Raw genomic sequence first — 72,089 nt, 5'->3', positions numbered from 1 at the left:
TTTTTTCTATAGGAAAAATCCTGAGTCCTATGAGGATACTTTTTTTCTGTATGATAAAATACTGAGTCCTATGAGGATACTTTTTTCTGTAGGAAAAAATCCTCAGACCCAAGATGATACTTTTTTTTCCATAGAAAAAAGTCCTCAGTCCCCTGAAGATTTTTTCTATAGGAAAAAAATTCTCAGGCCTATAAGGATTCTTTTTCCTAAAGAAAAAAATCCTCAGACCTATGAGGATTCTTTTTCCTAAAGAAAAAAATCCTCAGAACTATGAGGATACTTTTTTCTATAGGAAAAAATCCTGAGTCCTATGAGGATACTTTTTTCTGTAGGAAAAAAAATCCTCAGACCCCAGATGATGTTTTTTTTTCTATAGGAAAAAATCCTCAGTCCCCTGAAGATATATTTCCTATAGGAAAAAAATCCTCAGACTTCCGAGAATATTTTTTCTATAAAAAAAATTCTCAGACCTCTGAGGACAATTTTTTCTATAGAAAAAAATCCTCAGACCCAAGATGATATTTTTTTTCTATAGGAAAAAATCCTCAGTCCCCTGAAGATTTTTTTCTATAGGAAAAAAATTCTCAGGCCTATAAGGATTCTTTTTCCTAAAGAAAAAAATCCTCAGACATATGAGGATTCTTTTTCCTAAAGAAAAAAATCCTCAGAACTATGAGGATACTTTTTTCTATAGGAAAAAATCCTGAGTCCTATGAGGATATTTTTTTCTGTAGGAAAAAAAGATTTTTTTGTTGTATAGGGAAAAATCCTCAGACCTCTGAGGATACATTTTTTCTATAGGAAAATGTCTTCCCGGGGATTCTGATGATACTATTTCCTATAGGAAAAAACTTCAGATCCCTGATGTTTCCTTTTTTTCTATAGAAAAAAAATCCTCAGACCCTGAGGTTAGTTTTTCTATAGCAAATACATCTTCAGAACCCTGAGGATTTCTATTTTCTATAGGAAAAAAATGCTCTGAACTCTTAAGTTTCTTTTTTATAGGACAAACATAGGAAAATGTCTTCCCGGGGATTCTGATGATACTATTTCCTATAGGAAAAAAGCTTCAGACCCCTAAGGAATCCTCAGACCCTGAGGTTAGTTTTTCTATAGCAAATACATCTTCAGACCCCTGAGGATTCCTATTTCCTATAGGAAAAAATGCTCTTAGGTTTCTTTTTTATAGGACAAAAATCTGCAGACTCCGAGGATACTTTTTTTCTCTACTTTAATTTTTAGTGTAGTTACTATACCATTTTTTGCCCTCTATTCTTCCTGTGTACCATTTGCTCTGTGGTCCTTAATGATATTACTTTGATACTGAGAATGTAGTTGTAAATAACACCCTTGCTGTATTTTATGTGTACGTATATATATATATATATATGAGTGCCTGAGTTTGCAAAGGCTCATTGCTGACATAGTGTACTGTTCTGACCTCTAGAGTGAATATAATTAAGTGGAAAAGTTAATGGTAGTATGAAAAAAAACTACATGAACAACTTTGTTCATCTCATTTCAATATACATTTTAGAGACTTTACTTCAAACGGACACCAAAAGCAACAAAGGCAATAAAAAATAGGAAATTAAATATAAAATATTGTAATACTTTTAATTATATTCGATTTTTTTTTATTTTGGACACGAAGCGAAGAGAATGCAGACATTTGAAATTGAATATTGAAATTTAAAATACTCTATAAAATGTCCTCCAATAGAACATTTCAATTTCATTTGAGTTTTTTTTTCTCAATTTACATGTCATGAATTTGATTATGCGACCCCCCATATTTTCGTTAAACGAACATCAATATCAGAACAATTTAGTTTTGTTTTTGTTTTTGTTTGCACCGGTACCAAATATCAGCATCATCCTTTTGATAGAAATCCTAACTCAGCTCTCTTGTATGTGTTGTGCTCCGAACATTTGTCAGTTGACTGGTTTATAGGATTCGATTCGATTCAATCAAGTATTAAATTTTCTATTCCAATTTTGCCTTTTTTTGTTTGGGCTAATACATCGCAATAAATAAACCAAAACACACATATATATGTGTGTGTATGAGAGTGTTTGTGATGTGGTACCAATAACTATTGAATTGAATTCTACGAACTTGATGTTTGTCTTGGTTTTTGGTGCTCTATCTGCTATGTACATCAACCGTTTTTTGGTCTGGTCTGAGATTTGTGTACATTTGTCAGGAATTCATTTCGAAATTCAATATAATATTCAATTCTTGGCATGCTGTAATTTTGTTTTTATTACATGCAGGTTAAAAATTCAGGATTAGGTGGTCCTTGAAAAAAATAGCTCCTGAAATATATTCTTTAAAAAATCCACGTCCTTATATGGTCCTTGAAAAAAATAGTCCCTGAAATATATACTTAAAAAAAAAACACGTCCTTGAAAAAAAGTCCCTGAAATATATTCTTTAAAAAATCCACGTCCTTGAAAAAAAAGCATTCCTTTAAAAAATCCACGTCCTTGAAAAAAATATTCCTTTAAAAAAATCCACGTCCTTGAAAAAAATATTCCTTTAAAAAATCCACGTCCTTGAAAAAAATATTCCTTTAAAAAATCCACGTCCTTGAAAAAAATATTCCTTTAAAAAATCCACGTCCTTGAAAAAAATATTCCTTTAAAAAATCCACGTCCTTGAAAAAAATATTCCTTCAAAAATCCACGCCTTATATGGTCCTTGAAAAAAATATTCCTTTAAAAATCCACGCCTTATATATGGTCCTTGAAAAAAATATTCCTTCAAAAATCCACGCCTTATATGGTCCTTGAAAAAAATATTCCTTTAAAAATCCACGCCTTATATATGGTCCTTGAAAAAAATATTCCTTTAAAAATCCACGCCTTATATATGGTCCTTGAAAAAAATATTCCTTTAAAAATCCATGCCTTATGTGGTCCTTGAAAAAAATATTCCTTTAAAAATCCACGCCTTATATGGTCCTTGAAAAAATATTCCTTTAAAAATCCACGCCTTATATGGTCTTTGAAAAAATATTCCTTTAAAAATCCACGCCTTATATGGTCCTTGAAAAAATATTCCTTCAAAAATCCACGCCTTATATGGTCCTTGAAAAAAATATTCCTTTTTTAGGGACTTTGGTACATAATTTACCTTAAATCGGCCGAAATTATATATAAGAGCTATATCTAAATCTCAACCGATTTTCACGAAACTTTGCACACGTCATTCTAGACTTAATTCTGTACGCTGTGCTAAATTTCGTGCATATCGAAAGATATATAGGGACTGTGGTACACAATTTACCTAAAATCGGGCGATACTATATATGGGAGCTATATCTAAATCTGAACCGATTTTCATGAGACTTAGCACACATCATTCTAGACCTTATTGATTACGCTGTGCCAAATTTCGTGCAAATCGAAAGATATATAGGGACTTTGGTACACAATTTACCTTAAATCGGACGAAAACAGATATGGGAGCTATATGTAAATCTGAACCGATTTTTCCCAATTTCAATAGGATTCGTCCTTGGGCCAAACAAATGCGCTGTGCCTAATTTCATCCAATTCGGATCATAAATGCTACCTGTACTTTGTTTACAATTTAACATGGACAGATGGACGGACGGACGGACGGACATGCATAAATCGACTCAGAAAGTGATTCTATGCATATTCTCAAAAGGAACCATGGGTCTATCTCGATTATTTTTGCATGTTACAAACATATGCACAAATACATAATACCCTGTACCACAGTGTGGTGAAGGATATAAAAATCTATGGCCCTTAAAAAATCCACGCCTTATATTGTCCTTAATTTTTTTTTTGAGCCACGCCTTATATGGTCCTTAAAAATAAATTATTGGCTGGTCCTTTAGAAAAATATTCTTTAAAAGTCTTTGCTTTAAATATATATATATTTTAATCCATTCTCCTTAAATTTATTTCTTATAAGAAATTTTCCGATTGCAATCGTCTTTGACTTAATCGGAATTAATGAAATTACTTTGAAATAGTTGAGAAAAAGAAAATAAAAGAAAACTATGGATAAACGGAATTACTTTTGAAAGCAATTGTGAAACTCAACACGTCGCCCGAAAGATTGGTTTTCACTTTTCAAGTCCGTGTGTGTATGTGTGTGTGAGTAGTGTGTGTGGTTGTGTTTGAGTGTGATATTGCGTTAGTTATACGTAGTGCCCTCCCTGTGGTCCAATATAATTAAATTCACTGACAGTGCAGCTACAGCACCACCACCACAACCAACTGAAAAAACATTGATGCCACCAAGCGTCAGACCACATGCATTCGGACAACGGAAAAAAGGGCCAAACGACCAAAAAAAAAGAAATGAGGAAAACACGTATTATACGTTTAAATCCCTTCCAGTCATCAATAAACCAACTGTGGTGATGATGATGACCAAGCATGGAGGAAATGAAACCATAACACGAAGTGAGTCCCCTGTTGCAATTTTTAAATGAGAACCCTCACACACACGCACGCAGTCAAAGCATATACGCTTTGTTTCGAAGTGTTACTAGAAACACTACTGGTGGTGGTCAGGTAAATTGGAGGGAGTGGAGTGAGGGTTCCTGTTTTGGGGGAATACGAAAAGAAAACACCAATGAACTCATCATAAATTGTCTTATCAGCAAATTTTGCGTAACCATATCCCCCAACCATTCTTTTGTGAAATTTAGAACTATTTTACACACGCACATACAAACTCAGATGCAGACTCCGTTTCACAAATAGTTTACCATTTCCAAAGACAAGCAAAAAGGACCCTCAAACTTTTACTGCCACAAAAGACCATGGGTCACTTAGAGGACAATTGTTTGGGTTCTAGATTCATTGTAAACTAATATGTGTGTGTGTAAAGTGTGTGTGGGTGTGTGTTTGGAAGATTTGACGCCATTGTTCTTCTATTGGTGTATTAATACGTGTGGTGTGTTGAACCGATTAAAGCTCAACCAACTACCCTATCACCCTCCTCCCTCCCAACCACCACCACACAACAGTTGAATGACAAAATTTTTCAACTGTAAGTGATAACATGTTGTCATGACCACCATCACCACCACCACAACCACATGCTGGGAATCTCATCTGAAGGTATTTGTCACCATGAAATAGTGCAAAAGGGAGGGAGTGAAGCAGGCGAATCGGAGAGCAAATAAATTCCATCAACATTTATTCAAGCATAAAATCATTGGAACCCAGGATTATGCCACAGAGCGAGGTTGGGTTTATGTTGGTTGGAAGCTGATGAAAAATATGAAATTATTTTTAGTTCCACTCCTTAACACTTAACAGACGATTTTCAATTTAATTTTCACACAGATCATAAAGAAAATGTAACAAAGTTCAAAGAATCGGAGGTTAAGTCAAGTGGAAATTCGTTTGGAATAAAAGGATAAATGAAAAAGGATAATGAATTTTGAAAGATTTTTTCCCAAAGAATTTAAAAAAATTTATATTTGTCTAAAATACCATTAAAGGAGTAGATTTTTCTAAAGCGCCACCATTGGTTTTGAATTTTTCAAAGTATTTTTTTTTAGTCAAGGACTAGTCAAGGTGTGGATTTTAAAATAAGGGCAAGGACTATCTAAAATTTATATTTTTAATGAATATTTCTTAAGGACTATCTAGAAGACTGCACAAGGCGTGGACTTTTTAATAAATATTTTCCAAAGGATCACCGTAGGCATGGATTTTTTTTAAAAATATATTTTTCCAGAGGACCAACCATAGCGTTGTTTTTAAGAATATTTTTTGCAAGGACGAAGGATTTTTTAATGCATGTTTTTTTCAAGGACCATTTAAGGCGTGGATTTTCTAAGGACTTTCTAAAATGTATATTTTTAAGGAATATTTTTTAAGGAATATTTTTTAAGGACTATCTAGAAGACTGCACAAGGCGTGGACTTTTTAATGAATATTTTCCAAAGAATAACCGTAGCCATGGATTTTTTTTAATATATTTTTCCAGAGGACCAACCATAGCGTTGTTTTTTTAAGAATATTTTTTTGCAAGGACGAAGGATTTTTTAAAGAATATTTTTTTCAAGGACCATATAAGGCGTGGATTTTTTAAAGAATATTTTTTTCAAGGACCATTTAAGGCGTGGATTTTTTAAAGAATATTTTTTTCAAGGACCATTTAAGGCGTGGATTTTTTAAAGAATATTTTTTTCAAGGACCATTTAAGGCGTGGATTTTTTAAAGAATAATTTTTTTCAAGGATTATTTAAGGCGTGGATTTTTTAAAGAATATTTTTTTCAAGGACCATTTAAGGCGTGGATTTTTAAAGAATATTTTTTTCACGGCCCTTTTAAGCGTGGATTTTTTAAAGAATATTTTTTTCAAGGACCATTTAAGGCGTGGATTTTTTAAAGAATATTTTTTTCAAGGACCATTTAAGGCGTGGATTTTTTAAAGAATATTTTTTTCAAGGTCCATTTAAGGCGTGGATTTTTTCAAGGACCATTTAATGCGTGGATTTTTTAAAGAATATTTTTGCAAGGACCATTTAAGGCGTGGATTTTTTAAAGAATATTTTTTTCAAGGTCCATTTAAGGCGTGGATTTTTTCAAGAATATTTTTTGAAAAGCACGGAATTGAGCCTGGACTTTTAAATATTTTTTCAGAGGACGGAATTGAGCCTGGACTTTTAAATATTTTTTCAGAGGACGGAATTGAGCCTGGACTTTTAAATATTTTTTCAGAGGACGGAATTGAGCCTGGACTTTTAAATATTTTTTCAGAGGACGGAATTGAGTCTGCAGCCTTTATGTATACCGATCATATCTCGAATAGCTGAGTCGATCTAGACATGTGTGTCCGTCTGTCCATTATAAGTTTTGTAAACACTATACAGGCAACAGTTATGGACCACCAAAGTTTTCTTCACCAAATTTTGCATGGAGGATAGGTTCGGCCTAATGAAGACCCCTATTGTTTTTGGTAAAGATCGGTTAATATTTAAGGGATGAAATGAACCATATACTTAATTTTTGTCGGCTTTACTGGTAGCTCCAGAGGCCGTAGTTATGGTCCGAACATCGTGAAATTTTACATGGAGAAGAGGATCGTGCCAAAGAATAAGAATTCCTGTTTTAATAAAGATCGGTCAATATTTCGCCGGTCAAATGGACCCTTACTTTTGTGTGAAACATTACAAAATTTGTATTCTATAGCGTATATATTTACTCCTGAAGGACATAGAGCCGAAAAATGTATAGTATATCCAACTATCATAAAATATTACACAGGCTCCGAATAAAAATCCGCAGAAAGATAAAGTTCTGTGGTAGTTGTGTAGGGTATCGTATGGTCGGCCCCGTCGGGCTATACTGCTCCGCTCACTGGTTTCAGTCTTGAATTTTTTAGGAGTATATTTTTCAAGGAGTGTTAAGGCGTAAATTTCTTAAAGAATATTATTTCAAGGCGGATAGATTTTTTTCATAAGGACCATTCAGGCGTTCATTTTTTATGGGATATTTTTCCAAAAAGATTAACAAATGTGTGAATTTTTTAAAGAATATTTTTCTAGAGAAGTTATTTAAAAATGGCTTGGAATTAGTTAAAGTTTTTTTTTCAGTCATTTAAAATATTTTTCTAAAGCTCTATTTGGAGGCTTGAATTTTTTAAGAGTATTTTTGGTAGGATTTATTTAAAAATATCTTTCTTAAGGCCAATTCATGGTGCTTTTAAAGAATATTTTTCTAAAGACTATACAGGGAGTGGATTTTTTAGAAATGTTTTTTTTTTCAAATGCCTATAAAAGATGTGGTATTTTTCCGGTATTGTATTCAAAATGTTCAAGTATGGAATTTTTTTCAAGATCATTTTTCCAAGGTGGATTTTTATTAATAATTGAATGTTTTCAGTTGATCTCTTTAATCAATTTCCGCATGATTTATTACTTCAATTTGCCAACAAAATGAAAAATTTTGGATCTTTTTTATGACCACCGAATGTGATAATCAAGATTGTCAGCATGGAGCCTTTGTAAATTTTTTTTACTTCATATTTGTTTTTGTCCATGGTAGTATACCTGTATACCTATATGTATATGTGCCGTTTAAATTTACCTTCACATTTACATAAAATATTGCCATTAACACTATTAGCACGTTGCCTTTTTCATTTAGTTTGTTTTTGGTTAGTATATTGTGCTGCTATAGAACACAGGAGGGATGTATCTCCCCCTCCTCTGTGGCACACACACATTTTTTATCATGAAGCTCACAGCTTCGAGCTTCATTATTTCTCTTTTAATTTATGCACGTGCAAATTTTGAAATTGTTTGAGAGATAAGCAAATATGTGCGTGTGTGTGTGGTCTTTCTTCAGGGGGAAAATGGAATGATAAGGAACCATAAAAAGAACCTGGATAAAAACCCAACCCGGCAACCTTTAGAATCTGCTGGATTTTTGAATCAATAGTTTTTTTCAAAAGACTATTGAAGACGTAGATTTTTTAAAGGATGTTTTTCTAAAGAACTATTAAAGGCTAAATAATTTTTTTCTAAAGGACTATCATAAGTGTGGATTTTTGTTTAAGGGTTATCATAGGCGTGGATTTTTTAAAAAAATATGTTTTTCAGGGACTATCTAAGGCGTGGATTTTTTAAAGAAGATTTTGTTAGGGACTATCCATTTTTTTAGATTTGTTTTGAATATTTTTTCAGTGGATATCTAAGACATGGATTTTTTTAGGAATATTTTTTTAGAGTCTATTTGAAGCGAAGATTTTTGTATACCCTTCACCACACTGTGGTACAGGGTATTATGTCTTTGTGCATATGTTTGTAACAGGCAAAAGGAAACGAGATAGACACTTGGTTCCTTTTGAGAATATGCATAGAAACACTATCTAAGTCGATATATGCATGTCCGTCCGTCCGCCCGTCTGTCCGTCCGACCGTCTGTCCGTCCGTCTGTTGCTGTTAAATTGTAAACAAAGTAAATGTCGCATTTATATTCGGCCCAAGGACGAACCCTATTGAAATTTGGAAAAATCGGTTCAGATTTAGATATAGCTCCCATATATATTTTCGTACGATTTAAGGTAAATGGTACACCAAAGTCCCTATATATCTTTTAATTTGCACGAGATTCGGCATAGCGTAATGAATTAAGTCTAGAATGATGCTTGGTAAGTTTCGTGAAAATCGGTTCAGCTTTAGATATAGCTCCCATATATATCTTCGTCCGATTTTATGTAAATGGTGTACCAAAGTCCCTATATATCTTTCGATTTGCACGAAATTTGGCATAGCGTAATGAATCAGCTCTCGAATGATGTGTGTTAAGTTTCCTGAAAATCGGTTCAGATTTAGATATAGCTCCCATATATATTTTCGTCCGATTTAAGGTATATCGTGTACCAACGACCCCATTTATATTTTCGTCCGATTTTATGTAAATGGTGTACCAAAGTCCCCATATATCTTTCGATTTGCATGAAATTTGATATAGCCTACTGAATTAGGTCTAGAATGATGTGTGCTAAGTTTCCTGAAAATCGGTTCAGATTTAAATATAGCTCCCATATATAGTTTCGCCCGATTTTTGGTAAATGGTGCACCAAGGTCCCTGAAAATCATTTGATTTGAACGAATTTTGGCATAGCGTATTGAATAACGTCTAGAATGACGTGTGCTAAGTTTCGAGAAAATCGGTTCAGATTTAGATATAGCTTCCATATATAATGTAATCTTTTGATTGGCATGTATATTGGTATAGCGTACTAAATTAAGTCTTGAATGATGTGTGCTAAGTTTCGTGAAAATCGGTTCTCTGAAAATCATTCGATTTGCACGAATTTTGGCTTAGCGTATTGAATTAAGTCTGGAATGATGTGTACACCTCCTATATATATTTTCGTCCGATTTTATGTAAATTGTGCACTAAAGATCCACAGCAAGGGCGATTGACCAACGTATTGAAATTAGTATAAATTATCTCTGGCAAGTTTTCTTCAAATCGGTTCAGATATATCGTAGATATATATCTCGTAGCTTCCATAGATAATTTCGACTCAATAAATATTAAGATTAAATTTTAAACAGTGCAGCATACCGAATGACGTGTGCCATGTTTGCTTTAAATCGATTTACACAAATCTGTCCCACTGTGCGCAAACGACTCTAAACTTGCCCAAATGAAATGAAATTTAGCATAGGTTCCAGAAAGATATAAAAATCACATATTTAAGTTCGTTCAATTTGAAGTCAAAATACCTTCAAAAAGGCGACGTCTTTTCGGATACATATGTAGAATATACCCAAAGTGGTGAAGGTTATCATATGGTCGGCCCAGTCCGACTTTACTACTTTCCTTACTGGTTTTAATATGTTTCTAAGGACGTGAGGTTTTTAGAGAATATTTTTCTTAATGACTATTCATAGCTGCGATTTTATAAAAAATTATTTTCCAAAAGGCCTTTTAAAGGGTCTTGGATTTTTTGGATAATTTCCACTTCCAAAAACGGTTGCGCAAAAACATGTGTATACCAGGAAGCAATTGTAGGTGTGTGGATTAATTATCCATCGCTACAACAAAAATCTGCTTTGAAAAGGACTGTTCCTAGAATGAAGACAAATGTCGAACTTTGACAAATTTGAATTTAATTCGCATATGCAAGTTTCGCATCAGGGCGGAATAAATACAAGTTATCAACGTACGACCTTTGTAAAGCCACATAGCCCAATATGCCTGATGAGCCGCTTAACCAATGGCGAAACGCGTCGCATAATGGTGGGTACGTAGGTTCTTCTCCTGGCTTTCCTTTTCATTGCAAAATTTAGATCATCAAGCTCGACTCGAAAAAGTATAAATAATCACTTAAAATCGCTTTTCAAATGATCACAAAAATTCAAATAACAAAAATTTCCTAAAACAATATTTTCAATTACAGATTTTTGCATGGTATATTTTTTCCTAATGTGCTATCTAAGGCTTAGAGTTTAAAGAATGTTTTTCTATTGGACTATTTGAGTCGTAGGTTTTCTAAAGAATGGCTTTGAAATGTCTCCTCCCTTTACATATTTTGTTACTCACCATAAGCGATATCTCCTCCCATGTTATATTAAACGCATTTGTCCTTCATATATACTTGCCAGTTTCTTAGTTTTCTTCTCAAGGCTAAGAAATTAAATGCCAAAGAAATAATGAAAAAGGAAGCCAAAAGAAAAAAAACGTAAATTTATAATGACTATATATGTATATATGATGCTCTTAACAATATTAGCATAAATTTTCGCAACATCATTGCGTCATTCAGTCAGTCAGATGCCAACCACCCACATTTTAACGGCAAGATATGCTATGGAATTTCAAGCACGCCTGTCATTCACTCATACCTCACATTTATTTGTTGCCAAATGAGCGAGTGAGTGAGTGAATGACATTGATGATGATGTTACTACTTCTTAAATGACAGCTACCGACATAAGATGCTGTCGTTTTTTTTTCTTTCTCTCGAAGACCAAAGTCTCAAGATAACATTATGCGAAAATAAAGGAAAACATTGTGGAAATGTATGGCACATTTTTCATGGACTATTTTAATATTCTAATTTAATTTTTTGAAATAAAATATTAATTTTCATATACATATGTTTCTTTAATTGTATTTACCAAATTTTTAATATATTAGGAAATCAAATCATTTTGGCGTATGATTATTGACAATCAATCATACGCCTAAAAACACCAATACTAATTACATTTTAGGCGTATGATTCACAGTTAACATTCATACGCTCCATGGTATCACATAAATCCCTCTGTTGGTTCATATTTTGTGTAATATTATACCGGAAACGGAAGTCAAACTTTAATATAGCAGCATCATTCTAATAATGAAAATTAGAACTATGTATGTGTGTGTGACTTAAAACCAAGTCATCAAATAAATGTTAGTCACACCCTGACGATTTATTAAGGACAATAGGGAAGCCTTGGTGTTTATATCATACACATACCAGAGTCTATATGTAAAATATATACACATGTCCTCCGTTGATAGTTTGGATATGGCCTTGCATTAATAGGAAATTGTATTTCCATCTCCCCACCAAACTGGCTAAGTTTATCTACTCTGTAATGGGGAAACGGAAATTTCAGTTAGGAATTGTCAGCGTTATTGGTAGGTAGGCTTACATATTTTCGTGTAAATATTGGTTGGACAGATATTTGTAAGGAATAAGAAGAGGAATATTTTCTTCGAGGACTATTTAAGGCGTCGATTTTTAAATAATACTATTTTCCAGAGGATTAAGATTTTTTTTAAAGAACCAACCAAGGCGTGGATTTTTTAAAGAATATTTTTCTTAAGGACTACATAGGCGTGGATTTTTTAAAGAATATTTTTCATAAGGACTTCACAAGGCGTGGATTTTTAAAGAATATTTGTCTAAAGAACAAGCCAAGGCGAGCACTTTTTAAAGAATATTTTTTCTAAAGGACAAACCAAGGCCTTGATTTATTAAAGAATTTTTTCTTAAGGACTTCATAAGGCGTGGATTTTTTAAAGAATTTTTTCTTAAGGACTTCATAAGGCGTGGATTTTTTAAAGAATATTTTTCTTAAGGACTTCATAAGGCGTGGATTTTTTAAAGAATATTTTTCTAAAGGACCAACCATTGCGTGGAATAAAATATTTTTCCAAAGGACCAATCATTGCGTGGAAAAGAATAATTTTCCAAAGAACTATTCAAAGCGTGGATTTTTTAAAGAACATGTTTAAGGACTATTCATAATAATTAAGGCGGGATATTTATACCCTACCCAACTATGTTGTCACGGTATTATAGCTTTGTGCAGCCACAAGAGTTTGTAACGCCGCGAAATATTGGTGTTAGACCCACCTTTAGGCATACCGATCATCATATCTCGACTAACTGAGTCGATCTAGACATGTGTATCCGCCCGTTCGTCCGTCTGTCCGCCTGTCCATTATAATTTGTAAACACGATACAGACCACAGTTATGGATCAATCTTCACGAAATTTTGCATGTAGGAAGGGTTTTGGCCAGTAAAGACCCTTATTGTTTTTGGTAAAGATCGGTTAATATTTAGGAGATGATATGGACCAAATATTTAATTTTTGTCGGTTTTACTGTTCCATCTAGAGGCCACAAATATGACCCGAACCTCGCGAAATTTTACATGGAGAAGAGAATTGGGACAGATAATATGCATGCCTGCTTTGATAAAGATGGGCCATTATTTAGCGGGTCAAATGGACCCTGACTTTTATGTGAAAAATGACTAACTTTGTATTCTATGGCGTATATATTTACTCGTGAAGCATATAGATCCGCGAAGTTGATAGTGTATCCAAGAGGAGTGGTTGACCTTTAAAATGACTCCAATTACATTGTCGTATGTACTCGGATGTGGGAGTTACACACAAATATTTACAGGTGCGTACGTCTTCAGATATTATTTAGCAACCCATTACCTCATTAGAGAGCGGAATCCCTAGCGCTGATCCCTATAATATTTTCCATGAAGTTCCAAATATGTTCAAAGACAACGCCTATAATTTTCGATGATGATCTGATTAAAATTTTCGGATGAAGTGGACCGAAAACTTAATTTGTTTGTGTGTTTTCTAGTTCTGTAGCTCCGGAGAGTCTTTCATGGAGAACTGAGGAGATATGAAGCTATTCATATACGTGATGAAGCTCAGGGAATCTTTGATAGACGTGTCGAAGTTCTAACGAGTCTTCCATACCCAAACTTAAGCTCAGGAAGACTTTCGTAGAGGATCTGAAGCGTCAGGGAGCCTTACAAACGAGCTGAAGGAGTTCAGTGACTTTCGTAAATGTGCTAAAGTTCATGGAGTCATTCCTAGATGACCTGACACTTAGACAGTCCTTAACAGACGTGCTGATGAGCCGAATATCCTTCCACAGACTAACTTAAGCTCATGGAGTCGTTCACAGAAGAGTTGAAGAGAAATATTGACTAAAGGACTTTTTTTTTAGGAGGACGGGAAGGGGCAGGAAATATTTGATAGAGTATTTGAAGCTATTCGATTTTTTTTAACAATACTTATTTGGCAATAATATGTTTCAGATTTTATTATAAACCAATCAAAAGCAAAAAAATACCCGAAAATGAGCAAAAATACGTTCTTCGATCCGAATGACTAACAACACAACTCATGCGCCGCAAGAACGGTCGTTATTTCCTTCAAATATCTACTTAAAAGATGCGCAGAAGGGCTGGATATTCTTCGAATATAGGCGAACATCACAACACAACCCACCGTGATGGGAAGCGGAATAAACAGCCGAGTTCCGTGGTAGTTGTGTAGGGTATCGTATGGTCGGCCCCGTCCGACTATACTGCTCCGCTCACTCGTTTTAAAGAATATTTGTCCAAAAGACTATTTAAGACTTTGATTTGATCAAAAATATTATTTTAATCACCCTTCAAGGTGCGGTCGTTATAAAGAATATTTTTCAAAGGTTTACACCAGACGTGAATATTTTAACGATTAATTTTAAGGACTATTCAAGGCGATAGGTTTAAACAATTTTTTTCAAGCATTATTTAAAAAAGTTTTGAAGGGCTATTCAAGGCATTATAAAATTATTTTTTCAAAGCACTACCTTGAGCTTGGATTTTCTATAAATACTTTTTCAAAGCAAAACCACATCCGGATTTTTTAAAACTAGTTCTTTCAAAGGACTATCTCAAGCATTGATTTAGTATAAACAAAAAAGAATGTATTTTTAAAAAGAACCACAAACGAGGATTTTTTATATAAAAAAGTCAAAGGCCAAACAAAATCGTGGATATTTTAAAATCATTTTTTCAAAAGACAAACGAACCCATGTCCTTTTTTAAAAGTCTAAAGGACCAAAGGGCGAATTCCTTGCTATAGAATCCATTGAACTTAACAATAAAAAATATAACATCCTCCCTTTTCCTTTATTTTGATTTAATTTTATTTCTTCTCCTCCTTATCATTGGCTTCAGAAAATATCCTCTAAATCCCATAATCCTTTTTGTCACAACAAAATTCCTCGTTCTTCATTTTCCGTTGCTTCGGTTGCAAGTGTACACGACTTGTCACAACGACCAGCTGGGCGAGCATTTCTGTGTGTAGCGGCAACTAATCCCTTTTAATAAAAGAAATGTCATTTGATTTGAACGTCTGAACATTTCCTCTTCTAATCAAGAGTGAAAGCAAAAGGAAGAAAAGGAAATTCAAATAACAAGTGATTCGGAGTTAAGGTTTGCGGGTGTGCGGATGTATGTGTGCGCGAGTGGAAATGATTACTGCTTCAGGGGAAGAAGAGTTAAGAATAGAATTAGGAACTGTTATATTTTATGGTCATGTGACAGTTTGCCATTCATTTTCTAGTTCCTCTGTTCATTCATTCATTGAACTATAATCGTGGATAAAGAAAAAGAAGAATAAAATATAAGATAGAGATAATTTAAAAACAATAACAAAAAAATGCAATGAAGGGGAAGGACTGGAAACTATGCGAGTTCTTCAGAGGAAGAATTGAATCTCTATAGACAAACTGAAGAGAGTATTTTTAGACCAGCTGAAGGGAGTCTATAAACGAGCTGAAGGGAGTCTCCATAGTTGAGCTAAAGGGAGTGGAGTCCCAGAGCCTTTCACAGAGTAGTTTAAGGGTCATGAAACCTTATATATGTTCTAAAACTCATGGAGTCTTTCATATACAAGGCGAGGGGTCTGGGAGCCTTTCTGAAATCATCAACTGATCCACTGAAATCCAGGGAGCCTTTCTTAGTTAGCCCTTCGTTAGCTCAATCGTAATTTTTTAAATATCAGGTGAACAAAACTTGTCCTTTAAAGACTACCTGAAGCTCAGGTAATTCAGAGAATCTTTCAGGTAATTTTTTAAAGATCAGCTGAACAAAACGTGAGCTCTGGTAGAACCAGAGAGTCATTCAAAGACGAACTACAGTTCAGGGAGCATTTACCAGGCCATCGGAAGCTTATATTGCCTTTTACAGAAGACTTGAAGGGGCATGGAACCATTTACAGGTATACTGAAGCTTTTGCAGTTTTTCATATACGAGCATGAGAATACTCTTTTGAACTGTTGAAGGGGTTTCTTTGAGCATGCAGGATTTTACAGATGAGATTATGAAGTCTTTGATAGATGTGTTATAGATCCGTAGAGACTTTCTTACACGAAATTTTGTTAAGAAAGGCTTCCACAAAGGAGCTGCAGAGCCAGGAGAATTTTACGGACGAGCGAAAGGGGCATGGAGGCTTTCATAAACGTTCTGTAGTTCTGGAATCTTTTTTAGGCAAGCCGATGCTCGAACAGGCTTTGAAAGACGTGCTGGAGATCCACAGAGTCTTTCATACACGAACTTTCTCCAAGGAGCTGAAGGGCAAGGAGCCTTTTACAGACTAGTTGAAGGGATATATCCTTTCATAGGCGTGCAGAAGATAAGGCATCTTTTTTTGGCGAGCTGACGCTCAGGCTGACTTTAATATACGTGCTGAAGGTTCGTAGAGCCCTTCATAGACGTGTTCAAGCTCAGGGAAACTTTTATAGACGTGGTTCCGTATAGTCTCTCATACAGGACCTTTAACCAAGGGAGTCTTTATCAAAGGAGCTGAAAGGCTAGGAGCCTTTTACGGGCGAGCTGAAGTGACATATAACCTTTTATAGAGGTGAAGAAGAGCTTGTCCAAAAAAAGAGATCTTCTTTTAGACAAGCTGATGCTCAGGCAGTCTTTAATAGACGTTCTGTAGCTCCGGAGAGTCTTTCATAGAGATCTAAGGAGATATGGAGTCATTCATATACACAATGAAGCTCAGGGAATCTTTGATAGACGTGTCGAAGTTCTAAAGAGTCTTCCATACCGAAACATAAGCTCAGGAAGACTTTAGTAGAGAAGCTGAAGCGTCAGGGAGCCTTACAAACGAGCTGAAGGAGTACAGAGACTTTCTTAAATGTAATGAAGCTCATGGAGTCTTTCCTAGATGACCTGACACTTAGACAGTCCTTAACAGACGTGCTGATGAGCCGAATATCCTTCCACAGACTAACTTAAGCTCACGGAGTCGTTCACAGAAAAGTTGAAGAGAAATAGAGACTAAATGATTTTTTTAGGAGGGTGGGAAGCCATTCATATATGTGATGAAGCTCAGGGAATCTTTGATAGACGTGTCGAAGTTCTAAAGAGTCTTCCATACCCAAACATAAGCTCAGCAAAACTTTCGTACAGGAGCTGAAGCGTCAGGGAGCCTTACAAACGAGCTGAAGGAGTACAGAGACTTTCGTAAATGTAATGAAGTTCATGGAGTCATTCCTAGATGTCCTGACGCTCAGACAGTCCTTTAGAGATGTGCAGAAGGGCAGAGCATCAGACTAGCTATAGCTTACGGAGTCGTTCACAGAATAGTTGAAGTGAAATGGAGACTCAAGGACTTTTTAGGAGGGCTGAAGGGTCAGGTATTTTTTTTTTTTTTAATTTTTAATAATGCAAGCCAATCAAAAGCAAGGAATATCCGAAAATGAGTCAAATACGTTCTTCGATGCGTATGACTAACGACACAACTCATGCGCTACATGAACGGTCTTTATTTCCTTCAAATCTCTACTTAATAGATGTGCTGAAGGGCCGAATATACCTCTACAGACTAAATATAGCTCACGGAGTCGTTCACAGAAGAGTTGAAGATAAATAGAGACTCACAATCTTTTTAGGAGGCCTGTAGGGCCAGGAAAATTTTGATAGATTATCTGAAGCTATTTTGTAGCTTTTATTTTTTGAACAATATTTATTTTGGAATAATATATTTTCGATTTTATTAGGAAATTATTAATAATGCAAGCCAATCAAAAGCAAGAATTATCCGAAAATTAGTCAAATACGTTCTTCGATGCGTATGACTAACGACACAACTCGTGCGCCACAAGAACGGTCGTTATTTCCTTCAAATCTCTACTTAATAGATGCGCAGAAGGGCTGGATATCCTTCGGTAGACTAATTTAAGCTCACGGAGTCGTTCACAGATTTTATTATGAACTTATTAATAATGCAAGCCAATCAAAAGCAAGAAATATCCGAAAATGAGCAAAAATACGTTCTTCGATGCGTATGATTAACTACACAACTCATACGCCACATGAACGATCTTTATTTCCTTCATATCTCTACTTAATAGATGCGCAGAAGGGCTGGATATCCTTACGCAGACTAATTTAAGCTCACGGAGTCGTTCACAAAAGAGTTGAAGAGAAATAGAGCCTCAACGACTTTTTAGGAAGGCTGAAGGGCAAGGAAATTTCTGATAGAGTATCTGAAGCTCAAGTAGTTATCGTAGCCACACTAAAGCTTTTAGTCGACCTGAAGGTCCAAGTTGTCTTTGAAATATTTATTGAAACTGAAAATCTTTCGTGGAGTATATGAAGGACCAGGTACCTTATTATATGTGTGCTGAAACTCAGAAAGTCGTTCATAAAGGCTAATGAGTAATTCATAAATGAGTTGAGGTTCAGGAAATCTTTCTAATGGGAACTGAAGGGTAATGGAGCCGAGCTGAAGCTCAGATATACTTTCATAGACGAAATTGAATATGCCCACTGTTCTGTCCTTTTTAGCATTCATATTACTTTCATCAGATTACCTCCTTCCAAGACAACGAATCTAAAATAAGTATGTTTACTTCCCACCATTTCAAATCTCCCACCACAAATTATATTTTCGCATGTAAATCTTTAATTATTCAGCCAAATGCACACACACACACCATATTTCATTAAATCCAGCCACTTGAATAATTAGTAAATGACAGGAAATGAGGGTAGATGAATTAGGTTACAATGATTAAATGTCAAATGACTGGATGGATATGGCTTAAAAGTGATGAAGGTGAAAGGGTGTGGTGTTTATTTATTTATTTTTGTTTTTGGATCGGAAAGGTTGGGATTAAATTGCAGCTGACATTTCAATTTTTCTTTTACTGTGTTATTTTTTATTTCCAACACCATTTGTGGTTCACTTAAATGTCGAATACCAATTATCTATATATTGGAAACATCAGGAAGGTCGCTGTCTTATTGTCCATTCAATATTAAATTATAATAATGAATGCCTGCGTGGCTTTTTATATGCATTTGTAATCCCCGATGCGTATAAGTAGCGACGTCAATCATACGCATAGGGTGCCACCGTTTCATATGTACGTATACGTAGTGGCGTTAATCATACGCATAGGGGTCACAATTTCATGTATGGTCGTTTTAATTACTAAATCTTATTTGAGATTTTATATTTTTTGAGTAACGTATGAGTAACGTCATTACTTATACGCTCTAATAACATCTAACATCATCATTAGTTATTTTAATAAACATAATTACTAGCTCATATTCAATACTCATTATATTTTTTTCCTATTTACCCTTACTAATTAACAATTTTCTCTTTTTTCAATTTTACAGCGGTTGGTTAGGCAGTGCCAAGGGTTGGTTAGGCAGTGCATCAATACCATCTATGCCGGCCATGCCTTCAATGCCCACAATGGCTATGCCATCCATGCCAGCTATGCCTTCTATACCATCCATACCTGGTCTGCGCAAGGGCGGCGAGGAGGGCGCCGAAGGTGCCGCTGCCGCTGGCGCAGAAAATGCAGCAGCTGCCACCGGTGGTGAGGATGACGACAAATCGAGGTATCTTAGGTATGGGCCCCACAACTTTCTTAATGATGAAAGGAAATTTTGATATTTTTTAACGGAAAGTTACAACTAAAAAGAAAAAAACAACAAAAGAAAAAAAAACAAATTAATCACCCCAAAGGAGTTTGTAATGAGTTTGTGATTTTGTTCGAAACCGTTTGTTAACAAAGCTCTTTATTTGTTTACATAAATATTCTGTTTTTTTTCTAAAGCCACAAATATTTATATTTCCAAAGCAAATAGCAAATAACAAAAGCAACAAAAAACATGAAATGCTGAAGTTACAAAGTTCAAATTTTTATCATTAAAAATATTTAAATTCCAGTTAAATAATATTTAGTTACAAGAGTTTTTTATTAGTTCTTAATTTGTTTTTATAATAATATTTATTTTGCAATTTTATAAGGGAATTATTAATTATAAAAGTCAATCCAAATCGAGGAAATACAAAAAAAATAGTCAAATCAGTTGTCCTATGCGTATGAGTAACGACACTACTTATACGCCACACGGGCGGTTTTAATTTATTTCATTTTTTCGTCAATTTCCAAGGCATTTTCTTCAAGTTTTTTTTAATAAAATTAATTTATTATGAAATTGCGGCTGTATAATCAATAATTCCCTTTTTTAAAATGTTCCTTATAATCTAAAATTTACCAGCGTTATATTCAGGTGTAGTTAGAGTGCGTTACTTTTAATTATTTTTTATATTTCAACTTTCCATTTTCTTTATATTTATTCCTTTCAATATTTGCTTCAAAGCTTCAACACTTTATATATATATTTTATTATTAATTTTCGTATACTATTAATATATTTGAAAACTATATTATATGAAAAAAAAAACTTGAAACAGATCACACTATTTTAATAGACGAAAATCTCTGCAAAATAGATTCAGGTCAGTTTTAATACTAATGCTAGCATATTTTATATACTATTGAAGTCCTCAAAATGTCAAGGGATTATTTTTAGGACAGAAGAAAGGTTAGGACATTTCTTGATGAAATGATGGACGAAAGAAGACATTAATAAACGAACCCTGACTTTCTCTTAAAAATTAGGAAATATAGTCCAGAAAATAGCTCTTAAACGAGTTGAAAGAGCGACAGTAAATATATGCGAAAGGAGTCATTTTATAATATCTGATGGCTGTTTTATAATCGACCTGATGATAGTCTTTTATAGACGAGCTTAGCATCTTTATAGGCGAACAGAAAAGGGTATTTTTAGTCGAACAAACGACAGTTTTTCGAGCTGAAGCAGCTAGTCTATAAAATTGATTTAAAGAGATATTTCATAGACAGATAGAAGTTATGTTTTTTAGAAGGGCGCATTGGGCTGATGGATTCGGCGGATGCCTTCTTTATAGACAAGCTAAAGGGTCAGGGAGTTTGTCTAGACGGACTGAAGTAGGAAAACTTAATAGAAGCACGCAGTGCTTTTTTAATATCATTTAACCTTCATAGAAAACGGACATCACAAGCTTGCTGAAACTGATCGAAAAGTTGGAAGCAACCTGTCAGGTTTATCGGAATCTCAAGAAAAGATTATTATTTAGCTGAAGGCCATGTGTCAATAAGAAGCAAGCTGAAGGTTCCGAGAATCTTTATGTACGAACTGAAGGGCCAAGCCAGTTGTATTGTTAATCTGGAGAAGAGTTATTACAGGAATTTAAGTCCCAATAATTTTTTAAAAGAGCTTAAGAAGAAATAGAAATAAGTTTTATACGACAGTATAAATAAATCATTTTCTTCAAAGGCAGATGAATTATTTAAATAGAAGACCTACCTATGTAAAGCTAGAAGGAAACATTCTATTCGAATCAGACTAATAGGGGTTCTCTCCACGGAAAGCCTGGGAGTGAGCACCTTAACCTGTAGAAAAGTCTTCTATTGATAAAATTTCTGTAGAGTGATTTGTGTTTCTATGGCTAGGTGTCTTCAATGATATCTTCAATTGATGAAACTTCTTTTAGAGATATTTTGTTTAGGCTTTTTGGGACCTTCTGGTTAAGTGGCATTGCTCAGGATGTCCTAAATCCTAACGAAGAGATTTTATCTCTAAAGCCAATGTGAAAGAGAACAAAGGAGGAATAAATGAAAGCAGTACTCCGTAACGTATGAGTAACAACAAAACTCACGATTTTTATTTCTTTGATATCTCTGTTCGTGAAAAACAAAATATTGATTTAAAGATAGTATGCACTTTCATTAGTGTGATCTCGTTTATCTTGATCTGAGGTAGGTTATTCGTTCGAAATAAGGCCTGACGAAAAATTGGCCACTTACAGAAAGCTAAGAGAAAATATTATATTCGAATGAGGTTACCAGAAGAGGTTCAATATATGGAAAGCCTGTAAGTGAAAACTTCAAAAATGTCTACTTTGCGATTTGTGTTTCTATGATTAGATAGCTTCAATGAGGTGTACTATTTATGGAACTCCTTCTAGAGGTCTTATGTTTTCAAGAAGACTTTTAGGGCCTTCTTGAAATCATCTATTGATTATATTCAGAAAATGATTTTGAATGGCCGTGAATTAAATAAAATAGGAGTCGCTATAAAGCATTTTTTCTAAATATATTTTGTAAAGAATCTTCCAAATATTTCGACAAAATACCTTCCAAAATACATTACAGGGCCTTAAGAAATTCTTTCAAAGGACTTTCCTGGCCATAACATTGTCTTTCCTGTTAGTTTTTTTATTTTTTACAAAGAACAACAATTTGCAATAATTTTTTTAGGTTATATTAGAGAAATATTGCATTAATAACTAGAAGGTACCGAAAAGAAATCATAGTAGTAATCCGTGACGTATTAGTAACGACACAACTCATACGCCACGTATTCGATTTTTATTTCTTTGATAACTCTGTTCTATACATGGTAAGCACGGTGTGAAAACTTTATGAAGCCTTCAATTGATAAAATTCCTTCTTTGTGATTTGTGTTTCTATGGCTAGATAGCTTCAATAAGGCATAATATTGATGGATCTTCTTCCAGAGGTCTCATGTTTTCAAGAAGATTTATTATATTCACTAAATGATTATGAATGACTTTAAGACATGGTTTTTTTAAATATATTTTGTTAATGTATTTTCCAAATAGTTCGTCAAAGTACTTTTCAAAACCATAGATATAATAGCAGGCACTGAAAAGATATGATGTTTTTTTATACAAAGTACCTTCCAAAACCCAAGGCACTTAAAATATTCTTTCAAAAGATTGCCCTGTTTTTCCTTTTAGTTTGTTTTTAATTCTTTACAAAGAACAATAATAATAAATAATCATTATTTTACAATGGTTTGTTTAGATTTTATTAGCGTACTATTTAACTATTCAAGCCAGTTAATAATGAACTACCGAAAAGTAGTACTCCGTGACGTATGAGTAACGACACAACTCATACGCCACATATCTGCTTTTTTATTAATTCTATATCTCTATACGTGACTGTGCAGTATATTTTACATCAGATTGGGTTTTTTGTAGACAACAAAATATTGATTTTAAGTAAATACATACCTTAGTGTGATCTGCAGTCATATATATTTCTATGATATATTTTTACATTTCAAAATTTCAAATTAGTTTATTTCAAATCTTTCATTACTTGCCTTCACTGTAAATTTTTGAGCAAATTTAAAGTTTTTTTTTCTTATATCTATAAAGCTTTATTATATTCAATTTTTCAATACTATTCAAGTCTTAATCCCTTTTATTTACATATTTATTACAATTTATATTACAGTAAAACTAATACCAAAAATAATATTTATTTTAATTCAATATTTATATTATACAAATAATATTCTGTAAAAAAGTAACTAATATAGTTTATACAGTTCGGATTTTATGAAATATTTTCATTACCGCTTTCTTGTATATTAAGGTAAGTTCCCAAGCAAATCAAGCAAAGAAAATAATTCATAAAATCCTGTCACAAAGGACATGAGGACAATGAGTCTGTAAGAGATTTTTCATTTTCTGTAATCATTTTCTTAAAAACATTTTTTTTAGTTTATATACATTTTTCATAATTTTCTTTTTAATTTCATTTTTTTTAATCATTTTTTGTTTATATTTTTTTCTATTATTTTTTTTTTTGCTCCCCACTTCCAAACATCACAACATATTTTACCTCTTTTGTATTTCCATTAGAGCAGAACCAAAACAATCAAAAAAAAATATCAAATTCCATCATTAAATAGTTGCGGCCCATCATCAAAACAACAACAACAACTACTTATACCATACCATAATAGAAGCCATCGAATCCCAAATCATTGGCTTTCTGTTTTTTGGTTGAAGGATAATGAAAGCTTTGCAGTTTTCTTTCTCTTCCAACCATAACAATAAAAACAGGATTGTAGAGCATCGTAAACGACGGGACCATTAATTCCCCTCATATAATTGTTGTATTTAGTAGTAGTTTTTCATTTTTTCCCATTTTTGTTTCAATAGATTTTCCATCTTAATAAGACTTAAGTTGTAGAGTTGTTTTTCTGTTGTTGTACTATTTTTCTATTGTTTTCTTCTTTAATTCTTTCTTTGGTTTATTTAGTTTATTATTACTTGTTTGTTTTCTATTTTGTTGTAGAATATCATATTGTTGTAGCCTGCCCGCTCTCCCTCTTCTTTTCTTTGGTGTACCGTTTTGATAATTTTAAAATCATTTCTCTGAGAATTTCATAGAAAATAAAAGTTATCCTCCCTCTGAAGAAAACAAAACAAAAAACTGAACATCTGAGACCATGCATTTCTCGGAATGACTGTTGTATAGTGCCTTGCACAAATATTATTTGTGGATTCCAAATTCCCTTCTTATCCCTCATTTTTTGTCTCACTTGCATCATCTTCGTCATTTGACCTTTTTTTGTTAGCCAAAGGTTAAAACTTATTTCTTTACGTCATGTGAAGTGTGAAATTTCCTCTTCATTTTCCTTTATTAACATTTCAAAGAAGAAGAAAAAAACATTGACTCAACTTTCTTTATATTTTGTCTTGATGGTGTCATCGATTCTCCATTTTCTTATTTTTTTTTTTATTATTTTCCTTCGTCATCATATTCTTCTTACAAGCATTCTTCTCATTAAATTTCATTGTAAATAACATGAAATCTTCTTCTATTTATCAAATCAAAAGGATATTATTTGATGTATATATGTATGTATTTTATACATATATATAGTACGTATGTACATTGTGTCTGTATATGTATGTGTTTGAATATTGACAATACGCTCGCAATACTTGATTCATATAGAAAAACTTATGATTTAAAAAAAGATCATCAAATAACTATTTTTTTTAATTTGGGAATGTTTTTTTAGATTTCCAATAAGACTCCACGAAAATCAACCATCAACGAGTGTTATACTAAGTGTAGACATGGTAAATGAAACGAAGACAATGAAAGTTGTGGTTAAATATTGCAGGATCTATAAAGAATGTAATCAGAAATATAAATTTTCCAGGACCTTCCAGACTTATGTAAATATTTTAATACATGCATTTTTTTTCCAAGTACCTTTCGGAGTCCTAACAAATATATTATTTTCAAAGGCATTAAATGAGAACTAAAAAAATATTTTTTTAAGGACATTTCGGTATTTCTAAAAGTTCTTGTCAATGGAACAGAAGGAGCAGAATTTTTAATTATCTTTCAGAGCCCCAATTTTCAATTGAAAAACAACAATTATTACAACATATTTTTTTAAAGACCCTTTGACCATTTAAAAAATATTTTTTAAAAGGTCTTAAACTACTTAAAAATATTATAATTTTCAAAGGACCTTCCAAGATAATATTTTTCCATCTTCCAGATATATATTTCTTCAAAGGACCTTAAAAAATATATATTTTTTAAGGGAACTTATTTTGTCAAACGTACTTCCTGAACCAAAAAAACACCTTCCACGATTATTAAAAGTCTTCTGTCAAAGGTTCTATCATAGCCATGAATGAATTTAAAAATAAATGTCGATCGATTTCAATTTTTCAAGATTTTCAATGGGCTGGTAAATGAATACAAATGCTTGTTAAGGTTTCTAACTTTGCACATATATAATTGAAGATTTAAAAGAGAAGAACAATAATTTACAAAAAATTTTTGTTATTGTTTTGTTGTTGTTTTTTGTAATTAAAGAAAAGTCCTTATTTTTGATGGCGGGAATGATAACTCCTCACTGGAACATCGGAATTCGAAAATTTCAACGGTGTTAGAAAGAGTACATGTCTGGCTCTCGTATGAACTAGGATTATTGACTTCGATCTAAAATTAACAAAATGGCGGACCTTTGAAAAAATATTTTTGGAAAATCGCCTATTTTTCAAGTTCAAGTTAAAATAAGGAAGATCTTCACCGATTGGCTTTATCCTAGTTCATACAATAGCTATACACTCACAGAGAAAGGTGTAAGAATTTGGAATCGATTGGGTTATTAGTTTTTGAGTTATTGTACCCGCCATTCGCAAAAGAGAAAAACGCGTTTAAAGTTTGAGAAGCCCTTTAGCCGTCACTTGATGCTGACCCAATAAATCGGCTATATCTTCAAGAGTTCTTGAGATTTTCACTAGAAATTTTGTAGGGACATTCTTGAATTAGTGTAGATTCGAATTAAATCAAAAAAAATTTTGACCCCGAGAATAGGGGGGTCCCCTTAAGAAACCCCTGTACTGCACCAACAAGTAGGGTTTGAATGGATCTGAAACATTTACCATCACCATCAATTTCACTTCAATACGTCTATTTGGTACCAAAAATATAGTCGTTTGAAATTTTTTGACCCCGAGAGTGGGGGGGGGGGTCCCCTTAAGAAACCCCTGTACTGCACCAAAAAGTAGGGTTTGGATGGATCTGAAACATTTACCATCACTACAATTTTAATTTCACTTCAATACGTCTATTTGGTACCAAAAATATAGTCGTTTGAAATAAAAAAAAATAATTGTTGATGGGATAACTGTGCATATTAGTGTTGACACTACTTATAGGCAGTAGAAAGTATTTTAGTCTACAGGAAACGAAGAAATGCCACATTAACAACCTTCAAAATAACTAAAATCGGTTGGTGCCCTTAAACGAGAATTATGGAAAAACATGGACCAAAATGGAAGACATATATGGGACTTATTTTTCAAATGATTTATACACTTATAAATGTGCTTTAACGTCAACTGCCAAGAATTTTTTTCCATTCCGATTAAGGCAACTCCCAATCATGCTTTCAGAATATCTTTGATACAAAAACGTTTATGGCGCATGGTACGTATTTCTCTATCTCCATATCTCAACACTAGCCACGAATTCTAACCGCAACAGAAATCTAGCTCTATACTGATTTTTTATTATCTTTCTTAGGTCTTGTAGTATCTGCCGAATCTCCCTACATACCCCAATAGTACACTTTGTACAACGGTAATTTTAATTCCAAATTCCAGGATTTGGTTCACTCAAATTCAAATTTGGTGCCATTTAGTACGATTTTCAAAACTGCATACAATGATCCCAACTCCAAATTTCAAGATTCCACCTCTATTGGTTCACCCAAAATTCAAATTGTACAAAATTTAGTACCATTTTGAATACATTAGTACACATTTCCAAAACTTCCAACACCGAAACAGTGATCCATACTCCAAATTTCAGGATTCCAGCTCTATCGGTTCAACCAAAATTCAAACTGTACCATATCTAGTACCCATAGGTATGAATTTCTAAAATTACATTCATACCGCAATCCTACAATCCAACAGTAATCTTATTTCCAAATTTATCGGTTCATCCAAATCCAAATGGTACCAATATTAGTACGATTTAATACTTTTCGTATAAGTAAATCCTAAACTACGACGGTAATGTTAATTTCATATGTTAGGATTGTACCAAACATAGGACCTTTCCAATACATGAGTATACACTTCCAACCACCTACTTCTCAACCTTGATTCGCATTCCAAATTTCAAATTTTAAGCTCTATACATACACATACTCCAAAATTCGTACACATGCTCCAAAATTCTACCAAATTTAGTACATTTTAATTTATTTCTGATTCAAGATGATCTACATGATCGAATTTGCAACGAAAAGGAAAGCCAGAAAGCTACTACATTTCCCCCATTATGCGACGCGTTTCGCCGTTGGTTAAGCGGCTCATAAGGCATATTGGGCACTGTGGCTTACAAATGTAGTTACATGAGTTTTTAGTTCTTTTCGGATACTTATAGTTCGAATTTCCAAAAAAAATACGCTTTAGTACACCTATCCTAAACTCCATCGATGATCCTCATTCCAAATTTAAGAGTTGTAGCCCCACCGGTTCACCAAAAACAAATGTTACCATATTTGATACTTTTTACCACTTTTCGTCAGTTCTAGTAGGAATTTCCATAAACCTACCTTCAGCCATTTCGTTTGGGGGGTAATGAATCGTTAAGTCATTCACTTTACTCTTTTATTATTATTGAAGAAATGCTATTGATTTCTTCGTTTAAATTTGCCAACACAACAACCATTAATTTGCAGAATTCTAAAAATCTGGACTTATTTTCATCAATATTCCTCTTTTAATTCCCCTTATTACAAAATTGACATATTTATGAAACAATAACCTTAATCGCATCATTCATTCAGATCAACTTTATGATATATAGTAGGAGGAAAAATTATAAAAATTTTATGGCTTATCTGATATTTTGTACACCTCTATTAATGCTACACATTTAAATGTATACGACTTTACTACTGGCAGGCATTACAAAACTGCTACCCCTCTATATTTCACTACTGCGTCCTCCGAAGAAAATACTCACTTGCTGTCGTTTAATAAAACCCTGTCATTAGATAAAATTTTCATTACGCATAAAATATGATTTTCTTCCAAAACAGAGACACCCCCTTCCACCCTATCCGCTCATAATAGTCTCGCATCATAACCATCATTATTATCAAACAACAACAACGTTCCATTGTCCATTTTATATTTGTTTTTGTCGCCATGTGGTTATTGGCTGGCTACTTTATGCTGAGCATTGTTTTTGGGTCCATGGATTTTCAAGGATTCAAATGTCGTTAAATAAAATTACAACAAATAAGCAACCGACCAGCCAGCCAACCATCCCAGCCACCATTCCATGTCACGTTTTTATTTAATGTTATAAAAATTATAATTCCACTTTATGATCTCGAATAAAGTTTTATGGGTGAATTCTATGAGACATGTTTAAATAAAATACATTCTTAAGCGTAATGTGAGTTTTTGGGGTGCGAGATTTATTTTAGAGAAAATATAGAATATGAGGAATCTAATTATGCTAAATAAACGAATGTGAAAATCGAAAACAATTTAAACTTGGATTTTCAAGGCTTCAACAGGATTTTCTGGCAAAGAAAATATTGTTGGGATACCTCTCCTATTAAATATTTATTTTTTTTTCATGAAGAGATTTTTATATTTCTACTAAAAAAAACCGGAGTATATATTTGTATAGATTTTTTTCTTGATATTTCAAAATACGTTTGCATGTTTTATTGAATATTTTTAATAAAAAAAATTCAATTTTTTATTCTTAAAAAATCTTGCTTTTGTTCTTGCATGATGTTCTTTTGTGTAATGAATGTGTAAAATGTTTGAATATTTTTTTATTCGTATTTAATTATTTTGCTTATAATCTAAAATAATTATGTATTACCCCTAAATAACAACAACAATTTGTACTAATATAACTATTTTTATTTTTCTCTTCCTTGTCTCTATCTCTCTCTCACTCTCTCTGTCTGTCTTACAGTGCCACAGAGGGAGCTGATTCATTAGCAGCATCCGGTGATGAGGCTCAACTGGGCGAAGATGGTCAGATTGGACAGGGTAAGGCCGAAGAAGTGAAAAGTACGTGTCACAATTCCAAAATCAAACAAAAATTGGTAACATTTTTTTTATAAAAAAAATACTAACAACAAAATTTTATTTTATTAAAAAAAAAAGAATGAAAGGTTTTAATCGAGAAATTAAATGTAAAAAAAGAAAAATTTTTCTTAAATGACAAAAAAGTGACAGGTTACTTACTAACAGAAAAAAAATACCAAACAAAGTTCCCCATAACTCTTAGAACTTTACTCTCTTTCTCTTTATATATAGTATATATCTCTTTTTCTATTAGCACTCATAGCATATTTCATAAAAAAAATATAAAATTTTTGTACCCTCCGCCAAACAACCTTTTTTTGAACCAAAAATTTCCATTAGTAGACAATAAAAAGGTAGCACCTACTTTTATACTGAAAAGGCTTTGAAGTCGGGCAGAAAAAAACAAAGACGAAAACGTCTCTATTTTTTACCTATTACCCTGACTTCAAAGTCTTCACCCCCTATATATCACACTTTTTCTCTTTCCCCGCCCAACCACCTATACAAAAAAAAAAAAACAAAGCCCAATAAAAATCAGATCAGTTCAACCTTTCAACCAAGTAGAACCAAAATTTCAATTTGAATGCGTTCAATCCCGCATTTCGTTGTCAAAACATTCTCGAATTTGAACCTCATTATTTAGTTTAAGTAGTTATTTCAAAACTAACCCTATACCCAGATATCATTACCACCTTCCCTGTTTTGGAACTTATTAATCCAATATCAATTTGTCTATTTTCAAAACAAATTCTATTTCTTTTCAAAAATCGAACAGTTACCACAAAGGTGACCCAACAGGCCAAACATTTTGGTTCATTTTTATCATCGGCTTTCACTGAGGCTGGTTCAAAGCTAAAAGAAACTGTCAAGAAGAATGTAAGTATTTTCCAAAATTTTCACAACACCCCACCCTTACCTACCTTACTAATAAAACCTTTTATTCTTCTTCTTCTCCATCTTCGCCTGTAAAGCCCATTATGGAATCATTTAACAAAGAACAAGAAGCCTTTATTAAAGGCCAGGCTGGCGGTAATGGTCCAGCTGTTGCCCCCTGGGTTGGCCTAACCAATGAGGCAAAAATTAAAGAAGAAATTATGGGTCTATCCCAGGATAGACGTAACTTTGTACGTGCACCACCGGCTGGTATTGATTTTGAATTCAACTATGATACCGCCTATCCTACAGCCCAGGCCATTATGGAAGAAGATAAGAACCTGGAAACAATGCGTTTTGAATTGGTACCCAAAATGTAAGTTTTCTGAATTTTTTCTCTTATTTTTACTGACCCTAATAAAAAATTATTTATCCATAATTTTAGCATCACCGAAGAGAATTTCTGGAGAAATTATTTCTATCGCGTCTCACTTATTATCCAGGCCGCTGAATTGGGTACCTTGGGTGAAGATGGTGTTGCACAAGCCTCAAGTGGTGAAGATGGTATGTACTAATTAGTTCTTATTCTAGCGACTAGTTTCGTCCCCTTTCTCTCTGTCTCTCTCTCTCTATCCGTCTCGATCTATCTCTTATCTGTCACTCTCGACAAAACTCTATAACTCAGTCTATCTATCAAATTTCTACAAAAGAAAATCTACCCTTTAGTTTTCCTTATTTTATTCTGTTCATTTTTTTAGTTTTGAATTTTGTAATCTCTCTCTTGTCATCATGAATTTATCAATTTTTATTAATTTAAATTTCAGAAATAATTTAGAATATTATTAATCATCTGTTTATACTTTTGTAAATATTTTTTTTTAGTTATTTGTAATGAAAAGAAGTTTCTCAATGTGATGCAGATGCAAATGAATTTTCAAGATGAGGAAGAAAAAATCTCAAAGTTTTCAATGGAAATGTCAGATTATCACAGGCAATATAGTATAGTAGCCCTCACATAATAAATATACACAGCTGTGTACGAAACGTAAAAGCAGATCAACTTTGAGGAGGAGCTGAATCAGCCCAAGAACTGCTTGCAATTTTAAATTTCTTATTGTTAGTGGATGAGAAATCGTGGCCGTAATCAAAATAACTTTTGAATTAATATAGATAGAAAGCTAAATTAATTCGCATTTAAGTCCAATACATCGCCAATTCAGTTCTTTAAATACCGTAAACTTCGAGTAAGCATTCTAATTCGAAACTGCTGTCCCATTCTTTGATGGCCACAATCCCTTTAGCTATTCTAAGAATTTCACGTTTACATATTCCCAAATTTTCATAATATATAGTCTCTCATGAAGATAGTAAGCAGCATAACTCCTCCTTGAGAATAAATAAAATATAAGCAAATGGGTCCCGAGGGTAGCATGTCGTTTTTAAAATCGTTTTAAATTTTCAATAGATCCGATATTTTTAGTGGACTAAGTTTTTGTTTCAAAATGTGTTGGCTCAACTAGACAATTCCGTTGAAGCTTGCCAGATTTCCACAAAAGTGAATAATTTATTTCATATCAGACTTTTGGAGACGATGGAATCTGCTAAGGCCATAATCCTGGTTCTTTCGGTTTCACAGTGGAACGATCAGTTGGTGGATTATTAATAGTTGAAGTCACCACGAATGTCTTTTCATACAGAGGCGGCTAGAAGGTTCTGGTTTCGTATCCCTAGCTCCAGTTCCCTCAAAAGTAGATGTATTTCGAACCTAGTTTTGCTTTATGTCAGGTTTTTGTAGTCCAAATAACTTGTCTTCTTTTTCCGAAGAAGCTTGTGCAGTGGTCACCTTTTCATGTCAATTGCCTTCCTTTGTACTACAGATCTCTTTAAATCTATGGATCACCCTCTAAAGTTCTGATTGAGTACAGATCCCAGCCTCCATTTTTCATTTGGTGGATTATTAGTAGTGGTTCGGATGAAGTTTGTGCCTAGGTCGCCTTTTGCACGTGTTGAAGTCACCACGAATGTTCTTTTATCCATAGGCGCCTTAAAGGTTCTGGTTTAGTACAGATTCCTGTCTCCAGTTCCCACAAAAGTAAATGTATTCCGAATAAAGCTTCGCTTTGTGTCAGGGTTTTGGTTAGAACTTGTCTTGTTTTTATACCCTTCACCACACTGTGATACAGGGTATTATGTCTTTGTGCATATGTTTGTAACAGGCAAAAGGAAACGAGATAGACACATGGTTCCATAGAATCACTTTCTGAGTCGATTTACGCATGTCCGTCCGTCCATGTATTTTTGTGAACAAAGTACAGGTCGCATTTATGATCCGATTTGGATGAAATTCGACATAGGTTACTTATTTGGCCCAAGGACGAACCCTATTGGAATTGGGAAAAATCGGTTCAGATTTAGATATAGCTCCCATATATTGTTTCGTCCGATTTTACGTAAATGGTGTACCATAGTCCCTATATATCATTCGATTTGCACTATATTTGGCACAGCGTAATTAATTAGGCCTAGAATGATGTGTGCTGAGTTTCATGAAAATCGGTTCAGGTTTAGATATAGCTCCCATATGTAGTTTCGTCCGATTTTTTGTAAATAGTGCACCAAAGTCCCTATATATCTTTCGATTTGTACGAAATTTGGTACAGCGTTATGAATTAGGCCTAGAATGATGTGTGCTGAGTTTCATGAAAATCGGTTCAGGTTTAGATATAGCTCCCATATATAGTTTCGTCCGATTTAATGTAAATGGTCCGCCAAAGTCCCTATATATCTTTTGATTTGCACGAAATTTAGCATATCGTATTCAATTAAGTGTAGAATGATTTGTGCTGAGTTTCATGAAAATCGGTTCAGGTTTAGATATAGCTCCCGTATATAGTTTCGTCCGATTTTATGTAAATGGTGTACCAAAATCCCTATATATCATTCAATTTGCACGAAATTTGTCACAGCGTAATGAATTAGGTCTAGAATGATGTGTTTTAAGTTTCGTGAAATTCGGTTCAGATTTAGATATAGCTCCTATATATATTTTCGTCCAATTTAAGGTAAATGGTGTACCAAAGTCCCTTAATAACTTTCGGTTTTGCACGAACTTTGGTACAGCGTAATGTATTAGGTCTAGAATGATGTGTGTTAAATTTCCTGAAATCGTTGAAATCGGTTCAGATTTAGATATAGCTTCTATATATGACCAAATGAAAAAATTAGTATAGGTTGCAGAATGACATGTTTATGGATCGAATTTCATTTTGCTGGCCCTTTAAAAATGCAACGCCTGTTAGGATTCATCTGTTGAATATATCCAAAGTGGTGAACGGTATCATATAGTCGGCCACGTCCGACTTTACTACTTTCCTTACTGGTTTCAAAGGAGTTTGTGTATTGGTCACGCACTTTCCTTCCTTTGTACTGGTCGATGATACAACGGATCTCTTTTCATCCAAAGGTCACCGTCGAAGGTTCTAGTTGAGTAGAGATTGCTGGCTTCATTTTTCCAGCTCTATTAGCTCTATTTACAGTCATTAGGGCTGTCTCCAGGTTTGAATTTGGAAAATAATATTTCGTGATGGTCGTTGGGTGTAGTTCAGAAGGAGGAGATTGTCAAGGCTGCCATACCTACTTCACTCGTAGTACAATAATTATTTGTTTTTTGTTAAGGAGTATTTTCTCCTTATGTCAGTTGTTGTGAGCGGTTTTTGGAATGAACTTGTCTTGTTTATTTTTCCGAAGGAGTTTTTGCAGTGATCAATTTTTCTTGCTCTCGTCTTCCTTTGTAGCTCTCACCTTCCTTTAATTATATTGCGGAGAAGATTCGTTGGTCTCCGTTCAAATACAGTCGGTATCCTGGCTGCAAACTTTGTAGGCCATCCATCTCCAGTAACAGTAATGCTTCACTGAAGGAAATATTAGGTGGTATAATTCAAGCCAATATTTCCAGATTTTAATTTAGACCAGAATAAGAGTTATTTTGGATAAATTATCCCAATTGTCAAAGAATTGCCATGTAATGTCAACGGATATGTATTAACCAGTACTATCAATAACATTTTTTTCTTTGCAATCTTTCCTTAAGGATCCATGCGGGATTAAATCTGAAAGATTTTCCTGCATTTTATTCATGAAGGCCTTTAAACATTAAACGGTGAACATTATTTTTTAGAATTTGTAGAACATTTATTGTTGTTTTTGTAGCAGCCCTATTGTTTTTACACAATGGGCTGAGGCGACAGACCTTGGACTCGGGTAGTTTTGGATCGTAAACCCCTCTGTCGTGGAAACGAACATTTATTGTAGAACTTTTAGTTGCCAAAAACTTAGATAAGTTGTGGTCTTCGGCGGGCTATAGACCACCGTTCTTCCAAAATAATTAATTAGCGACATTTCCCGGGCATTAGCCTCCTCCCAAATATTGATCCATACTAATATTTGGATTGGATCGAATAATATTGGTCCATTACCGCTATCATCATTGAGAAATTTATTAATTACTTATTATTATTTTTTGTTTAGTTGTTCTTGTAATTAGTTTATATTTTTACTTCATGATTTAATAATAAGCCTTTCAGCTTCCTTATTTTATTTAATTTCTTTAATTTCCCCAAAAAAATGCTATTTTTAACTGCAGCTATTTAAAAAAAATATATTTTTCGAAAAATCGATTTCAAGCAAAAGATTCAAATTCAACTCCTGATAACGTTTTATAACTCTTCTCAATAACGAAAAACAAAATATTTTTAAATTTAAAAACTCTACACACACCTCTCTATCTCTCAGTTTTCAAATATCACTATCTCTCTTTCAATATTTCAATATATCACACACAATTTCAAAAAAAAAACTGAAAACATTTTTTCTTACTCTCACAGTATTTTTAAAACAAACAAAAGCTTATAGTTTTACTCGATTTTGTTGATTTGTACATTTTATTATTTTAGTTAAAACTCTCTGTCAATATGTCTCTCGCTCTATTTCGAAAACTCAGACAGTTTTGTTTTCTTAATTAATTTATAGCTTTATTATTTGGTTTTTGGTAAATTTTTTGTTTTTGGTTCTTTCAAAAGTTACGCGAACGCACTGTAAAATTCAATTCAAGCACACATGCTATAACGTTCGAAAATTAAAAAAAACTATCTCTTATATCCTGTTACTCCTCCTCTCTCTCTCTCGCTCTCTTGATCTCTGTTTAATTTATACTATAACTGTCTGTCTAAGTTTGGCAAAAAATCGAAAAAAAAGAAAAATTAAAACTCAATCTTAGACTCTGAACTAACACTGATTTGTGAGCAAGAAAAAAAAACACCAAAAGAGAAATGCCTCTTAACGTTCTCATATAAATCTGTAACGTTTTCTTTTTGTTCTGCTCTGTTTCTAAAGTTATATTTCTTTAAATTGTTTTGTAATCATTTACTCCCACATTTGTTTTGTCTTTTCTTTAATTGTTTTCCTTCTAAGCTAAGTTTTGTGATTTTTGTTTTGAAAATTGAAAATTCTGCACAATTTTATTATATTTTTAAGTTTTATTATTATTTACATTTTTTTTAAATAATTTTTATTATTATGTTTTCTTTTTTATTTTCATGTATGATTTTGGTTACTCTACTCTTTTGTTTTATCGATTTAATTTGGATTTATTTTAATTAATGAATTTGAAACTGAAATTCAAAAAAACTACACGACTCCAACAAAACCGAACACAACACCACAACATACAAAACTCAATTGTCTACAAAAAAAAAAAAAAAATAATAAATAAAAATTTATAAATTAAAAAAAAAATAAATTGAAATCAAAATTAAAATGGAAACCCCGTGAAAAACAACCCAATCAATAAATTAGCCAAAGTTTCTAAATCTCAAGAAACCACCACTTCCGTTGAGAGCTCAAAATTAAATTCCCAACAAACAGCATCATCATCTTCCGCTTCTTCTGTTTCCACTAACGCCAATAAAAATGATGCCACCAAATCCGAATCTTCTACTTCTTCTTCATTCGCTTCCATTACCCAAGAACCACAAAGGGTGATCAAACGTTTAGAATCGACCTCTGAATCGGAATTTGTTTCCGATAACTTCCAAACCACAATGGATAGTGAAGATTTGGAAGAAATTAAAAATGGTATGCGCAAACTCGGTATTGATAGTATGACCCAGCAATTGCAATCTGCTTCCTCTTCTTCTCCGAATACGTTGAGTAATGATGGTAAGACTTATTATTTTGTGTTTTAATTTTTTTTGTTTTTGTATTCTTTTTATTTTAAAATATTTATTTGTGTTTAATTTCGAATTGGTTTTATTTGTGTTGTTGCAATTTAACCCTTTCAATTTATTTATTCATTTTTTGTATTTTATGTTAAGCTTTATGTAATTTTTTATGTGTGTGTATATATACAAATATTTTATATGTTTTGCAATAATTTTGAATTAATCCAATTATTCTTTCTTTTTTATGGTTTTGGCATTCATAGAGATGGTATTTACCGGGTAAATACCCAAGGGGTGGGTAAATACCCATTTGCGGGTATTTATTTGGGTATTTACTATATTGACTCGGTAATACAACATCTTACACCCTATTTCCGGATTTCTGTTATCAATATTTACCCAAAAATTGGGTATAAACTCATTAACTGCCGAACCACTTGACATAGGCGGCCAAAACTTTGCACACATGTTTCTAATGTCAAAGCAAATATAGAAATCCAACATGGGGATCCTGGGTCCAAGTTTTGATATAGCCCCCATATAACCGTATCTCCCGATTTAAGGTATTTTTTGCCTATTAGACACATTTTAAGGCCAAATTGGCTGTAATTTGTACCTACCTATGTCAAGTGGTTCGGCAGTTAATGAGTTTATACCCAATTTTTGGGTAAATACTCAAAATAGGGGTACCTTTGTATGGGGGCTACCAGTAAACGTGGACCTACATACATAAAATGTTGCATGGACATTGGGTACCCAAAAAGAACACTCTGTGCCAAATTACAGCCAATTTGGCCTTAAAATGTGTCTAATAGGCAAAAAATACCTTAAATCGGGAGATAAATACCCGAGTATTTACCCAAAAATTGGGTATAAACTCATTAACTGCCGAACCACTTGACATAGGCGGCCAAAACTTTGCACACATGTTTCTAATGTCAAAGCAAATATAGAAATCCAACATGGGGATCCTGGGTCCAAGTTTTGTTATAGCCCCCATATAACCGTATCTCCCGATTTAAGGTATTTTTTGCCTATTAGACACATTTTAAGGCCAAATTGGCTGTAATTTGTACCTACCTATGTCAAGTGGTTCGGCAGTTAATGAGTTTATACCCAATTTTTGGGTAAATACTCAAAATAGGGGTACCTTTGTATGGGGGCTACCAGTAAACGTGGACCTACATACATAAAATGTTGCATGGACATTGGGTACCCAAAAAGAACACTCTGTGCCAAATTACAGCCAATTTGGCCTTAAAATGTGTCTAATAGGCAAAAAATACCTTAAATCGGGAGATACGGTTATATGGGGGCGATATCAAAACTTGGACCCAGGGTCCCCATGTTGGATTTCTATATTTGCTTTGTCATTAGAAACATGTGTGCAAAATTTTGGCCGCCTATGTCAAGTGGTTCGGCAGTTAATGAGTTTATACCCAATTTTTGGGTAAAAAAATCGGGTATTTACCCAAGTATTTACCCACGTCTTTAAAGTATCGTAAAACTATCCATTCTAAATCGATTTGATAACAGAAACCCGGAAATAGGGTGCAAGATGTTGTATTACCGATTCAATATAGTAAATACCCAAATAAATACCCACAAATGGGTATTTACCCAATTTACCGGGTATTTACCCAATTTACCGGGTATTTACCCTTTGGGTATTTACCCACTGCCCATCTCTAGGCATTCATTTTCATCCCTTGGTTATGGAGTATCTTTTGTAATTTATAACATCAAGCAACAAAATAAAATCGTTATTATGTGCATTTGGCGGAATCTTGAAATATTGACTATACGTTCCGGAAGTTTCCAAATTGAATGCCTGTGAAAGATCTTCAACCAATTGGTCTGGAAGAATACATTTTCAAATTCTGCAATGACAGAAGAACATTAGAATATCGAAGTGAAGAAGTTGAATGATTGATTGAAAAGTCCTATATAAAAAGGCCTATTAGTTTTTGTTAATTTATTAATATATGTACCTGTAAATTCTCAGTAACTATAAATTTTTCAATTACAATATTCCCAGTAGGGGAAGACCTGTGGAAGGTCATTCTAATTAAATGTAGAAAAATGGAGTTAAATCATCAAAGAACTATATTTTAAACTATGAATACTAAAAAAGATCTGTCAGAAGACTTCTTTTGGTAAAATAAGACCGGTGGAAGGTCATATAGCTTTAGAAATCTTTAGGAATTTGTAGAAGACATGTGGAAGGCCTTTGAAACATCAGGTAATATAATCCAATCAATGAAAAACTGTTAAAAAAGACTTGTAATCGAATTATAGAACACTTATGTAGTTCTTCATGGAGATCATTAGCTTCTGAAATACTTTGGAAGTTACACAAAGGCCTGTGGGAGATCTTACAGCATTTAAAAAAGGCCTTCAACTTATAAATATATCCTTAAAATATATCTATAAGATCAATAAAAATATCTTCACACTGTAATAGGGTCAGTTAACTAACAGAAAATCTGTAGAAAATCTAGCATTCATTATGAATACAATTTATTTTATGTGAAGTAGGACCGCCAAATTTAAATACCAAGACAAATTATAACCATGGCTTAATGCGGCACTTGTATAAATAGAATAATTTTTAGGACATATTCTACGAATTTGTTATCTGTTAATCTTGCGGAGATAGAAGTCCATCTACAAATGATATTGCTTGTTAACATTTTAGGATTGTGGACTTCTGCATATACTCCCTTCTTCCCGTTTTATGTATAGAAGTACTGTTTCAAGTAGTCTGACCTCTGGTACGCTTTCCGAAGAATTTCCAGACAAAAGTGACATTCTAGTTATAGAAGTCCTTAAATAGTTTTTTTAGTTACATAAGATCTGTGGAAGGCCATATTGCTTTTTGAAGATTTCTTCGGAGTTATTTATAATAAATTCAAGACTCCGTTTCTAAAAAAATTACTATAGAAAATCAATAAACGAGACTTCAAGTAATAAAGTAGAATTTTCAATTAATGGTTAACTCTTCAATGAAAGATCCATAGTTGCTATTTATGAATACCCTTTGCTAGTCATGTATATAAAGTAAAACTTTATAGTTTATATGTCCAAAGAAAATCTGAATGCTGACCATTTGTAGACGAAATATTTTTTGTTGTATCCTCTATGTTTAGAATATATGTATTCCAAATTTAATACTTTTAGGGTTTCATTTGAACATCTTCTACGAAGATTTTCGGCTTCTTGCAAGTCGTCTAAAGATAGAAGTACTTTTGCAGATTAGTTAGTTTATAGAAGACCTTTGGTCTCCATATATGCAATCCTGTCAACTGTGAAAGTTCTCCGAAGTAAGAATAACAATCACACTAAAATGTATGAAGGTATCTTACAGGGTCTTTTATCTATAGAAACATTTTTTATTGACGAATTATAAAAGGTCTTCAGACTATAGATGCTCTGTATGAATTTAGCGGTATATAGAAGAGTTGAAGGGGGTTTTCTATTTCTAGAAGACTTTTTTCAAATCTTCTTCTTCATTGTTTAGTATATAAATGACTCTTATATGGAAAACTTTTAAAATGTATTTTATCTCGAATAGGGTCTTTGAGCTATAGAAAATGTTTACATTGACCACCTGTAAAGGGATTTAAGACTATTGGTGCTTTGTATGAAGTTATCGGCCTATAGAAGACTGCTATGCGGTTTACTATTTTTAGAAGACTTCTTGGCAAATCGTCTTCCATATCGTTTAATATGTAAATTACCCTTTAAAGGTCTTCATTCTATTGAAAACATTTACAAAGTATCCAATTATGTCTGCAAAAGAGCTACCTCTATAGGAAGAGTGTCTTCTGTTATTCAGTCGAAGAATTTTAGACAACATTTGTTATATGGATTACCAGAATACAATCTAAAAACCAGGAGAAAGACTTTTATAAATTGAATGTTATTTTATATTTTTTTCCTTTAAAAATATCTTCTATCATCCATTTCCAGGACTTGTAAGAATATTTTAATGAGAACATTTGAAAAAAATGAATGAAAAAATTAAAATTTAAATTACTTCTAAAAATTTCGATATGCTATTCCTCTATTCGAATCTCCGTCCTTCATATTATTAGATCGATTTATTTATTTTTCTTACGCAGTCGACATTTAAAATAATATTTCTGGTACAATATACTCCATCAGACCTCATTTAGTATATAACGCCAAATGTTTTCATTGGTCTTAAATAATTTTTGTCAAACATTTCAAAAAGATTGATGTCAAAACGTGTACCGAATTATTGTTACTTGCCGATACCTATAGGTGGCAAGGAATGCCAAGTTTTGGAATAATAATTATATATTCTACTGAATCCGTAATCTTGGTCATAGTCTGTGCATCTAGCCAGCGTCAGTAATAAAAGTTGTTTACATTCCAACACCATCTTGGGAAGATGTTCTGTCCATGCTTGACATTTTAAATTGAAAGTAATTGCGATGTGATTCACAACTAATATTGCCCCAATTGTCCCTCTCATATTAGCAATCAATATTATTTACTTCATTGCTACGTACTATAATTAAAATGACCTTCATAGCTATTTAAAAAATGCACTAATAACGATTTTATTATAATGTAAATTATTTTCTATATTATTTACTTTTTTATATGTGTTTGTATTTAATCTTGATTTTTTGTTTGTTTAATCATGACCTTGTTTTTAGTTTAACCATTATCAAATTGAGTTTTTCAATATCCAAATATTTACTATATCAATTCCATCAACATCATTAAATAATACCAAAGAAAACCACAGCAGCAGCAAATAAAGGCAAAAATAAAAAAAGACCACAAAAAAAACAAAGAGTAAAACAATTAAAAACGAAATGGCAGACAGATTAGTGTTAATTCAACCGCAACCAAAAAATGTATATATATATTTTTTTTGTACATACACATATTTATTTAACTTTCATTGTATTATTGTTATTAAACATTATTACATTTTAAGTCGTCAGTCATTGAGCAAATCGACAAAGCAACAACCATCCACCCAGTTCAACATTTTGCCAGCCATTCAACCTTAACCAACCAACAAACCAATCATCAAAGTGCATCATCAACGCCACCATCAAGCATTAAACATCGGCATTATTAGCATTGATTGCAAAATAAAATATGTATAACTAAAAAGCATTTACCATTTAAACTTGCAAATAAAAATTGTTCATTTGTAATGCAGTCAAACCAAGTTATAATGAATGAGAGTTGAAATTGTATTTGTAAACTGAACTCATGTTAAAAATGTATTATGTAAAAATAATATATTTGTTCAGACTATAAAATTAATTTAAATAAATACTCACAAAATAGAATAAAATAAAAAGTATTATTCCTTATAGCCTTGTTCGACTGTAAATTGTAATTACAAATTTATAAAATGAGAACTTTTTTCAGTAAACTTTTTTACTTAGAAAATCAATTCAAGAAATCTTCTTTAGTAAATATTTGCACGTTTTGTTTGTTAATTGTAAAAAATTAAAATATTTAAAAAATCATGTAAAAATAACTATAAGGTTTGATGTGATTAAATTTAAGTTATTTTAAATTTAATTTATTTTAATTTAATTTTTATTTAAAATTCTATATATAGATCCTATGTAGAAAGAAAGGACACTTTTAGATAGGAGGTTTTCTATAGACTTTATTTTATTCAGATTTTCTCTACAAGTTTTCTGTAAAACTAAGATGAGATAGTAGACCTTTCAGAACTCTTCTATACATTACTTCATCCTGGGAAAGATCTAGTAAAAGAAAACCTTCATAGATTTTTATAGAAAGAAAACCTTTTTTGTCCGGACGACATTTTAAAAGATACCTTCAATATGTATTCTATAGTTGGACGCCTTTTCACGGGTATTCTGTAAGATGATATAGTAGACCTTTCACTTTCACACTTTTAGATAGGAGGGTTTCTATAGACTTTATTTTATTCAGATTCCCTCTACAAATTTTCTGAAAAAGTAAGATGAGATAATAGACCTTTCACAACTCTTCTATACATTACTTCATTATGGGAAAGATCTAGTAAATGAAAACCTCCATAGATGTTTATAGACAGAAAATCTTTTTTTGTCCGGACGACATTTTAAAAGATACCTTCAATATGTATTCTATAGTCGGACGCCTATTCAGGGGTATTCTGTTCCAATATAGGCCTATATACCTTAGACCTTGCACTGACCATTCATTGACTGAGGCTCTACCAGCGGGTCTTATATACATAAAATACCATTCAAGTAGACTTTATGAAGGTTATACCATTTCCCCCGATTTTCTACATTTCCCCCTTTCTACATAATACGTAGGGTCTTCTGTTTGTGTTCTGTTAATAGAAGACATTCAATAAGTTTAAGTCGGCTTGTCTACAGGTATTGGATTTAAGGAATACTTTCTTTAGATCTTCTACAAACAGAAGACATTCCTCAAGTTTTTTATAGGCCGGAAAAAGCTTTGTGTGTTTTACAAACGTGGGGCCTACAGAGCATTAATTTGTACTGGCCCTGTCAACGGATCTTCCATAGATAAAAAGAGCTCCCAAGAGCATTTCTATATACAAAACACCTTCCACCGATTTTCTAAAGACAGAAGATGTTCTACGTTCATCATAGACAGACTTCGAAGACCTCCTATACTGAAAAATGTATTTTGGAGGTTTTTAACATATCGAAGACCTTCCCAAATCTTTAAAAATAAAGATATTTCACAAATATTCTATTGACATAGGAACTTATACAGTTCTTCAGGTATTGTAGGTCTCATAAGACCTTCTATAGGCTTTCCGTAAATAGGAGACCTTTAATCGACCTTCGGTTAACAGAATACCTTTTGCAGATGTTCCATAGAAAGAAGACATTGTACTAGTTTTTTATTACCTGGAGACTACAAGAATTTTAAAAACCAGTGACAGAGCAGTATAGTCGGACGGGGCCGACCATACGATACCCTACAAAACTACCATGGAACTCTAACATTCTGCGGATTTTTATTCCGAGCCTGGGCAATATTTCTTGATATTTGACCCCTCTGGCCCGATTAGAGTTCAACAGCACCTCTTCCTTACAATGACATAATTTCCGAATATTACTAATATTCAGTGCAGCCCCTCTAATTACTTGTCCAGATTCCCTTCACCGTGGGTGGTGTTGTGAGGTGCGGTTTATAATTGTGGCCTATAAATCGACTCGTAAAAAAACACAAAAAAGTTTTCGGTCCACTTCATCTCGAAATTGTTATCTGATCATCACCGAAAATCATAGGCATTGTCCTTGACCATAATTGGAACCTCATGGAAAATTTAAAGCGATAAGTGCCCTCTAGTGTGGTAATGTGTTACTAAATAATATCTGAATACGTAAGCACCTGTAAATATTAAAGTGTAACTCCCACATCCGAGTACATACGACAATATAATTGGTATCAATATAAAGGTCAACCACTCCTCTTGGATACACTATCAACTTCTCGGGTCTATAGCCTTCTGGAGTAAATATATATGCCATAGAATACAAATTTTGTAATTTTTCACACAAAAGTCAGCGTCCATTAAACCCGCTAAATATTGACCGATCTTTATCAAAAAAGGCATGATTTTTCTTTGGCCCGACCCCCTTCTCCATGGAAAATATCATGATGTTCGCGCCATTATTGCGGCCTCTGGAGCGACCAGAAAAACTGACAAAAATTTAGTATTTGGTCCATTTCATCCCCTAAATATTAACCGATCTTTCCCAAAAACAATAGGGGTCTTCATTGGCCAGAGCCCATCCTACATGCAAAAATTCGTAAAGATTGGTCCATAACTGTGGCGTGTATCGTGTTTACAAATTATAATGGACAGACGGACGGACGGACACAAATGTCTAGATCGACTCAGCTAGTCGAGATATGACGATCGGTATACTTAAAGGTGGGTCTAGGACCAATATTACGCGGCGTTACAAACTCTTGGGGCTGCACAAAGCTATAATACCTTGACAACATAGTTGTGTAGGGTATAATAATCTTTTACAAGTCTTGTATAAACAAAAATTCTTCCACAGGTCTCCGTGTATGAGTAGAAACCCCTCTATAAGACTTTTATGCATTTGATGGCCTGACCCTATTCTAAGCATCCATGGAGGGATTATTTAACGTAAAGACTGTATCTAAATCTGAACTGATTTAAAAAAAACGTTCACACGTTTTCGAGACTCACTTCAGTTTCGTTGTGGAAGCTAGATCGAAATTTGAACAGATTCTCACAAATTTAAACGATCTGTGCCAAATTCAAAATCATTACAATTGGATAATAAATGAGCAATGTTCTCAAAAATACATGGGCAGACGGTCAGACAGCCTCTAATAGACTCCAAAAGTTATTCTGCCAATGTCCTCCAAAGTAATTATGAGCCTACATAGTTTCCTTCAGCACGTTACATACAGATATACATAGGCATAATAATTCCCTGTACCACGGTGTGATATAGGTTATAAAGTCGTATACATAGTTCTATAATATTAAGAAGTTTCATAGGTGAAATTGGTGTTCATAGTCGTTTGTTCCCCCTTTTCTTAACACTTTTTACAATTTCAAAATTAAAATAATATCCTTTTATAGTTGATATGTATCCTTTTTTGTTCTCAATTGTTTTAATATTGTGATATTAACTATCAGGCCCCATACCATAAAGAAATAACTAAATAATTTTTACAATAATTTAATCACATCAAACCACTTGTACACTATGTACAAATGTCTTTCACAAAATTTAATATTTTATACTTAAAAAAAATGTATTCTAAAATTATTATTTCTAATTTTCCCAATTTTATTATTCCTTTTAAATTCCTCTTTTTCCTTATATATATTATCAAAAAAAATGATATTGATTTAATCTTACCACTCATCTCAAACTCAATTTCAAAAACAAAAAATATCGACTCAAAAATAGTTTAAAATTTGAAATCTTTTCAAACCACCGCCACCCTCCTTTTTCATTTATCTACAAAATCAACAAAAAACTAAATACGAATACAAATTTGAAAAATACAACCCTGTAAATGTTGTATATTTTTTCTCTTTTTTTCTTCTTCTATTTGTTCTCTTTTTTCTTTTAATTGTCGATATAATAAACAAAAAAATAATAATAATGTAAAAAAAAACTATAAATTTCTATAAAAAAACCTACAAACAACAACAACAGCTTTTACATTTAATTACTAAACAATTCAACAATGAAACGATTAACCAGAACAACAACAACCACAACAAGAACAGAAAACAACAACTCTTTACCCTTATTTATATAAATTCTAGAGAGATCATATAAATTTTTTGTATAGAATAATAATAATGACAACAACGCAAAAGAAAGCAACAACAACAACAAAAAATATCTTCAGAATAATTAAAAAAATAAGAATAAATTTAAAAAAAACATATATAAATATTTATATATCCATAGACACCAAGAACAAAAAAAAAACAACAACAAACAAGTTATAGCGTCATAGCCGTTAATAATGCAAGTTTAAAGACAAAAAAAAAACAAATTAGATGTTGGTGGTGACGATGATGATGATGCAAAAAACCAAACGATAAACTCTCCTAAAAACAATATATATATATATATATATATATCAGAATGAAAGTATATATCAATCCAATTATAAAGATAACAACTTCCCTGAATAAAAAAAATATAATATTATGACAAAAAATAAAATAAATTGAAATAATAAGTTAATAAACAATAGTAAATAAATACAAAACAAAATAATCTTATGAACATTAATAAATTACAACTGGACTCACAAAATACATATAACACTCACACACACAAGGTTAATACGTAATACATATAGATATTTAATTATTATTATTTAATTATGTTTCGAAGAAAATGATTTTTGTAAAGTTTTCTCAATTGATATATATATTAAAAATCATTTTATTAATAAAACAACTCGTTATATTTAGTATAATTAACTTAAGAGTCCTCAGATGATATATACATTTTACCAAAATTTATATTTCTTACATAATGTTATTTAATTTCTTTACATACGCTGAAAAAGAAACTTTTCGAAATAATTATTCCGATCCTATAAAGTATTAGCGTAAAATGAGGATTTCGACATGCCCGTATTTTCTAATCGCGCCAGACTCTAAATGAAATGAGATAAATCGTCAATTTTTTTTTTTTTTTTTTGATAGAGTTGTATTTTGTCTTCACCCAGGATATGTTCGATAATGGGCTATATCGGCTCACCATATAATGACGCCCACAATTTTAATTATTTTGCCGATTTTGAGCAAGTTTTTCTATTTGGTATTTTGGGTTCTGATTGGGCAAAAATTATAGTCTTCTTTTTCGGTTAGCTCCCTCATAATGTTATCCTCCAATTTACAATATTTTGAGATTTTGGACACGAATTTAGACCAAAATGACTGTAATTTGGCATTTCGAATTCTCATTGTGTACCAAATCCCTATATCGGCCCCATATAAAGACGATCCCAATTTTCCATTTTTTTGGCGATTTAGACAAGATTTTCTATTTGGAATATTAGATTGTGATTGGGCAAATATTATGAATATTGTTCTACTTTTTCGGGTAGCCCCCATATAACGTTACGACACGTTTTTCAATCGAAATGGCTGTAATTTGGTATTTCGAATTCTCATTCGATATCGAACCTCTTTATCAAAAATTAGTAATATTGGTTTTTCTATTCGTAGTTTGGGTTCTGATTGGGCAAAAAATTATGGCCTTCTTTTTCGGTTAGCCCCCACATAATGTTACCCAGCAATTTACAATATTTTGAGAATTTTGGACACGAATTTAGACCAAAATGGCTGTAATTTGGCATTTCGAATTCTCATTGTGTACCAAATCCCTATATCGGCCCCATATAAAGACGACCCCAATTTTTTATTTTTTGGCGATTTAGACAAGATATATCGGTCCCATATAAAGACGATCCCAATTTTCCATTTTTTTGCGATTTAGACAAGATTTTCTATTTGGAATATTAAATTCTGATTGGGCTACTTTTTCCGGTAGCCCCACATATAACGTTACCCCCCGATTTACAATATTTTGAGAATTTTGGACACGATGTTCAACCGAAACGGCTGTAATTTTGTATTTCAAATTCTCATTCGGCACCAAATCTCTCTACCAAAAATTAGCAATACTGATCTACTTTCTCGGGTAGTCACCATACAATGATATCCCCAAAAATCCAAAAACATTGAAATTTTGTCTACCAAAAATTATTGGAACACCTTTTTATACCCTTCACCACAATGCGATGCAGGGTATTATGTCTTTGTACATATGTTTGTAACATGCAAAAGGAAACGAGATAGATATGTGGTTCCTTTTGAGAATATGCATAGAATCACTTTCTGAATTGATTTATGCATTTCCGTCCGTCCGTCTGTCTGTTCATGTTAAATTGTAAACAAAGTCCAGGTCGCATTTATGATCCGAATTGGATGAAATTTGACACAGCTCATTAATTTGGCCTATGGACGAACCCTATTGAAATTGGGAAAAATCGGTTCAGATTTAGATATAGCTCCCATATAAATATTCGTCCGATTCTATGTAAAGACCCAAGATATTTTTCGATTTGCATGAAATTTGGCATAAGTCTGCATTAAGACTCGAATGATGTGTGTTAAGTTTCGTAAATATCGGTTTGGAAAAATTGGTCAGATTTAGATATAGCTCATATATATATATATATATATATATATATTCGTCCGATTTTATGTAAATGGTGTACCAAAGTTCCTATATATCTTTCGATTTGCACGAAATTTGGCATAGCGTACTGGATTAACTCTAGAATAATGTGTGTTAAGTTTCGTAAGAATCGGCTCATATTTAGATATATCTCCCATATATATTTTCATCTGATTTAATAAAAATGGTGCACCAAAGTCCGTATATATCTTTCGATTTGCGCGAAATTTGGCATATCGTACTGGATTAAGTCTCGAATGATGTATACTAAGTTTCGAGAAAATCGGCTCAGATTTAGATATAGCTCCCGTATATATTTTCTTCCGATTTAATGTAAATGGTGTAACAAAGACCCTATATATCTTTCGATTTGCACGAAATTTGGCATAGCATACTGAATTAAGTCTAGAATGATGTGTGTTATGTTTCGTAAAAATCGGTTCAGGTTTAGATATAGCTCTCGTATATATTTTCGTACGATTTCATGTAAATGGTGTAGAAAAGACCCTATATATCTTTCGATTTGCACGAAATTTGGCATAGCGTACTGGATTAAGTCTAGAATGGTGTGTGTTAAGTTTCGTAAAAATCGGTTCAGATTTAAATATGGCTCCCATATATATATTCGTCCGATTTAATGTAAATGGTTTAACAAAGACCCTATATATCTTTCGATTTGCACGAAATTTGGCATAGCTTACTGCATAAAGTCTAGAATGATGTGTGTTAAGTTTCGTTAAAATCGGTTCAGATTTAAATATAGCTCCCAAACGTATTTTCGTCCGATTTAATGTAAATCGTGCACCAAAGACGTTATATATCTTTCGATCAATTTTGTGCAATGTACTGTTATTGGGGTTATTGGGATTTTAGAAAAGAAATCGTGTTTTAGGTTGATGAAATTAAGTATTACAAGTTGGCGATATAGGTCCACTTTATCGTATATACCATGACGTATCGTATATATGACGATCCAACCCATTATTAATTACCTCGGTCGCAGACAATGATTAGATACGGATCATTTAGGGTTAATATAGATTACATTTTGGTATTAAAATCCCATCTCATTTTAGATATTTTAAAGTCCCGATAGTTTATCCAACCGAAGTGGGCTATAATTTGTAATTCTTATTGGTCGTTTTAAATATCCTAGCAGAATCTCCCAACATTTGTTAGGAATAAAGATTGGGAGGTTTTATCCATTTGTTGTAATTGCTTAATTTTGAATAAAAAATATTGAGAAAACTTTACAAAAATTATACTTCAAAAACAAAAATTTATTTTTTGACTAATATTGGTTATTAAAAATTATTATTTTTTCAATTATTAATTGTCAATTTAATTTAAAAAATATATATCTCCTCCCACTATCATTTCTTTCTATATATATATTCTTACAACAAAAACCTTCCAATAGATTTTCTATTAATAACAAACTTTTCAGTAATATTTCCAACAATAAATGTTTTAAATATTTTTTTTTTTTGTTTTTTTTTTTAACTTCAATTGAACCACTACTACTATATTGAACAAAAAACAAATAGATATATAATTGAAATCAAAAAACAAATCATAAAAAATTGATCAAAATTTACATTTTATTTTCTTTTTTTCTTTTGAAAATCATCCCCACAGAAGATTGAATGGATTTACGCTAAATAAAAAAAAAAACAAAACCTAAATTAAATTAAAATAAAATAAAAACAAACAAAAACTATAAAGAAAATGAGAGCAACCCCCCTAAATATTAACGAAAAAATTAAAGAAAAATACAAAAAAAAAAAACAGCATCAACAACAACCACATGAAAATGATAATGAATGAAAATTATTGTCGAAATTTCCCCGTTAAAGAAAAAAATAAAAAAATAACCACAAACTTCACAATTAACCCCCCATCTCTCACGAGGAGATAACAAGCAAAAGAAAACCGAAATTTCCTAATGTATTATTGCGAACAAAATCTTAAAACCAAAAAAAAAAGAAATATATTCTTTTCCATACATACACCACAATAAAGAAAAAAAAACAAAAACAATTACATATGCAATGAAATCGAATGAAAAAAGCCAAAAAAGTTTAACATTTTGTGTGGTAAGTTTCGTAATAACAAATTCTAATTGTTGGTCTAAAATTTGTTTTTTATTTTGTTATTCCATAATTAGTTGAAAAACAAAACAATAAATTTGTTGTTTTCTATAGTGTGGTATTCATTGCAAATTTATTTAATTTCCAATTTTTGTTTTCATTTTCAATATATATTCCGAGAAATTATATATTTAATCGATGTTTGTTAGCAGTTTTTTATACAAAAAATATATATTTCATTTTTCTGTTATTTCTTTCAAATAAAAAAAAAATAAAATAAAGTATATTCATATATATTCTATGTGTGCGTGTATTTTTTATAGTTTATAATCTTTTTTATTTATATTAAATATTAGACATCCCTGGCAAACTAAATACAAAAAAATTAAAAAAAAAAATATATTCACAAAATATTTTATTACTGCTACTTCTTGTTTCTTCTGTTGCCGCATTGTGTCTTAGTTTATATACGTTATTTTTTTGAATTGTATTTATTTTTTAATAATTATTCTATAAATTAATAATTATATACAAAAAATCAACACCAAAACTTTATGACAAAGAAAAATAATTTATTTCGATTTTATATTTTTTAGCGCTTCTCATTACCTTTATTTTGGTTTGTCATCCATCAAATGTCATTAAAAAAAAATCATCAAAATTTCAAAGAAGTTAATCATAAGCCGATCAATAATTCCATGAAAACCTTGAAAAAAATTCTGCAAATTCGACGTATAAATCTTGGATAGTCCGGATGATCATTCAAAAATAGTTTATCCATAAAAAATCCACTATAATTAAATTGAGAGTCCTTCAAACATGAAAGTTCCTTTTTAAAGATATCCCAAAAATTTATGATTTTTTTTTTTAATTAATTCAGATTAATTTATAAAAAAAATATATATTTAACCAGTAACGAAAGTAGTAAAGTCGGACGGGCCGACTATATGATACCCTTCACCACTATGGGTATATTAAACAGGACTATAACATAAAATTGGATGAAAAAAATGTGATATTTATCTAAATGTGAATCTACCTAAATCTATCCATAAAGTATGTCAATCGACTTCAAACAAATATAAATAGGTCATCCATTGGGCTATGTCTGCACTTCTAGAAAACGCAACTACGTAATTCTATACACAATTTTGTAAGTTGTGCAAAATTTGATGTCAATCTGACTAACATGAGGAGTTTGATGCCCAATTTACTTGATCAATTAAGTACGTTATGCCAAATTTTGTGCAAATCGAAGGATATATAGGGACTTTGGTGCACCATTTACATGAAATCGGACGAAACTATATATGGGAGCTATATCTAAATCTTGACCTATTTTAACGAAACTTGGCAGACATCATTCTAGACTCAATTCAGTACGTTATGCCAAAATTCGTGCAAATCGAAAGATATTTAGCGACTTTGGTGGACCATTTACATCAAATCGGACGAAACTATATATGGGAGCTATATCTAAATCTGGACCGATTTTCTCCAAACTTGGCATACATCACTCTAGGCTTAATTCAGCACGTTATACCAAATTTCGTGCAAATCAAAAGATATATAGGGACTTTGGGGCACCATTTACATGAAATCGGACGAAACTATATATGGGAGCTATATCTAAATCTGGACCGATTTTCACGAAACTTGGCAGACATCATTCTAGACCTAAATGATTAGGCTGTACCAAATTTCGTGCAAATCGAAAGATATATAGGGACTTTTGGGCACCATTTACAAGAAATCGGACGAAACTATATATGGGAGCTATATCTAAATCTGGACCGATTTTCTCCAAACTTGGCATACATCACTCTAGGCTTAATTCAGCACGTTATACCAAATTTCGTGCAAATCATGAAATCGGACGAAACTATATATGGGAGCTACATCTAAATCTGGACCGATTTTCACGAAACTTGGCAGACATCATTCTAGACCTAAATGATTAGGCTGTACCAAATTTCGTGCAAATCGAAAGATATATAGGGACCGTTTACATCAAATATATATATGGGAGCCATATCTAAATCTGAACCGATTTTTTCCCAATTTCAATAGGGTTCGTCCTTAGTCCGAATAAGTGACCTATGCCAAATTTCATCCAATTCGGATCATAAATGCGACCTGTACTTTGTTTACAATTTAACATGGACAGACGATCGACATCGACTTAGAAAGTGATTCTTTGCATATTCTCAAAAGGAACCATGTGTCTATCTCATTTCCTTTTGCCTGTTACAAACATATGCACAAAGACATAATACCCTGTACCACAGTGTGGTGAAGGGTATAAAAAGTGACCGCTCACTACAGCTCCTTTATAAATCTATGTATACTGATAAAAGAGTAAAGTGATTGACAGTCTGACTCACTGCCTGAACGGCTGAAGCTAGAATCTTGAAATTTGATGTGAGGTTCACTCTTTGTCCAAAGGTTTTAGATAAGGGGTGTTTTTGGAAATCCTGACTAAAACGGCACGAAAAGTACTAAATTTGGTACTATTTGTATTTGGCGAACCGGTAGAGCTAGAACTATTCAATTTAAAATGAGGGTCACTCCAGAATAGATGTAGCAAAAGTTTTTTTTTTTTTAAATTCGAACTATAAGTATCCGAAAAGTACTAAAATGTACTAAATTCGGTACAATTTCGTAGCATGTGAATGTATAGAGCTAAAATCGAGAAATGTGAAATGCAAATTATTGTTGAGAAGTAGGGTCAATCTAAGCAAGTGGTTTTGAAAGCGTGTACTCATGTATACAAAATGTACTAAACTGTACTAAATTTGGTACAATTTGAATTTGGAGAAATGGATGGAAGTGGAATCCTGAAATTTGAAAAAATTGACGGTAATTGAGTGTAGGATTGGGTTATGTACATAGTTTTGGAAAATGTTTACTTATGTGTACGTACAGTACTAAATCGTACTATAATTGGTAAAATTTTGGCAAACCGAAGGAGCTGGAACACTGACATTTAGAAATAAAGTTATAATTTTGGAAATTCATACTTATGAGTACTAAGTGGAACTAAATTTGGTACAATTTGAATTTTAGAAGGACCGAAATTTGAAGTTATGAATGTTTGGATGTTTTTACTAATGTGTACTATATGGTACTGAATTTGGTATATTTTGGATGTAATTTTGGAAATTCATACTTATGAGTACTAGGTGGAAATAAATTTGGTACAATTTGAAAGGACCGAAATTTGAAGTTATGAAGGTTTGGACATTTTTACTAATGTGTACTATATTGTACTAAATTTGGTATATTTTGAATATTTTGATGGACCGATAAAGCAGAAATCTTGAAATTGATGTTAGGATCATTGTTGGGGTGTAGGATTGGGTTATGTAGTAAGCTTTGGAAATTCGTACTAATTTGTACTAAATGGTACCAAATTTGTATTTGGATGATCCGATAAAGCTGGAATCCTGAAATCGGAAAATAAGATATCCATTGGTCGTATGATATAGATAGTTTAGAGAATTTGTACTTATGTGTACTAAATTTGGTACAATTTGAAAATTGGGTGAAACGATAGAGCTGTGGGTCGATTCAGTAACTTATAACGATCCGACAATCGACAATTTTGTCTACACATACAATCGTTTGCAGTAACGAAAATGTTATTCTGTAAAAATGTAGACAAATTGCCGATAAACTTTCAAAAAGCTTTTAATTTTGAACATTTTTAAAACAAAATACATACAAATTCAGAACAAAACAAGGCATGTTCAATATTGAAAAATATTTGTCGACAAGTTAACTTCGAATATTTTGGTGCTGTTTATTAACAACATTTTTAACAATTGTTGTTAAAAACTGTTATAGAATTGAAATATTGTTTATTTTGTCGTTATAATATTTTATCGATTTGAGAACTGTTTAAATTTGATAGTGAATCGACCCACTGGAATCCTGTAGGAATGTATGTAGGTATGTAGGAAATTTTGAAAATGGAAATTTTGGAAAGGTATGTCGGAAATTTTGAAAATGCGTACTATTTTGTACTAAATGGTACCAAATTTGGATGAACATTGGTCGTATGATATATGTAGTTTTAAAAATGTGCACTAAACAATTTGGTACAATTTGAAAATTGGGTGAATTGATAGAGCTGGAATTCTAAAATTTGGAATTAGGAAGTTTGTTGAGGTGTAGAATTTGGGTATATAGAAAGTTTTGAAAAAATACCAAAAAAAGTCCACCAGTATATCCCGAAAAATGTACAAAATTAATTCCTGTAAAATTCGTAATACATGCTCTGATAGTTCTTTATAAAAATATCCTCTAAAATTCTTCTAAAATATCTTCAAAAATCACGATTTTAGCTCCGAGAATCCTTTATACAAAAAATGTCCTTTAAAGTCCACAGTCATATCCAGATTTTTTTTTTTCAAAAATAACTCTTGTAAAATTCATGATTGTAGCCCTGATCGTTCTTCATAAAAAGTTCGATTAAAAATCCACGATAGTCCTTCTACAATTTCTTAAAAACTCACGATTATATCTTCGACAATTCTTTATAAACAATGTTCTGAAAATATTCACAATTATATCCCGAAAAATTTTCAAAATTATTTCCTATAAAATTCCTGATAACTGTTCTGATAGTTTTTCATGAAAATATCCTTTTAAAATTCACGACAGTCCTTCTAAAATGTATAAAAATTCACGATTAAGCTCCAATCCATCTATGGCTATGTTTCAACCAATCCCTCATATCTATGAAACTAGTTCAGAGAAATATTTTCCAAAATCTGCGACAATAGCCCTGATTATAAACCAGAAATTCCTCCAATGGCTTCTAGAAAACTACAAACATATTTCGACTAATTTTTCAAAATAAATTTCTAAATAATCTGACAGTTCATTAAAAATATATATTTTAAAAATCCACAAATCTTAGAGTGTCTCAGAAAAACAGTTTCTCATAACGGCTTTTATAACCCTGAGAGAGTAATATTCATGACTATAGGCTCTGAGAGTCCTTAATAGAAAATATCTCAAAGATTCATGATTATAAATCTGAATGTCCTTTGGTATATGTTTAAAACCGAATGATTATAGATGCGAAAATCCTTTATAGAAAATAAAAAAAAATTGGTGGCTCTGAGAATTCTACAGAATTCTCTCATTGAGAAAAAAAAACAAATCCAAATTATAGCTGTTGTAGAAAATATTCACAAATCCAATCATCAATCATAAATATTTCTTTCTTTTTTTTAATTTTTAATAATATTTAACTATCAAATCGTTTCGTAATACCAACTCACCACACAAAATCGATAAATAATCGATAATTTATTTACAGAGAAAAAAAAATTAAAACAAAATGAAATAATTCCCAGTTTCCCCACTACCTCTCCATTTATATAAATAATGTTTATATTTTTATATATTAAAGAAAAAAAATTTTCCATAATTAATTTCTGTATATGTTTTTTCTATAATGTTAAATTTTGTTCTGTTTTAATATTTATTTCGGAATGCACAGTGTTAAAAAAAATATATAATAATTTTATATAAATTAGTTTTTTATGTATATATTTCAAATTTTGTTAATTTTTTTCTTTTAAGTAGCAGAGAATGCTTTTTTATTCAATGGCATATATATTTATAAAAAACCATGACATTATTAATGTGTTAATAATTTATTAAATTCATTTTGTCTTTATTTGTTAATTTTGAAATAGTCAATGCTTGCCAAATGCCGCCATATTAGTAAATAGTGTATAGATATTTTATATGTGACAAAAAAATAAATAAATACATAATATTATATGAATGCTTATGTATAATAAAAAAATATATATGATTTTATTATATACAATATAACCCAACAAACAATAATATTATTATTTCATTAAAAAAAAACATATTTTTTAATTTAATATTCTTTTTTCTGTTTTGTTTTCATTTTCGTCCCCCACTTTGTGTTTTCGTTCGATATTTTGTTCCTTCCAAAATCACAAAAAACAAAAAAACAGATTACATTTCAGTTACCATACGTTTGCCCAAAAGTATTGTGTGTCACAGTTTTTGTTTAAATTCATTTCCAAGAGACGACAACTAATCCTGCAAATAGCCTACAAAAACCAAAGAACGAAAAAAAACAATATTTAATATTCTTATTTCTATTTATGTTAATTAAATGTGTATGTGTGTTACACACACCCATACACACAAAAAATATATTTTTATTTCAAGGTAATTTTTATGAAGTTGATTCAATAGTTGTGGGATTGTCACTAACAAATCCGAACAAACTAACGGTGTCTGGCCCAAAAGCACTAAATCGATCTTGTAATTTACACACTATTTTGGGTAAACTTTTGAGAGTTTAACAAAAAACCAACCAATCAACCATCACACACATAAAGATCACCATTGCAAAACACATACAAATACTAAAAAACTATGTACTGAAAATAAAAACTAATTAAAATTCTAAGAATTTAATAAAAACAAAATTATGAAAAAAATAATGATTTTGTGTAAATTTAAATAATATTTGTGTGCATATGTGTATGTATGTGTCATGTAATGCTTTTGTAATCACAAAGAACATACTGTTTTGAAATTATTTGTTTTTTTTTAACATATAATAAATGTGATAAATTATGGACCATATAAAAAAAATAGGAATTATAATAATAAGTTAAAGTCATTTAACAAAAATTAATTTGCCTTAAATATTGAAAACTATAATTCCTTCTTAACTTCTACATAAACCACCTTATGTTTCCGTATAGTAAAAAATTAAAAAAATAATTCGTTTCTCAAATTGTTTCACGATTGTACCTTTGGTAGCCTTTTTTTTGGAAATATCGATTTAAAATCCATGACAGTCCTTCTAAATAAAAATGGTTTTCAAATCCACGATTATAGCTCAAAACCAGTGAGCGGAGCAGTATAGTCGGACGGGGCCGACCATACCATACCCTACACAACTACCATGGAACTCTAACTTTCTGCGGATTTTTATCCCAAGCTTGGGCAATATTTCGTGTAAGTTGCACCCTCTTGCCCGATTAGAGGTCAACAGCATCTCTTCCTTACACTGACATATTTTCCGAATATTACTAATATTCAGTACAGTCCTTCTAATTACTTGTCCATATTCCCTTCACCGTAGGTTGTGTTGTGATGTTCGGCTTATAATTGTAGCCTATAGGTTGAATCGAAAAAAAACACAAAAAATAAGTTTTCGGTCCACTTCATCCCAAAATTATTATCTGAACATCACCAAAAAAATATAGGCGTTGTACATGACCATAACTGGAACCTCATGGAACATTTCGAAGCGATCAGAGCTATATTTCCGCCCTCTAGTGTGGTAATGGTTTATTAAATAATATCTTCCTCATCCGAGTACATACGACAATAAAATTGGTATCAATTTAAAGGTCAACCACTCCTCTTGAATATACTATACCTCTCGGCTCTATGTTCTTCAGGAGTAAATATATACGCTATAGAATCCAGATTTTGTCATTTTTCACACAAATGTCAGGGTCCATTTGACCCGCTAAATATTGAACAATTTTTATAAAAACAGGCATGCTTATTCTTTGGCCCAATCCCCTTCTCCATGTAAAAATTCGAGATGTTTGCGCCATAATTGCGGCCTCTGGAGCGATCCATTCATCCCCTAAATATTAACCGATCTTTACCATTGGCCAGAACCCTTCCTACATGCAAAATTTCGAGAAGATGGGACAATAACTGTGGCCTGTATCGTGTTTACAAATTATAATGGACAGACGGGCGCACATGTCTAGATCTACTTAGCTAGTCGAGATATGACGATCGGTATACTTAAATGTGGATCTAGGACGAATATTTCGAGGCGTTACAAACTTTTGAGGCTACACAAAGCTATAATACCCTGACAACATAGTTGTGTAGGGTATAAAACGGAGAGTCCTTCAAAAAAAAAAAATATTTTTAAAAAGAAAACGAACTGATGTTGCTTGAGAAGTAAAAAATGAAATAAATTATTGATAAGGTCTCGTCTGTAGATCTCATAGTAACCCATTGATTCATAAAAAGTAGTTTTGTAGTTACTGGTTGACATCAATTTTTTTAAATAATGTCAAGTTCTTCAAAAGTTTCCCAATAGTGTTCCAAAGGTCAATTGATATTCAATTTGAATAAAAAGATTACTTTCAAGCGAATTAATTGAATTTCAATTGGTCATAAATTCAAAACATTTTAATAATAAATCGATGTTCCTACACATACGACCGTGAAGATATCTGAAATGAAGCGGTATCTTAATATGGGGCTATGTCAAATTATTTTTTGACATAGTTTTTCTAATTCTGGCAAAAAATGGATATACAATTGTTTTAGAAGGACTTCGATTTAAAAAATATATTTATTGAAAGGCTATCAAATGTAGATTTTAATAAATATATATTTTTTGTATAACTATCAAAGCATAGATTAAACAAATACTTTTTGTTTAAACAAGTGAAAAAGCGTTAAGTTCGGCCAGGCCGAACTTTGGATACCCTCCACCATACATATACTGACAGGTACTTGAAAAAAAAAATATAGGGAGCATACCAAAAAGTGTACCTATACCGGCATTTCTACAAACCGATTATGGTTCTAAATATTGGTCCTAGACCCCACACAGGGGCTAGGCCTAAATGCGTGTTTTTTGTATCTTACGCAGATGAAATGATTACAGCAGAGTCTTACTATAAAAAAGGGGGTTATATGGGGACGACCCCAAAAAGGGGGCGAATATTTAAAATTTTTGGTGGTGAGATTTGTTACCATATACGACTTCATAATACCAAATTGCAGCGAATTCGGTTGAAAAGCGCACTCAAGAACCCCAAATTACCGAAAATTGGGGGGTACCCTTATAAGGGGGCTATCCGAAAAAATGGACCTATATTTATAATTTTTCGTGGAGAGATTTGGTAACTATTAAGAAATCTAAATACTAAATTACAGCCAATTCGTTGGAAAAATACGACCAAAACCCCAAAAATACTGAAAATTAGGAGGTACAGTTATATGGGTGCTACCAGAAAAAGTGGACCTATATTTATAATTTTTTGTGGAGACATTTGGAACCAAATAAGTACTCAATGTACAAAATTTCAGTGTATTCGGTTGAAAAACGTGCTCAAGAACCCCAAAATACCGAATATTGGGAGGTACTGTTATATAAGAGCTATGCCTAAACATGGACCGATATATCACATCTTCGAACTTAACCTGCCTGCAGACAAAAGACGACTCTATGCAAAATTTCAGCTCCCTATTTCAATTCCTTAAGAAGATATCGTGATTACAACAGACGAACGGACGGACGGACATGGCTAGATCGTCTTAGAATTTTACCCTGATCAAGAATATATATACTTTATAGGGTCGGAAATGGATATTTCGATGAGTTACAAACGGAATGACAAAATTCATATACCCTCCATACTATGATGGAGGGTATAAAAACTCGCATTTTTGAAGATACAAATATTATTTTGGGGGAAAAGAAATCCATTATTTGTATATAATGGCCAAATGGCCAAATATGCACCGTTTTGTTGTATGATATGTTGCCATTTTAAAGGAAAATTCATAATGTCTCTGTCTAGAAGTGCTGTTCAAAATTTTCAAAAAACTCTAGTAGTCGATTTTCACAATCCTCCCTAGATACCAATTTTGTATCATTAAAGAAATTTTGCATTGCAAGAAAACGATGATAATCGCTTGGTGCCAAGTCCGGACCTTATGGCGGATGCATTAAAATTTGCCTACCAAGCTCCCGAAAGTTCTTACGAGTCACTGTAGATGTGTGTGACCTAGCGTTGTCCTCGTGGAACACGAAACCTCTCCTGTTGGCCAATTCTGGCCGTTTCTGGCCAATTGCTATCTACACACGGTCCAGTTGTTGAAAGAGATCAGAATTTTGCGTTTGGCCATTTGGAAGCATCTCATAATAAACAATCCCCTTCCAGTCCCTCAAAATGCATAGCAGAATCTTCCTGGCGAAATATTGATCCTAGACCCACCTTTAAGTATACCGATCATCATATCTCGACTAGCTGAGTTGATCTTAATATTTAGACATGTGTGTAGCCGTGTGTGTCCGTCCGTCTGTCCATTATAATTTGTAAACACGATACAGGCCACAGTTATGGACCAATCTTCACGAAATTTTGCATGTAGGTTGGGTTTTTGGTAAAGATCGGTTAATATTTAGGGGATGAAATGGACCAAATACTAAATTTTTGTCGGTTTTTCTGGTCGCTCCACAGGCCGCCGTTATGGTCCGAACTTTGTGAAATTTTACATGGAGAAGGGGATCGGGCTTAAGAATAAGCATGCCTGCTTTGATAAAGATCGGTCATTATTTAGAGGGTCAAATGGACCCTGACTATTGTGTGAAAAATTACAACATTTTTATTCTGGGGTGTAAATACTTGCTTCTGAAGGACATATACCCGAGAAGTTGATAGTATATCCAAGAGGAGTTGTTGACCTTCAAGTTGGTATCAATTATATGGCTATATGTACTCTGATGTGGGAGTTATACGTATTTAGGTAAAGGTGACTATGTGTCTAGTGTTACTATTACTCCATAAGAGGACGGAAATGTCGCGTTGATCGCTTTGAAATTGTACATAAATTGCCGATTATGGTCAAGGACGACGCCTAAGTTTTCGGTGAAGTTGAGATTTCATTCATGGGGTGCAATGAACCGACGACTTTCATTTTGTCAGATTTTCTAGTCGCTCTTGAGACAATTATTATATGCAGAACATCACATATTTTACAAGGTGAAGGGGATCTGACCAACTACTTAGAGCGGCTGTTTAGATGATGATCGGTCAATTTTCCGAGGGTCAAATCAACCAAAACCTAAATTGACCAATTTTTTTATTTTATGGCGTAAAAATTCACTTCAATAAAAAACATTCTGGGTGCAAATATCGCGAAATATTGCCCAGGCTCAGAATATAGAACCGTCAAAAGTGTGCTTTTCGTGGTAGTTGTGTAGGGTATCATATGGTCGGCCACGTCCGACTATACTGCTCCGCTATCTGGTTTTTTAATCCAGCATTGTGTAAAAGGTTTAAAACAGTTTTATGGTCGATTTTTAGCTATTGGGCGATATTACGACTGCTAATAAGCCCGTCAACTTCGACATTTTCGACTATCGGCCTAATGGATCTCTTTTTCTTCAATCTAATAATTTTTTTAAAGAGCTATCAAAGCGTAAATTTTTTAAAAATATTTTTATCAAAAGCTGCCAAAAACCTAAGGCAAAAAAGATTTTTTTTCAAATTAAAAAAAAATAAGTGCTATGAAATTGGATTTTTTTAAAAAAATTTAGAAGATAAGAGCTATTTTTTGTAAAGGCAAAACGTAAATTTTGTAAAAATAAATAACAGTTTTATAAAACTGTTATACTGCTATGAAAACCATTGTTTTGCATATTTGGAATTAAAACCAGTAAGGAAAGCAGTAAAGTCGGACGGGGCCGACTATATGATACCCTTCACCACTTTCAGTATATGAAACCTAAAAGACGTCGAATTTTTAATGGACAAAATTATGAAAATCAATTATAAGCGTAGATATATATATATATATATATAAGCTATATCAAAATCTAATCCAAAATCTAATCCGATTTGAACTAAACTTGCCACACGTTATGTTATAGTAACTTCAGAACCTAGAGCAAATTGTTGTGCCTATTGGACTCTCAATGGTGAAGCATTTAAAACAAACTTCTAGGTTATTCTAACTCCAGTACGTTGTGAAAAGTTTGTGTCAATTTTGTGTAAAATCGGACGACACCGTTTACATTAAATCGCACGAAAATATATATGGGAGCTATATCTAAATCTGAACCGATTTTCTCGAAGCTTGGTACACATCATTTTAGACTTAATTTAGTACGCTATACCAAAATTCGTGCAAATCGAAAGATTTTCAGGGACTTTGGTGCTCCATTTACCTTAAATCGGACGAAACTATATATGGGAGCTATATATAATAATAATAAAAAATTTTATAAACTTGGCACACATATTTACCTAATTCAGTACTCTGTGCCAAATATCATGCAAATCGAAAGATATATAGGGACTTTGGTGCTCCATTTACCTTAATTCGGGAGCTATATCTAAATCTGAACCGATTTTCTGGAAACTTGGCACACATCATTTTAGACTTAATTCAGTATGATATACCGAAATTCGTGCAAATCGAATGATTTTCAGGGACTAAAGTCCGTAAATCGGACAAAAATATATATGGGAGCTATATCTAAATCTGAACCGATTTTTCCCAATTTCAATAGGGTTCGTCCTTGGGCCAAATAAATGAGCTGTACCAAATCGGATTATAAATGCGACCTGTACTTTGTTTACAATTTAACATCAACAGACGGACGGACGGACGGACTTTCGACTCAGAAAGTGATTCTATGCATATTCTCAAAAGGAACCATGGGTCTATCTCGATTCCTTTTGTCTGTTACAAACATATGCACAAAGACATAATACCCTGTACCACAGTGTGGTGAAGGGTATAAAAAGTTATTTGACCATTTTCAAGTGTATAACAGTTCAATGTTTTCATTTGATGCCAAAGAAACTTTGTAATTTTTTTTTAACTGAAAAACGTTTTAGCTTTAAGGGCGAGAAATTACATAAATAATCCAAAGGTATTTTATATATTTTCCAATATTTGTATTAAGCCTATAAATAAAGTAAATAAATATTTCATGCTGTATAACTTTTAGTATAACAGTTTTATAAAACTGTTCTCGCAAAAAATCATCTTTTAAGTATTTTTCTTCAATCGAAGTTGTGAGAAAATTTTAGAAGTACAACAGTAAATTTGTCGCAAATAAAAATCTCTCATTTTTATTACAAAAAAAAAAAAAATAATAATAATAAAAATTTTTATTTTTATGGCGAGAAACAAGCTTTTAATTAAAAAAAAACTATCTAAATAATTTTGAAAATGTTGACCATAATTTATCACATTTTTATTCTTCAATTTTATTTTTGTTTCTTTTTTATTAATATTAAACTAACATTTAACCAAATAACATATAATATTAATAATAAATGTTTATGCTTTTACTAACCACATATATAATTGTATTTCTTTTTGATAATAATAATAACAAAAAATATTTACAAATTACATATATATTTATTTATTATAGTTCCTATGTATATATATAGCATTTTCCTAAAAACATTTATTAATTTCTTTTCTTGAATATTTTTCTACATTTTTCTCATTCTATTCACATGCTCGTCAACAGAGGAACAATGGGAAAAGGATTTAGAAGCTGAACTTAAAGATTTCGAGGTAGTTGATAATGGTTCTAAAAGAAATGCGACGGCAGCCGGCGGTGGTGGCGATGACGGCGATGGCGAGGACGATCTGCCGACAATATCACGTACGCGTAATGCCAACAACGATTGGGAGGAATATGCCGATTTAATTGAAGATACCGATGATTTAAAGTAATTAAGAGCTTATATCGTAGTTTTTTCTAAGTTCTAAGACAAACATTTTTATATGTGTTTTATCTTCCCTTCCATACACACACACCCCCAACCTAACTCAACTTTTGTGACAATGACTTTGTTTCTTGTGATTTTGGTATAAAAAAAAACCAAATAATATTGCCCAACTAAATAATAAAATTATAATTATTTTATATATACATGTGAATCGTAATATATAAAAATTATGTATTTTTTTCTCCTGATTATTAATAAATTTTTGTAATGAAATGGAAATCCGATTTAGAACTTTAAAAGATTTAAAACGTGTCATGTTGGGCTATCAACGAGATCAATCATTTTTTACGCTCTTCTAGTGTTTGCCAATGGATAACAAACAAACAAACAATAAATTCTACTACTACAACAACAACAATTTACAAGTCTTTCCTATTATTATGATGAATATAAATAATATTTTATTATAATTGTATTAATTTCCGATTATTATCATTACTTTTATTTTGTTAAAGAACCAATTTTTTTTTAAATTATAAACAACAAAAACTTACCATATAAGCCTGAAATGTCAACAACAACAACAAATACTACCACTTTATAACAACAACAAAAATACAACAACTATCTTGCATATATATTAAGTAATATAAACAACAACAACAAATTCTTAAATCCTTTTTTTGTTCCATACACCAGAATATCCCTCTGCCAATCAATGCAGAGATGGGAGTTGAGAATTTCTAAAGAGAGGAATTTTGTTCTCTCTTTAATCGTTTTTTTAATATTTAATATTTTTAAATTTAACACTCTGTGTTATAGTTAACCAGCCCAGAATGTAAAAAAAATATTGACAAATATTTTAATTTTATTGTTTTGAAAAATGTGAGGTTATGGAGAATTCTAATTTTTTTAGTTGGGAAAATAGTATTAAAAACTTTATTCATAGGTATTGAACAAGAAAATTAACACAAATTTTATAAGCCTGTTTCAATATATTTTTTGAATAATTCAAAATATTCAAATTGCCCTATACAACAAGTGAGGTTATGGAGAACAAATTGTTATTGGCGTCTATTTAAAAAAACAGCGAACTTATACAACAAGTAAGGTTATGGAGAACCTTTTTTGGAGAACAAATTCTTATTGGCATCTATTAAAAAAAAAACAGCCGCCTTAAGTATTACTATTAAAAAAACATACACAGTGTGGCCATCAAATTGTGAGGTTAGGGAAAACATTTATAGACCACCCCAATTGCAAAGAGCTGGGTTTTCTGGAACCTCCATAATTCACCTTTGGAGGATGTTGTGATTGGATGAACCAGTATTAGGTGTTGAGATCCTATTTAGGTACTCAGTTTGTCGCCAGCCACCCAAAAATTATTTCCGATGCCTAGATAATGGGCTGAGTAGTCCAGCTAATGTAGCTCAATGCAATGATTCTATTTTCAAGATAAATCGTACAGGCCGATATCACTTTTATAGCCTGTAGCTGAACCACATATCTCGTTCATCCAGCTGAGTTTTTTCCATGCGAGGAATATTCGCCACGAAGTCAACGGTACACAGTTTATCATATGTACAGAGGATATAGCCTAGGCAAGCCTATCAAAATTCAGACCTAAAGAATACTAAGGGGTGACTTTTAATGACTCCGATAGGCCAGCTAATGAAAAATTTCCTCCTGCTCGACAAAACAACAAAAATGTCGATGCAATATCCTTCGCTCAGGCACATCAGGAAAGATTTTCACGACGTAGCAGAGTTTTTCCATACGGCAGTTTACCTTATGTACAGAGGATATAGCCTTGGCTAACCTATCAAAATTCAGACCTAAGGAATGCTACGGGGTGACTTTTAATTACTCCAATACCTTCGCCGGTGCTACAGAAGCAGTCATGAAGGCAATGGACCGACATCCTTCGCTCAGGCACATTAGGAAAGATTTTCACGACGTAGCAGAGTTTTTCCATGCGAGGAATATTCGCCACGAAGTCAACGGCACACAGTTTACCTTATGTACAGAGGATATAGCCTTGGCTAACCTATAAAAATTCAGACCTAAGGAATGCTACGGGGTGACTTTTAATGACTGCGATAGGCCAGCTAATGAAAAATACCTCCTGCTCGACAAAACAACAAAAATGTCGATGCTATATCGTGGCAGTCATGAAGGTAAGGGACAGGCATCCATCGCTCAAGCACAATAGTAAACATTTTCAGGGTCTAGAAAGACGATAAATGAAGGAATCTTCAGGTTCTGATTCCTTCTATTTTCAATAAATTTCAACAAAAATCAATTTCCCTTAACTCAATTTTTTTCATTCTATCTTCAATAAATTTCCAATGGAAATCAATTTCCCATAACCCAATTTTTTTAAAATAATCAAAGTTAAAATATTTTCAATAACAACTACATTACAAAATTCTGTAGCACAGTGTAATGTACTATATGGGAGAGGAGGTGGACAATTCCAAAAAATGTTCTCAGCCCCCTCTTCAAAAAATTCAAATTGAATTTTTTCAAAATTAAAAAAAGTTTCTATTTTTTGGTTAAAAGCAAAAATACTAGGGAATAACTGCAATAATTAAAACAGCAACAACAACAAACTGGTTAAATATAAAAACATCAGTCTCTCTCACAACAACAACAACACAAATAATCCAATACACAAACAAAAAATTCTCTCTGTTTGTTTTGTTGGACTCTCGCTCACGTTTTTTTCTTCTCTCCCCCCGTCTACATAACAGTTATTGGATATACATAAAATAAATATAAAAATTGATGTTTTATTATTTATTTCTATATATATGCAAAAATTAATAAAAAAAAACCAAAAAAAAAATAATTATAATATAAACAAAAAAATGGAAATCCAAATTTCAAAACAAAAACAAATTGCATTTGAATTTATGGTGTATAAACAGAAGAAAATTAACAACAACAAAAATTATTAAAACAAAAACAAATAAACTTACCTAATTGATAATATATATAAAAAAATAACAAGCAACAACAAACCATATATTGTTTACATTTTAAATAAATAAAAAAAAGATGAAAAATTTTAATAACCAAAAAAATTAAAAGAAAAATAAAAATAACAATAACAACCACTCAAAACTAAAAAAAACAAGAACAACATAATGTATAAAACACTTTAAATTTATAATTAATTATAAATCATAAAATATATATTAAAAAAAAACTAAAAAAAATTATTATTATAGTCAACAGAAAGAAAAATAAAATAAATTTAAAAAAAATATGTAACAAAAAAAAAATTAAAATAAATTATTTAGTTAAACGTTGCCACACAGTTTACGTTTTTCTATTTGTATTTCTCCCTGTTATTATTAAAAACAATAAAAAATAAATTGAAAAAAAATACAAAAAAACATATATATAATTGTGTTCGTTACAACAAACATAAATATTATTTACTATTTATTATTATAATTATTATTTTTTATATTATTCCTCAAAAAAACAAAACCTCCTGCAATATAATATAGTAAAATATTCTGTTTCATTGTGTAACCATCCTAGAAAAATTCAAACCACCAGCATGGAATCGGAAAATTTGTAGAAAATAATTAACAAACAACAACAACAAATTGTTAGTAAATAACCAGAAATTATGCTAAATCTATATATACAACAAAAAAACCGTAACGTAATTATAATATTAATTATTATTATTAATTATGTTTATGATAAAATAAAAATAAAAAACGACAAAAAATATATTAAAAAAAAAATTACCAAAAATAAAATCAGAGTTTTTTGCCTAAACACAAAACAATCCATAAACAAACAAATATCAATTGTGAGTATAATTTTTAATCTTTTTTCTTTTCCTATATTGTTCTCAAATGCTTGGATTTTTCTATAAAAAATTAAAACAATTTAAGATGTTTCAATTAACTATATACAGTAAAAGGTTAACGCATACAATATTATTCCAATCAAAAGACATTCAAATTAGAATATTCAGCAAGTGAGGTTATGGAAAATATTTATAAATTTTTTCTTATTGGCAACTATTTCAAAAAGAAGCCCAAGCCCAATGTTTTTTTTTTGCCAATTTTAAGGTTATGGAAGAAGTATAATTAAAAAATGTATCCTAAATACAAATACTAAGGTATTATGTATTCAGGGTTAATTTTAAAATTCATTTTTTAAATAAAAAAATGTCAATTCCAAAATTTTATTTTCAAAAAAGCATTTCAAATTGCAATATTCAGCAATTTAGGTTATGGAATACTCATTTTTTTTATTTGAAAAAAATCGAGGTTATGATTATGAAATACCTTATCAAGGCTAAGATGAGGAAAATGTACCTTAGCTTACCATTTCTTTAAAGCTTCCCAAAAAAAAAAAAAATAAAATTTTTACCATATGTAGTCCATTGTGTCCTGTTTACAACACCATTACATTTTTTTGGAGGAGAAATGGATTGTCATTGTGATAGGTGGATAATTAAATATTTATTTGGGCTTATCTTTCCACTCAGAAAAGGCTCAAACAAGACATATGGCTCTACAAGATGGTAATGATCGGAGTATTTCAATCTCGAGAAACTTGTTTTCATAGAAAATACAATTTCTTACGGATATCCACTATACTAATTTGTCTCAATTCCGGGAATATTTTGAAAACTGAAATAAATATATCATCTATTTCAGGTGCCTTTGAGGGTAGAACATTAAAATTATAATGGTCTCTATTAGGCGTTCAACTTATTCGGTGTAGAGCTTGCTGCAGGCCACATTTTACTAGTGTGTGCCGAGAAAAAAACACGTCTCTTAAAAACTTGTTTCAAAAATTCTAATATTTGATTTATATACGACGGTTTATACAGTGAACTCTCGATAATGTGAACATTTAATTAATGAACTATCCACTAATGTAAAAATTCAAACCGACATTTGGTCTGTTCCCGTACTGCAAGAATCTACTACTTTTTACTACGATAACGAATTTTCCTTTATGATATCGAATAAAATAGTAAAATCGAGTAGATTCTTGCAGTACCAATTATTGTATTGAAAAAAAAAATTCGTTTAATAATGACCAAATTAAAATTCGGTAAGCTGTCAAACAAACAAATAAAATGGTTGCGTATTAGTGTTGTCGCTAAGTATACGACGCATTGCCCTGAAAACAGAAAATTCTTTCATTAGTTGCGGATTTCAATTATTTTTCAGGATCAATGATCTTTATCAGTTAACAAAACAATAAATATAAATGTGATGTTATTATATACGTCATTTGTCAATGATCAGAAGATTTTAGGAACTTTGTATCAACTTGACTGCGTATAAGTATTGATACAAATCATACGCCAACGTATTTCCCAACTGATACAAATTTTAAATACTGAAATGTAAAACTAAGCTATAATGATAATAAATCTTTCGATTGAATTTTATTTCATTATTCATAATTGATTATTAATCAGGTTGCGAATTAGAATTGATATGATATCATACGCACTTTTACACTTAACGAAATTGATTAAATGAAATCTTTGAATAAATATGTATTGTTCGCATATTCATAATCGATAATAAACAATTTTCTTTCTAAAATGTGTGTAGTCTTCAAATCTAAATATTTTTTTTTTAATTTGCATATACCTAAGGAATAGTTCAAAGTAATTGATTTCTTGATTAATTGTTCGAAATCTAGTTGAATTATTTTTGTATTAAATGAATGTCGTTGTCGAACTATTCAAGGGTATATTCATCAATTCCATTATTCGAATTGAAAACAATAAACTATGATGTTTTTATGTCGATTTGAAATATATCTGATCTGTAGTGTGTGGCTAAAGAATGTAAGAGCTATTTTTTTGTAATAAATGAGTGGTATGATTATTAGAGTAAACTCGTTTTTTAATTTTAAATCGAAATATTTTGATTATTTTTTGGGACACAAATAATAGGTTTTTAAAAAATAAAAAAAAATCAGAAATTGGAGAGATTATATTTTCTTAGTACTTTTTAAATTATTTTCCATAAATATAAAATAGTTTTAATATATTTAAAATTTTTTGGATAATGATAAGAATATGAAAATTACAATAAAATTTGCCCTTGACACTATGTGGAATTATTAGCACTTGCCTACTGGGTCGTATTAATTATATTTTACTTATACGTTCCCCTGTCAGCTGATATCAAAAAGGTAAAATTGGTATCGTAGTAAAATTGTGTACATTCTTGCAGGTTTTAGAATGTTTCGAAATATGAAAATTCGAACAAGTAATTAAATTGTTCTATATAATAGCCCCTATCAATTGTGTTTAGGCTCTGGAATTTTTTCAACATTTTTTTTTATGTAAAGATTTTATTAAGTATATTAAAAAAACATTATTACATTATTTTCTATAAAAATTAATAGAATAATATTTCTATTTCTCGTTTCATTAATTAATAACTCAAATACATATTGGTTAATAATTTAAAAACAATTTTCTAAATGTCTATTTATATATTAAAAAAAAAACACAAAAAATTTTTGCTAAAATAAACAATTAGCACACATTCACATATATAATATAAGAAATTAATCCATTTTAATTAATTCAGTAATATTTTACAAAAATATTGATAATATATTCTAGTGGTACAATGGGTGTTATAATTGATGTTATCAGTTATACGCTCTCATGTTCATAACCATAATCCAACTTTTTTTAATTTTCAATAGTAATGGGATTGAAAATTCTTACACAAACATCGAATTTGTAAACTAATCAGCATATATAATATGAGGGAATTCTACTGTATTTAAAATTGTCTATTTATTTGTTTCGTAAATTAGAAGTAGTATACTTGATGTTAATAGTTATACGCAGCTATGTAACCAACAATTAAAGTGACTCAATTTATGTAAGGCCCTTTAAAATAAATAAAAAAAATCCACTAGGCCATAGTTTGAGTGTAAGTCGGTTTCCGAAGTGCTTATAGACATTTCGTAGACTTTATAAATAATTTAGGAGGATAGATTTGGTGAATATATTAGATCATTTTTGATGACACAGATTAGCTCCTTGTTGAACTTATTTCAGTTCCTTAATGAATTACTGTGTACTCACAGTGCGTAGTATTTTCATTCTGAACATTGGTCGGTTTTTTAATGAAATTCATTACAATGAAGTTTTTTATTAAACTTTTTCAAATATTTTGAATTAATTGGAATACAATTTTCTAATGTCCATTTTTATTACAAGCCCATAAATTTTCAATATTTTTTTTTTCATGTGTAAATGTGTGCAAAACTCTCAAAAGATCTAACAAGCGTTTTGATATTATATATAAATAAAATCTAAGCTTCATAAAAAAACTATATCTACAGTGTTTATTTGGCATTGTTCTCATCCTTATTCATTGCAACTATTTATATTTATATATGTATGTGTAAAATGTGTATTGTATGTTCTTTTTCCGAATTCGAAATATTTATATGTAATAAAATATATATATATATATATATATATTGAAACTCTCTATATATATAAAATATAAATGTATATCTTTGTATATTATAAGTATTAAAAAATATATTATATAAAAGTAATAAATATACATAGTTAATATTTGTAATTTACTTTTTTTGGTTATATATAGTAAACATTTTTAGAGGGATACACATTTTTTGATTTCTATATAGAAAAAAACAAAACAACAACAACACACTCACACAACACATATTTAGTAATCACACAATACACATTAAAGCAACTATATATATATATATAATAATATATATTATTATCATATAAATTGAAATTAAAATAAAAGAACTATTTACATAATAACACGAAAATATTTATATACTTAAGTGGATATAAGTAAAATATTAATTAAAAAATGAAGGAAATTATGGAAACCTAAAATAAAAACAAAGAAAGTTATATTGTTTTTAAAAGGAAAAACAAAATAGAAAAAACACTAAAACTATATACCAATAAAAATAATAAATCA

The 72,089-nt window shown here is 31.7% G+C and overlaps 1 protein-coding gene across 1 annotated transcript; it reads left to right on the top strand.

Annotated features, from left to right (window-relative positions):
• The first annotated feature begins 17,536 nt into the window (after nucleotides 1-17,536).
• LOC133327303 (synapse-associated protein of 47 kDa-like) lies at nucleotides 17,537-64,143 on the top strand. The gene is made up of 8 exons (XM_061535867.1): nucleotides 17,537-17,598; nucleotides 19,471-19,707; nucleotides 29,499-29,575; nucleotides 30,390-30,490; nucleotides 30,586-30,863; nucleotides 30,933-31,051; nucleotides 36,341-36,703; nucleotides 63,888-64,143. The coding sequence occupies exons 1-8, from the start codon at nucleotides 17,537-17,539 to the stop codon at nucleotides 64,094-64,096; spliced, it is 1,446 nt and encodes a 481-aa protein (XP_061391851.1). The 3' UTR covers nucleotides 64,097-64,143.
• Nucleotides 64,144-72,089: the final 7,946 nt, after the last annotated feature.

The sequence above is a fragment of the Musca vetustissima genome, unplaced genomic scaffold (genome assembly GCF_032173495.1).
Source record: "Musca vetustissima isolate MV318-11 ecotype Yass unplaced genomic scaffold, APGP_CSIRO_Mvet_v1 utg30559, whole genome shotgun sequence".
Taxonomy (NCBI): domain Eukaryota; kingdom Metazoa; phylum Arthropoda; class Insecta; order Diptera; family Muscidae; genus Musca; species Musca vetustissima.
The sequence above is the reverse complement of the archived record's forward strand: the minus strand, read 5'-3'. Positions and strand labels throughout refer to the sequence as shown.

Coding starts and splice junctions, on each gene's coding strand:
- LOC133327303 (XM_061535867.1), top strand. CDS start 17,537: ATGAGTCAAATACGTTCTTCGATGCGTATGACTAACGACACAACTCAT. Junction 17,599..19,470: donor ACTCATGCGCTACATGAACG/GTCTTTATTTCC, acceptor TCAATTTTACAG/CGGTTGGTTAGGCAGTGCCA. Junction 19,708..29,498: donor GACAAATCGAGGTATCTTAG/GTATGGGCCCCA, acceptor TCTGTCTTACAG/TGCCACAGAGGGAGCTGATT.